Genomic DNA, 72,089 nt, shown 5'->3' with positions numbered 1-72,089 from the left:
TTCCCAGGACTGTTGGAGGACAAGTGAGTTTCCCACTTACTGGATAAGTGAGTTTTCCAGACAACAGAAAAACTTGCTAGCTACAAGATGTTTGTACTTTATTGTTTAAACATGGGAAATTCTCCTAAGATATGGTACATATTAAGAGATGGGCCCTGGGGCCAGGATGTCTGGGTTTGAATCCCAGCTCCAACACATGCTCGCTGCGTGACACTGGGCAAGGGACTTCACGTCTCTGTGTCTCTGGGGATAGTCTCTACCTCATAAACTAGTGCTGAGGGTTAAATAAGTTAACACCATAAAATACTAGAACAGTACCTGGCATATAATAATCATTTCAATAAGTATTATGGATATTATGATAAAACAGAATATAAAATATAAAAGATAAGAGGGACTTTTCTTCTCAGGGTCATCATCATAAACACCAAGCAAAATACTGTAGGCATATGTACATACCATATATTATATACTATGATACACCCAATCTCACTAAATACACACACACACACACACACACACACATACACACACACGCATGCATATAAAAATACATAAAATCATGCCTTTGTGACCCACTGGAATCAATTAGGAAGGGTACATCTACCCTAAATGACCTCAGAAGGTGGTTTTTAATGACTCGTGTTTGTCTTTTTTTAACACCCTAGCCTCCCCTCTCATTGGTCTAACTGCTACCAGTCATGTCTGGCTATGTTTGTGTCTTCCCCCTCTGAGTTGTTCTTTTATTCTTCTATGACTGGGAAACCAGAGTACAAAGCTTGCTAGAACCGTGACCAGAACAAGAGCACAGAGATCTGAACGAGAGTCTTACAGGCTCCGTTATGAACTCAACGAATGGGCTTAAACATTTGGGCATTGTGTCACCTATTTTGATTGAACAGAACAGTGTTTAGCTTGCTTTCTGGATCTTGAACATATTCTAAATGTGGTTTTCAGCTACATTCACGGGGCCTTCATGCTCTGTGAGCACATCTCAAAGACCTCCACGGTGGAGAAGGGAAAGAGAAAGGTTTATCCAGGGAGGCTCCAAGCCCTCCACTTCTGCTTCAACCATGGAAGCTCTGATATTTTATATAATGGGATTCTGCATACAGTGGCATTTGAAAAAAGGATTCCACTGCTAAATCAATAAAGTTGACAGCTACGGTTCTACATTGTCATGTTTGCCAGATATTTGACATCTGGACATACGCTCTTCTCTGTATGTTTGAAATATTTCAAATTAAAAAGAGAGAGAGAATCTCAAGCTAAACCATCACTAGGAATTAAACATAAGAATTCATACATGATAAATGAGACCAGGCATCTATAGAGAGCATTTCCAAATAAGTCACCGTAACTATTATGTATAAAAAAATTTAATAAGATTAGGCTAACCCCATATCCCAGCAGAGAGCCACCAAGTTAAAAGTAAATAAATCTAAAATAAGTTATAATTTTGAGAAGTCTAATGTCAATGATGGTTATAAATAGATGGGAGTGAATTGCATGGTTGGGAAAAGGAGAATTGTTAACAATGATTTGTCAGTGTTTTTCCAGAATTCACCAAAAGAGATTCCAGTAGCTGATGTCAAGTTTCTACTCAGAAACATCCTTTGAGTGAAGATGGACACATGCGCATGATAGAATTACCTTTCAGCAACATCAAACTCCCTCTTGTTCTAATTCTATCCTTACCACTGTATTAACAAGGATTGTTTTGGCTTCAATAAACAGAATGACACAAAAGTGTCTTCAAAAAAGCTTAAACAAGATAAAAGTTTATTTCTCTCTCACAGTCGTGGAGTCTGGAAGTAGTTAGTCCAGAGCTGGGTCAGCACTTATGATCTCAGGAATCCAGGTTTTTTCTACATTATTGCTCTGCCATGAGTGGCTTCCATTCTCAAGGTCCCTTCTGATCCAAAATGGCTGCTAGAGCTCCAGACATTATGACTACATTCCAGGCGGCAGGAGGGAGGAAGACAAGGCAAAGGAAATCCCCCTTCTTTTAAGGAGACTTCTTAAAACTTTCACACACCCTTTCTGTTTACATCATATTGGTCACAACTTAGTCACATGGCCACACTTAGCTGCACAGAAGGCTGGCTGGGAAATGTAAACTTTATTCTAGACAGTTCTGTGCCCAGCCAAAACTCAGGCATTGTATACTGTGAGAGAAGGGAGAACAGATATTGAACGATAACAAGAGTCTCTACCATGCCGAGTCATCTCCCGATTTCTATTTTGACTTCCTAAATGAACATGCTCAGTGGAAATATAGTGGTATCCCCGTTATCCACTCTTCCCCTAATTATATTTTTAAAACATAATTTTAAGTACCTATTATTTGTTAAGTACCTATTATGATTCATGCAATAGAATACTATTCAGCAATAAAAAGGAACAAATTATTAATATATAGAACAACATTGATGAATCTCAAAATAATTACATTGAGTGAACACAGCCAGAACCTCCCCCAACTACAAAAAAAAAAAAAGAGTATGTGTCGTATAATTCCATTTAAATAAAATTCTAGAAAATTCAAGCTAATTTATAGTGACAGAAAGCAGAACCATGGTTGTCTGGAAAAGAGGAGAAATACTGCAAAGGAACGCAAGGGGACTTTGGAGGTGATGGATACGTTCGTTATCTTGATTGTGGTGATGGTTTGAGGGGTGTATGCATATATCAAAACTCATCAAACGGAAAACTTTAAAAATGTGTAATTGATTCTCATCATTTATCCTTCAATAAAGCTGTAAAACACTTTTTTAAAAAAAGAACCTATTACATGCCTGGCACTATGCTAGGCACTAAGGATACAAAATAAGCTATGAGTCCTATCTCCAAGGGCCTCACAGTCCGGTAAGTTGTTCCGATGAATAAAACAGGTTTATGAGTTTAGATGGGATGAATGGATCCCCCAACACTGAGCACCCCCAATACAGTCTACAAACTGAGGACCAGATCCTGGCTGATGCATCCAGCCAACCCCCCAAATCTAGCCTGAAACAGCCCATCAGGCTTAACCATTTTACGGTGAGAAGCAACACACATGTATACACCACACTGTAGATCTATTTTTACATATGGCTATGGATACATATGGGGAATAATATTACTACTTTAAAAGTCCCAAAGTTGGGGAGGGATAAATTGGGAGACTGGGATTGACATATACACACTACTATATATACAATAGATAACTAATAAGGACCTACTCTATAGCACAGGGAACTCTACTCAATACTCTATAATGGTCTATATGGGAAAAGAATCTAAAAAAGAGTGGCGATATATATATGTATAACTGATTCACTTTGCTATACAGCTGTAACTAACACAGCATTGTAAATCAACTATACTCCAATTTTAAAAATACCAAAAAAAGAAAAAATAAAATAAAGTCCCAAAGTTAACTGTGTATTTTCCCTTTTAGAAATGAAATTCAATGGCATGCTCCCTTCACTTTTCACATCTGTGTTGCAGAGCCAGAGAGGATCATATGACAAAGCCAAGAAGTTGGCACAAACAGATCTTCAGAAGGAATAGTCTAGTAAGACAGCTATTTGGAATCTGCTATTTCCAAGGACCAGTACTGCTCATGTCTTGGCATCTCTGGGCACTGCTCTTGTAGTGTGGGCAATGTTGCAAGGGTGCAGTGCTAAGCTCTGGAAATCTCTGATGTCAGCTCAAGGGCAAATACTACAGATCAAATTCTTGACTCTATTTGATCCTCAATTTTGCCCCCTACTTCCTAGGGCTTATGAAGGTTAATAGAACATTTCCTTAGAACTGAAAGCTGTTACTCCTACCTCTTCCACTTTGAAAAACAAAATCATAAAAGGACAATGGTTGTCAGAGGTTGGGAGGAGAAGGGAGAGATGAATAGGCAGAATGCAGAGGATTTTCAGGGCAGTGAAAATACTCTGTACAATATCATAATGGTTGATACATGTCATTAGACATTTGTCCAAAACTATAGAATGTACAACATCAAGAGTGAACCCTAATGTAAACTGTGGACTATGGCTGATGAGGATGTGTCATCAATTATAACAAATCTACCACTCTGGTGGGGGCTATGGATAATGGGGAGACTGTGCATGTCTTGGGATAAGGGCATACGGGAAACCTCTGTACCTTCCCCTCAATTTCATTGTGAACCTAAAATTGCCCCCAAAAAAGTCTTAATTTAAAAAATTGGCATGCAAAATGATAATCAATCTCATTAGAATTATGTAAATTCTAATAAAAATAATAATGAGATTGGACTTCCCTGGTGGCACAGTGGTTAAGAATCCACCTGCCAGTGCAGGGGACACAGGTTTGTGCCCTGGTCCGGGAAGATCCCACAGGCCGGAGAGCAACTAAGCCCGTGCGCCACAACTACTGAGCCTCCGCTCTAGAGCCCGTGAGCCACAACTACTGAGCCCACGTGCCACAACCACTGAAGCCCTCGCTCCTAGAGCCCGTGCTCCACAACAAGAGAAGCCACCGCAATGAGAGGCCCGTGCACCACAACGGAGAGTAGCCCCCGCTCGCCGCAACTAGAGAAAGCCCACAAGCAGCAACGAAGACCCAGTGCAGCCAAAAATAAATTAATTTTTAAAAAAACAGGTACTAGAAATCATCGTTAAAAATAATAATGAGATATTATTCCCCAACATAGTGACCTTTTAAATTACTACAGTAATAAGGTGCTCATATACAGAAGGTAGGAGTATATATTGGCGTGTTCCTCTGGACAGTAATTCGGTAAGAGGCATAATGATCCTTTTGAAGAGTTCTTGACAATGTATGCAGAAACAGTTCCAAAAGAGTACACAATAAAGTGTTAACTCCTTTTAAGAAAGTCATTAGTTGCTGTGTAGATAGCTTCAATGTAAAAAAGCAACAAGATTAAGTCAATTCAAAATCCATGTCAAAAAAAAGAAAAAACTTTTTTCCAGTCACCCATGAGGCCTTTCCTTGTGTGGCCTGAACATCACTGAGTAGGGAGTGTCATACACAGTTGCATCAAATGCTCCCCACAACCCAAAATACCTCCCCCCTGTTATCCTTACCCATACCTGACACTCCTGTATTATTGATTAAGATGCTGAGCCTGGATTGTCCTCTGGGAAAAGAAAGCAAAAATCCAACTGACCCCCTTTACCCAGAGAGCCCTGAAGGACTGTTGTAAGGTCACCCCATGGGGTTGGTCTGCATGATCGCTGTGGACCTGGTGCAGGTGTGACAAAGGACCGTGTGAGATGCACGAGGCAGTGAACTCTCGTTATGGAAAATTTTCTCAAGAGCCAGTCCTTCTTATTATAAAAAAATAATCTGGAATAAAGTGATGAATTATTCCATATAAAATCACCAAATCTTAATTCTTTTCAAATGTTGATGTGTTTTTAAAGATCCATGATTCAAAGCACTCCTTTCACTTTTACTCAATCCCCTAATAAAAGCAGATTTGCTCTCCTCCTTAAGCCCAATTTATTGGCATTCGAAGTGTACTGACTTACTAGTATGTGATTGCCCTAATTACACTGGAACTTCCAAAGCCAAGGAACTCTGCTGATGAAAATAATCCCTCCCAGGTATCTGCTTTCTGACTGGGCACCTCTGTGGATTGAAAACACATTTCAATGCAAACTAGGAAGGGCTTCCCTAGTTCTTATCACATTAATTTTGTGGTTTTAACTTTTCGACTGGAAAGTCAGTTTCTTCCAGAAGTCCTCTTCTTAAATCATTTGAGGATAGCCTGAGATAGCTCGTCCATGAGAAGGCCCAGAGCAGATGTGGCAGGAAGGAGAGGGGAATCAGTGACAATCTTCAACATTTGTTCTTTAATGACAAGTAGCTTGACCCTCCTGAATAGATCGTTTGAGTAAACTACTCACTCCTGAAACTCTTGGAAATAATTCTGTCAGAAAAAGAAGTCCCTCATTATCATGTGGTTTTCATGAGCAGATATTTCTGGGGGGAGAGGAGGCAAGTTAAGGACAGGGAGATGTCAAAATATGGCTATCAAAACCTAACACTGCAAAGCTTACAAAACACTCATAGCTACAAGCTGGAGTCAGTCCCATCCCCAGTATGTCACAGAGACGTTTCACAACATTTACAACATCACCTCCCAGGCACGTCTACAGCTTGCTCTGTGCCCTCGGACAAGTGCCTCCTTGCCTCTGAGTCTCATCTCTCATCCACACAAAGACAAGGCTGGACTAGGGGACCGCTACAATCCATCATGATCTATTCTGTTCTAGAATCCAGTCCACAGAATTACCTTGATGCTCCCCTGGTGGCCGTGCTTTGTCTTGGTGCCTTAATTCTTTATGATATCACTCTTCCCAAGACTCCTCAAGGAAGTGAATTCTGATTTTTTTCAACACCATGTCCAAAATGCCAAGAGAACCTCTTCAGGTGCGTGTTAAGAGTGGTTTGTGGAGAAGAGTTGGAAAAAGCCTACTGTCTGTTGATGGACCTTCTGAACACCATCCATACAGAATGACCCCGAGCTAGAGGTAGACTTTCCCTTCGGGGTACATCTGGCAACGTCTGGAGGTATTTCTGCCACATCCTGGGGGGAAGGGTATAACGCTCTTGACATCTAGTGGGTAGAAGGCAAAGATGTGGCTAAACATCCTACAACGTACAGGACAGCTACCAACAACAATTATCCAGCCCAAAGTGTCGACAGTACCGAGGTTGAGAAGCCTGGCCAGTCCACAGAATGAGTGGGATGGTGCAGCCAGCTACTCTATCCCCCTAGAGTTGTCTGTGTGCATCTCTCTTCAATTCCACATTCATAAGGTTACTCTGAGAGCTAGAAATTGGCCATTGTGGAAGTATTTACACCACAGATATTGGCACACTCTACACACCAAGGCAATTTTTTTTCTTTTTTTCTTTTTTTTTGGCTGTGCCACATGGCATGGGGGATCTTAGCTCTCCAACCAGGGATGGAACCCACGCCCCTTGCAGTGGAAGCATGGAGTCCTAACCACTGGACCGCAAGGGAATTCCCACAGCAATTTTATTTCTGAGAGCTCGCTGTGAAACATTAGCCAACGCACTGCTACTCAGAGCCAACACCTAAAATAACTGATTCGAAACTCAAAAGTGCTTTTAGCAAGAAGGCTGGATTGTAGGGAAACTAGAGACGATTTTACCAATGAGCAAGAAGTCTGACCTCATAGCAGCATCATGACAACGAGGACAAAGAGGAAAGGAACAGTACGAGGGACGCTGTTGGCAGATACTTGAAGACGCTCGTCTTGTTGTTTTGTTTGCTTACTCATATGTACCTTGCCTCCTTCCAAAGAGCATTTGAGGGGACATCAGGCTTATTTATTAAACTCCTCAGAGGAAAAGCATGATGGAATGATAATAATTCAGTATATTTAATTTTGAAAACTTGACATACAAAAATAAAGATCAACACACGACAGGTTGCAAAGCCTGAGGAGCAAAGCCGAGAAGTCAGCCTTTCGGCACCTGGCCCGGGCACCTGAGAGATGCACTTCCTGGAAGAGCACGGGTCCCAGAAGTCGGCAGAGCTGGACCCCACTAGATCCCTGACGACGGACTGCAGGGGCCACTCGTGCCTTTCAGGGCTTCACGCAGACGATGGATGCCCTAAAGAAACTCAAGCCACATTGGAGGGAAAGCTTTTCCCCGAGTTTGCTCTTCATTACTGTCTTGATATTTGCCTCTGGTTGCTATAACAAAATCTGGCCTTGGAATTTTTCTGGGAACAAATAGGAAATAGTTGAGGGGGGGGCAGTTCAAGACCCTACGCACATTTAGGTTTGGTTATAAACACTCATTGTAAAATAAAGCATTGACTCATTAAACCCAAAACGAAACCAAAAAGTATTTTTTTAATCCTCATTCAAAAACTCTGTGTTCCAGAGGTGACCCGCTAGAAAGCTATTTGTTCTTGACAAGGTCACCAGCAAAATGAACGAACAGGGTGGAGCACTGACCAGCTGGGGTACTAGTCATCCTGTGCTAAGACACCCTCTGCTTCTAGACTGTTTGATTTCCGGAGCTGGGAGTACTAACCCGACAGCAGAAATTTTCCACTTACTAGAGCTGATTATTGGGTCCAGTGATTATTTTTCACTGAAGAGAAAACCAGGGCTGCAGCCATGCAAACTCCAGCACCAAGAGTCTGGAAAATCTTACAAGGGCATTCAGGCCTAGGCCACACCTCACACCCAGATGTGCCAGGGTGTCTCTCTTTTTTTCTGTCTTTCTGTGAGGCCGGGATATCGGAAATTTTGCTCCTGAATCTCCACCTTTCACCTAAGCCCAAATTAATCTCCCAGTTCACATCCGCGGACTTGTCTTCTAAGACCAGCCTTATATGTGGGAAGAAGCAGTTGTCACCCCGAGAGAGTGATCTGAAGAATGGGAAAGGCTCTCCACCTACATGGGCCAGCCAGTGTGACTGGGGGTCCACAGCATGGACAGCTGTTGTCAAACACACAGGCTACAGGAGATGTACTGGGGAAATATCCTACTGATCCTTCAAATGGCCATCTGGCTCCATGGCTCCAACCTATCTTTCCCATCCTATCCCCTCCTGCTCCCCAGCAAACCTCCTCCACTCCCGTCAAGCTCATACCTCACTATCTCTTACATCCAACATAGATGCCTCACAAATAATGACAAAAATATGTTCCACATCGAGCAATGTTTCTCTCTCATTATTGCTCAAAAGAGAGAACAGATTTGTTTGGAGGAGATATTCAAGTAAGCCACTCGGGGAGGAGAGGCAAGATCTCAAGAGGTGTTCAAATAGCAAACAGTAGTCACTGAACTACTATTCATAAAATAAGAAAGGAAGGAAAAAGCAACAGGCCACTGGAGGCTGGGCCTGTGTGGGAGGGGCCTAAAGAGGTAACAACTATAAGAGTAGCTCCTTATCTAGTATTTACCACTATCGGGCACTGTTCCAATCTCTCTATATGTATCAACTCATTTAACACTTACAACCCCATGAAGCGGTCAGTACTATGATCCCCATTTCACAAATGGGGAAACAATGGCCCAGAATGGCTCAACAACTTGCCCAAGGATACTGGCTAGTGAATGGTGGAGCTAGTGAGCAACGGTCTGAGCCTAGAATCTGTTCTTTGTACCACGCTACTCAACTCCCTCTGTGGGTAAACCTCTGGGAGTAGCTGAGGAGGGACAGCAAAGCAGAAGAATTTTATCAAACATAAGAAGATGCTAATGTAAGATACACCATAATCTTATGGATTGCTACGAAAATGCTGCCAATTATACTATGACACACCATCACACTAAGAGAGTAAGTGGATTCAGAGATAGCAATTATTCAAATATGAAAAAGGTGCATCTTAGAAATGATGAAATACAGCACTGAAGGGGGGTAATGAGCCTGTTTGCTGTGGGTTGTGCAATGAAACCTCATCTCCCCTTGGAATTCCTGAGTGAAATCCTACATTCCTCACCGATGCTTTTGTGGGTATAGATTCTTGGGGGGAGATGGTGGCGGGAGAGAACTTACAGAAGTGCCATTTGTGCGCGCGTGCACGCGCGTGTGTGCACACTCACTCATCTATGCAGGCATGGGTGAACAGGTGCAGAGCAAAGACAATTTTAGCAAGTGCAAAAGTCCCCTACAGTTAGTTACACAAAGAAAATGCAGCTTATTTTCTATAATTGATCTAATCTTTCTCCTGAGCCCTTCACCTTACTATGTAGACACAGAAAAACGTCAGCCCACCCAATAATTTAAACAGTCTCCTGGATATTTCAGTCTTGCAATTTTCCTCCCCAACTTCCTCTTCTTCTCCAAGATGACCTCTGGGGGAAGAGTTTAACTTTACCTGGTGATGGCACGAAAGGGAAGGGAGGTCCTTGGCCCCCGTGATTCATATGTGCAGGTCCTGTACCATCCTCCACGTCCTCTGGGTCCTCCCCGGAAGGCCTCAGTGCTGAAGTCTGCAGCTGATCAAGGTCTGCTATGAGCTCTCTTGGCTTGGCCAAGGCTTTGCTGACTAAGCTCCACTCAGGCCCTCACAGGAGTCATGGACCCCTGAGGTCTGGCTATGCCTCCTATTTGATCTCCATCAAGTTCATCAGCATGACACTCATAGAACTCTTGCCCAGTGAGCCCGGGTGTGACTGCAGAATCGTGCCCATCACAGTGCCCTGCCGGCCACCACACTGAAGTTGGCATATTAAATAAGCTCTTGCCATCCTGGATCTCCTAGTGATTCCCTAAGAGGCACACCTGTTGGTAGTTAGTTACCTGTGCCCAGAAGATAATAACCACCCGAAATGGAAACCCAAACAAATATATAGGCCTGCAATTAGTACTAACTGAATTAATAAAGATCATTATCAATCGCTTATATGTGGAATCTAAAAATAAATGGTACAAATGAACCTATTTACAAAACAGAAATAGAGTCACAGATGTAGAAAACAAACTTACGGTTACCAAGGGGGTAAGGGCGGGAGGGATAAATTGGGAGATTGGGATTGACACATATACACTACTATATATAAAATAGATAACTAATAAGGACCTACCGTATAGCACAGGGAACTCTACTCAATACTCTTTAATGGCCTATATGGGAATAGAACCTAAAAAAGAGTGGATATATGTATATGGATAACTGATTCACTTTACTGTACACCAGAAATTAACACAACATTGTAAATCAACTATACTCCAGTAAAAATTAATTTCAAAAAAAGATTATTATCACCTACTGAACACATTAGCGTGTGTCATAGTCCTAGTTATAGTAAATATTACCTATCTTCCCCAGGAGAGAGAGGGGAACGCACGCTAGCGTGAACACGTACTGTTCGGGTCAGACACCCTTCTATCTGACTCCCCCAGGATAATCTGACCCAGTAAAGGCAAGCACTGCTTATGTGAGTGTTTCAGGAGTTTATCCAGAACTTTGGATCATTACGGCTGGAGAAGTAAATAGGCTGAAGAGCTGATGCTACTTCCAGAAGCCTGGGATGAACCCATCAGATCTCAGGACAGAGGGCCGGGCTGCCTATCTTCGCCCTCTGCAGACGGGAGCCGCTGGGTGAGGGCTTGGTCAAGGCCCCAGGGAGCCAGGCCAGCGGGTCTCGTTCCACAGTCCCCGCCTTCCTCCTTCCCCAACATCTACCCTCTGTCCAGCTCAGCGGACCGTCCCTCTGTTCAACAAGTGGAGCGTTTGAATTCCACGTTTTATCTTAAAAGAAAATCCTCAGAAGGCCAAATCTCAAAAAAAGGCAGGTGAAAGTGAGTTTCAGAAGAGAGAATGGAACAGGGAGCAGGACCGCTCTTAGACCCAGTAGACAGGGGCCCCTGGGCCTGGCACTACGGCTCCTCCCCTGGCTGTGCTCCATTCCATGAAGACATGCCCACCTGGCACCTACACCTCCTTTTCCAGACCACACCTTGGGTACCAGAGACCCCAGAATGCCCTGCCTGGTCCCGAGCCCACTTCCAGGGCCTTCTCCAGGCCAGGTCTCCCAAGGGCAGGCCACGCCTCCAGCAATCACACCCCTAAGAAGTAGCCACCGGGTGGCCGTTTGCAGGGATGGAGGTGGGATGTGCAGGCTGGGGCTTCCAGGGGAGGAAGAGGTGCGGAGCAGGCAGCGGGCCGGGGCAGGGAGTCCACGCCCCCTGAGCCACCACATTCCTGCATGGCATTCCTGCATGGCACCCCAGGAGTCCACAGATTTTAATTCCAGCCTGGCCTCTGTGCCGGTGGATTTGTCGAGGCAGGAGGATGGAACATATTTCACAGTCAGTCAGCTTGATTGACAACTTTTAAATATTTCGACACGGTACATGAGCCTCCATTTTTACACTCGCCAGGGCCTCACAAAAGTTAGTGGAGGGCCTGGGGAAGGGAAGATGGGGGAACTCTCTGGATCAAAAAGGACCAAAATTGTTTCTGTGCTGTGTGGTGCTTAAAACAGCGTCTAGCGCCTAGTAAGTACTCAAAATATTTGTCAGAAGAGAGAGACGAAGAGAAGGAAAGAGAAAGGGAAGGGTTTTGTGTTAAACCTTTCATACTGGGCTTCCCTGGTGGCGCAGTGGTTGAGAATCTGCCTGCCAATGCAGGGGACGCGGGTTCGAGCCCTGGTCTGGGAAGATCCCACATGCCGCGGAGCAACTCGGCCCGTGAGCCACAATTACTGAGCCTGCGCGTCTGGAGCCTGTGCTCTGCAACAAGAGAGGCCGCGATGGTGAGAGGCCCGCGCATCGCGATGAAGAGTGGCCCCCGCGCTGCGATGAAGAGTGGCCCCCGCTTGCCACAACTAGAGAAAGCCCTCGCACAGAAACGAAGACCCAACACAGCCATACATACATACATACATACATACATACATACATACATACATTAAAAAAAAAAAAAAAAAGAATGTAAGCAGACAAGAATAGCATTAAAAAAAAATAAAAAATAAAAAAATAAAAAAAATAAAAAAAAAAAAACCTTTCATACTTTCAGGAGTTGGTGATATAGAGTCAGAAAAGCCAGAATTCAAACCCTGTCTCTACTGTTCTACCTGTGTGTCCCCAGACAAGTTATTCGACACCTCTAATCCTCAGTTTCCTCACCTGGAAAATGGGGAAGCCGTGCCTATCATACAGTGAGAACACCTAAAAATAAGTAAGAGCTACTTATATTATTCTCCTTCTCATCATCATTTTCATTATATACTCCATCCCTCAGTCCCATTTAACTTATGTCACATTCTGAGGACCAATTTGTTTCAAAGTCTCAGGAAGGCTACTGCTACTGATGTGGCCAATACAGAGACAGAAATATTTCATGGTCCCCATTTCAGCCCCACCAACATCCTCAAATGCCCACCTACCCCCATAGTAGATGCAGCTGGTGGACCACCCATACCCCTGGGCCCATACCATTTCAGTACTCAGCAGCCTGACTTCCAATGGCCAGCACCAGCATTTCTTTGCATAAGGGCAAAGTTCTCCAGAGCCCACTTTGCCACTTGAACGGCAGGACAGAAATGTCCGAGAATTAATGCCCAGGAAGCAACCTTCAACCAGTGTCCAATGGGAGTGGGTAGAGATACCCCAGCTCTCTCACTCCCAGGGCGAGATAGCTCCGAGGTGCATGTTCTATACTGAATCCCAGCAGGATCACGTTCCACTTACCCTCAGTAATAGCTCGCTGGATAATGAACCTTTGGTTGCTATGCAACTCTGCATCAGTACAGTCATGCCACTTACTATGGCCAGTGAGTGTGCCTTTTCATTGCTCAGTGTTCATGCCTTACTACTTGTTAAATATTTTGAAAACCACCTCTTCACATTTAACCAGTCAGTTGCTACCACAAGTGCTTCTTGAGAAATGTCAATGTTCTATAAAACTAGATCCAACAGCAACTTCACCTAATACAATAATAAGTATTTGTTATTTTTCCCTCCTTCCTACAATGGCATTAAAATTCAGTAGTTAAGTGGTGGAGAATAGACAATAAAAGATCGTTCAGTGCTTCCACCTACATACAAAAACCAGCAAACACCATGGATTTTTTTTTTTTTTTGGTTGTGGTTGGAAAATTTCCCATATATTTAAGTGAGGTACCATGACCCTACACAGTGTGTCATATAGGGCATCTGCTTTCAAATACTTTTGTACTTGGCAGTGACCGCAGGGCTTGACAAATATGTTGTCCCCATGTTTTTATTTATCTCATAATCCTTTGAATGGCGACACATTCTGAGATTACAACAAATATATTAAGATCCCAATATGAATATAATGTAACTAAAAAGATGACCTAGGTCTAGAGTGGGTGAAAGCCAACCCAAACAGTGGCTAAACTGGCAGCTGTTTGCAATTAGGTCCAATTAACACATTTTAAACACAGCATTACTGGGAACCTCTTTGAAGTGTGTGCTCTGGGAAGGTTTTTCTTGAAAGGGGTTTCCTAATGGGAAGCAGGCAAAATCCACAGCTGAGCAACTTAACTTCCTATTTTGACTTAAGTGCCACGTAGAATTCACAGTTTTAATTCATTTTCCCCAGTTATGTGTATAAATATTTCAAACACGTAATGAAATGTCTGGGAAGGCATCTTTGCTGAAAAGAATGCCTACCTCGTTTGTAAAGCCAGGAAGAGGAAAGCGAGGCGCTGAGCTCCTGTGCTCTAATTTGCGTGCTGTTGAATTGCCGGTCTCTACCAGAAACGTAAATTGTAAAATCATAGTTATTCGTTTAATAAGCACATAAAAACACTGTCTACTCCGAATTAAAAGCTCCGTGAGAACAAGAACTTTGTCTCGTCTATCACTGTATCCCTACCACCTAGACTGGCACACAGCAGGCCTACAATAAATATTAGTTGACTGACTGAATGAATGGATGAATGTTTACTGAATGAATAAGCAAATGCATAAGTGAAATAAAGAAATAAATGTCATATACATGTGTTTGGAAAATACAAGCTAAAGTCCTTAACCCACATACATGCATATGTGACACAAAGGCACACACATACTCAGAGAAAGGGGGGAGAGCTGCCTTAATTCTCCTAATTATTTTGCTGGTGCTGCCTATTTGGGGATAATTTGGGAGTTAAACCTCAGCTTCATTTTTCATATCTGACAAAAAGCTGAGGAATGCAAAGTTTGGTAGAGTGCCCCTAGACTGATATGTGGCACATGGCAATTAGCACTAAATAAATATGTGAGGACTAATGAGTGAAAATACTAAATGGCGCTTGGTTCCATCGCCTCTGACCAGAAGGGGCTCCAAAGCTCCGACTCGGTGGATCTGGGGTGTGACCCGGGAATCTGCATAGTAACTACCACCCTGGTGACTCCGGTGTGGATGATAAACTGTTAGAGACAGGGCTAGAAAGAAAGAATTCTGGAAGGAGGAAAAGTTTCGTCCCAGAGTGCCTCCAGGAAAATAATTCCCACATCTGGATGTCTGATGCCATCCTGGGACATCTCTTCAGGGAAATTCTCAGGCATTCTCTAAACGAGACTTTAACTTACTTTAATTTAAAAGAGAATGCTCTAACATATATTCTGTCTTTCCTGTGGTGGTAGGGGACACACACACATACACACACACACAATCCAACAATCAAAGTGTCTGAGCTCCCCAAAAGTCTAAACACTAAGGAAAGAGCCCCCGAGCACAATTTGGGAAGCATGCACTTCTATGTAGAAGACCCACTTTGCCTTCTAGGGAAAAGCCAAGGTTTGGATGTATCACAGAAACAAAAAGAAAGAGAAGTCGGAAAGAGTAGTTGAAAATGTTGATGCTAAAGAAGCAAATAGGAGGAGCAGAGGCTCTGACATCTGGAAGCAAAAGAGCTCTGACACTGACCGTGTGACAGCGTCTCAGGACGGGAGCAGGGCTGGGGCAGAACTAGACTCCACTAGAGCACTGGAATGGCTAGTTCCTGCAACTTGATAATTTAGGGACTTGTAATGTATCTGTCCACACATCAGCCAATTTCAGAGCCAATGGTATACTCCTTGAAGACAACCTGGAAACCTGGAAAATCCAAGATGAATGGTCTGTTAGCACAAAGGATCTCAATGGTTTAAATCCTCCATATATCACGCCCGCATGAAAGGGCTCCGCTGTAAACAGAGGAGCATTTGTATCTCTGTAAACAGAGAGGTACCTGCCTTGTATCAAGACCTGCTCAGCCTGTTTAAAAGGGGCATTATTTTCCACTGCACATGTGGTTTCTTCACAATTTCACACACACACACACACACACACACACACACACACACACAGCCTATCTGTGCACACAGCATAAAACTCTTTGGGCAGGCTCTTGAGTAATAAAGGGCTTAGCCTTTTTGTATTACCTTGGGAAACAAAGCTACAGACTAGACTGGTGCCTCTATGGTACCAACTGGTCAGGCTTCCATCTCTTGCTGAGCTGGTCATCAGTACCTCTTCCCTTCCTACTACCTTCTCACCCTGCAACCATCAATCTATTTGTTCTTGAACCTCTCTGAGTAAATAAAGGTGCTTATTTTTGGTTTACTTGCCATCAAATAGGGTTTTTAAAAAATTAAGTAATAATTGTATATGAGCACTTTATGTCAATTCTCCAACATATGAAATTCAAATCCATTTCTATTGACTCCCAACCCTTAGGCTCATGGCAAAGGCCTTATGACGATATGATGGATATGAGTGAGTTACTCATAAATGATGTCAGGAGGAAGAGAGGGAGGAGAAGGTACTGCATTGAGAACCGGCTAGTCTATGCTGCGGTAGCAATACTACCAAAATTTCAAAGTCAAGAAAAAGGCATCTTTCTCACTCCACTACATCCCCATCATCTGCAGCCAGGCACGTGGGAGAGGAAAGATTTGCACAACCTCACGCCAGCAATTACACACTTGCACTGGTGGTGACACACCTCACCTCCACTCACATCTTACGGCCCAGAGCTAGTCAGGTGACCCAACCACAGTCACCCAGCTACAAGGGGGCCAGGAAATGAAAACGTAACCCTGCGCCCAGAAGTCACAAAGCCAGAAAGATTTGGGGAGCGGCACTAATGACCACCAGGATGGTAGGAAGGAAGAGAGAAGAAGCCAGCAACTGCCTGCTGCTGAGAAAGGCACACTGAGAAATCTTACCTACTGTCACCAACTGAACCCTAGTCCTGACTCAACAGCATCTACCACTGCCTGGAACATCCTGCAAAGCTGGTAATTTAAAAAAAAGATTTTTGTTTTAATTACACAGTTTTTTTAAGTTTTCGTTTGCCATGAAATAGACATTCTCGTATATTAATTTTAGTAGCAAAGTTATGTCGGGTCTTTGTGGAATATTGTTTGTTGTGTGTGGAAAGAACATTTTAAGAGGTTCATTTCCCTTTGACCCTGTAATTCCACATCTAGAACTTAGTCCTTAGGAATAAGTAGAAATGCAGATAAAGATTACGTTAAAAAGATATTTTCTATAGCATTATCACTAATGCTCCAAACTGAAAGTAATAGAAATGTCCAATGAAAGGGGATTGGTCCAATAAATTCTGCAATATCCATATGCTGTAATATTGTGTAGCTACTAGGTGAAATGGCTCAGCAGGATGGTGTGTTAATACAATGGACTATTGACATTAAGAATCACAATTATGAGGGTTATCTAGAAATATGGAAATAACTACATGAAGTAATAACAGGACAAAAGAGAACTCAGTAATATACATATTAAAATTATCTATGAAATAAAGCAGGTCTGTTATCAAATCCAGGATTAGGGTATACACATGACATTTCAGGGGTTTGAGTTTTTCTGGTGATTGCAAATTTGTGTTCAGATGTTTTGTTCAACTCTTGTTCAGTTGATGAAAGGAGGAAAAACAAGGAGGAAGAGGAGAAAAGGGAGAGAGAGGAGAAAGAACGGGAGACAGCAGAGATAGAAAGGACAAATCGAAAGGGGAGCAGAGGGAGAGGAAGATGATTGCAGTGACTGTCAGAGCATCCTGTGCTCGCCACCCCCCCGCAAAACCCTGAGCAGGCGTCTCCTCTGCCAGCTACACACGTGCAATGTGATTTAGTCCACCAGAAAGTGTGAATTTTTGCTGTTCATTAAATACACAGAAGGTATAGAAAAGATCTTCAATACCTCCACATCACATCCACAGATACACCTGCTACTTAGGAGAAGGAGCTCTAGCATCTAAGTAGCGTGGCTACCTGGAAGGTTCACCAACTACCCAGTGACCCGGCTGAATGTTTCTGGGGTTTGTGGTGCTTGGTCTGGCCAATCTCCAGTTGGCGGTGTCAATGAGCAAGGCTGAGTGTCAAGTCTGGGTCTGGGCTTAGTCAGACTTTTTGAGCTCCATCCTTGAGAGTGAAACAGAGGACTCAGATGTTAGTATTAGAAGAAGTCTTCAAACAAGCCAGAAACTTTTCTCAACTCAGTAGGCTACCAGCAATGAGATACCATCACACACCCCCTAGAATGGCTACAATTAAAGACTGACAATATCAAATGTTGACAAGGATGCAGGTCAACTGGAAGTTTCATTCATTGCTAGTGAGAGTGTAAAGTGGTGCAACCATTTTGGAAAGCTGTTTGGTTGCTTTTAATATAATTCTACTCCTAGGTACACACTTAAAAGAAATAAATGAGATGCCCACAAAGAGACTTGTAGAAGAACGTGCATGGTGACATTAGTCATAATAGTTCAGATGTGTCCCATCTGTCTCCTTTCTCTGGGATGACTGGCTGCCCGGGACATGGTTTTCTCATGGTAGAGTCCAGGGGCATAAGAAAGCAGAAGAAGTTTTCCATGCCTCTTGAAGTCCCATTCAGGACTGACCTACAGTCACTTCTGTCCTCTTTCTGTTGGCAAAGCATTTACTACAGGTTTGACTCTTCTCAGGCATTGTAACATTTACAACAACGCAATGAGGTGGATACAAATATTATCCTCTTTTATATTGATAGATAAAGAAAGTGAGACTAAGGGAAGTTAAACAATTTTTCCAGGGTCATGGAGCTGGTAAATATCAAGGATTTGAGTGCAGAGAGTCACCCTCCAAAGTCCCTCATAGTGAACCAGGAGTTAGAAAACCCCAGGTCTGGCATGTCCTCTACTGGCACAGCCATCACAGAAGCCTGGGGAGTGAGTTGGGGCATAAATTTTTAAATGGCTTGAAAAAAGTCATTTAACCTATCTGGCTTTCAATTTCTTCTTGTGTAAAATGAGAGCCACATTGGATCTCTAAGCTCATTCCAGGTATAAATTTAATACTAAGGTTCTGTGAACTCAGTAGAACTCTTACCATTAATCTGACAACAACTGTAAATGGATAGTTTTCTAATCACTAAAAACGAGCCCACAACTACCCCTGATTTCAGTACAAGTAACTATTCTCGAAGGTTACAATGAGATGGTAAAGTCTCTTTATGTAAAATAGATACCAATTAATTCCCACTTTTTCATATTGGATTTTACTTTTTGGTGGATCCTAAAAGCACTAGGAAAAAGTAATTCCATGTAAAATTAGATAAATTCCCCTGTTAACGCAGGATTTTGCTTCAATTTTTAACTGCAAATTGCAGTTCCCATGGAAGCAGTGCTAGGCTGCTGGTGCATGTGTCTTACCCTCTTCAATCTGCACCTTCTCCACGGTGGTGGGGGGGGAAACATAGAGCACAGCCGATACCTGGGAGAGCTGCCTCTAGGTGTTCACACAGGCAAATCCCATTCCAGCGAGAGCAAGAGGAAGGGCTGAAATTGTCTCATGTCTTTGTTACTTAAAATAACCTCTTAATGTTCTCTGAGGATTTTTTTAAAACATAATCCTCTGGTCTCCCAGAGGAGTTAGAAGACTAACTCCTTATAGACTTAGAAAACAGCCGATTTCTACTTGTTGGCAACCCTGTGATCACTTGTTACTATATTGTTTTGTAAAGATGGATGGATGGATGGGTAGATGGTCAGACTGAACAGATGGACAGGTCAACACACACGCTGTACCTCTGTCAGGAATGCCTTTTCCATCCCACTCTACCTTTCACCTAATTAACTCCTATTTACATGTCAGTTCTCAGACCAAGCATTGCTTCCTCAAAGAAGCCCTCCCTCCATCTGTAGATGCCTGTGAGGACAGCTTGTATGGCACCTGGAGGATTCACCTGAGCATTCTTAAGGAATGAGCTCATCGGCTACTCCCCCACCTGATGCCAGCCACACCACTTGTAATAGGGAAGAAAGTAATGCGGTACAAACCATGAGTTGCCCCCTCATCTTCCTTGCTAGCAGGACCCTGACTATTCATTCAGGCAGCATTGTACTCAATCCCCAAAGCTGATTTCATGGTTGGTCTACAACCTGAGTATATCAGTCCTCTTCCCCTTTGCTAGAGGTTGGGCTAGTTTGGACATATGAGCCAGTTCTGACCAATGAGATGTGAAGGGAAGGCTGCTGGTGGAGTCCTAGCAAAGATTTTCCTCCTTGATAAAAGGAGAAAGGGCTGGAAAGAGATGTCCTTTCTCTCCATTCCCTTCACCCTTCTTGTTTGGGACACTGTCCTGTGAGAACACGACTTTTGGAGTTAGTTAGGACATCCGTCTTGCACTATGAAAGGAGGTATTGCTGACACATAGATGTTAGCAGAATGTAGAACACAAACATTACGTCTCGAATGACATCATGGAGCCATTGCACCAATCCCAGGGCCTTGCACGTCCAGGTAAGTGCATGTTAAATGTCTTTATGGCTTAAGCCACTGTTAATCCAGCTCTCAGCTACTTGTAACCAAACGCATTCCTGATATAAATCACAACATAGTAGGTTAGATTAGCAGGGCACGTCCCATTCTTCAAAATACTTTCATATCCATTACCTCTTTCAATCCTGCCAACAATCCTGGAAAGAAATAGCGCAACTATTATCCCTCATTTTACAAATATAGAAACTAAGATTTTAAAAGAATTAGTCTTGTGTGAAAAAACAAAGAGAACCAAAATTAAAATGGATTCAAGACTCTTCACTTTAGTCCAAAGGTTGGCAATCCATGGTCCAAATGTACAACCAGCATGCCAAGAACATTTTTTGCATTTTTAAATGGTTGGAAAAAACCCCAAAAGAACAGTAATATTTTGTGACACATGAAAACTATGTGAAATTCACATTTTAATGTCCATAAGTAAAGTTTTATTGTAATACAGTCATGCTCATTCATTTACCTATTGTCTACACTATTGTCTTTAATGCTTCAATTGCAGAGCTGAGTCACTGTGACAGACCCTATGGCCCAAAAAGCCTAAAATGTTTACTACCTGGCCCTTTACAGAAAAAGTTTGTTCTCCCCTGTGTTAGTCCTATCACGCCCACTCAAAAGAAAAACAAAAGAAACAAAAAAAACCCTCATGTTCCAACAAAAACCACGTTGAGCATTTAGGACACCATATTTTATATCCCAGCACAGTGATCTGAGGTTTGGTTTACTTTGGTTTGCTGTTTGTCATTTTTTTCATCATCTGAATATAACCTACTGACAGCTTCATAATCCCCAGACTACCCAGATAGGAGCAGGGAAACATCTTGACTAACTGCTAATTAATCAGTCTGGCTTAAATTCTCCCTTCTGTAAACACCAGAACACATCTGTTTAAAACAATGTTTTGATGAAACAGTCCCTCAATCATAAAGAAAAAACTAACATCCCAGTCATGCCAGGCTGCAGGAGTTTTTCTTCTGAGAGTGGCCATCACAGAAGTGTCAATGAATCATGCTAAATTTGGTGCTAAACATACAAAGACTTCCTCTATAGAGAGATTATGGGCAACCATATTATGTAAACCAAGGTTATGCAAATATAAAAAGCAGATATAAAACAAACACATCATTTTATTTCTTACGAGTTTTCTTGTTTTGATCTTTGTATCATAATATTTAATGAACAATATATTTCTAAGTGAGAAAATATATATACAAACATTTAATACAATACCTAGTACATATTTTGTGCTCAAAAACTAGTTGAACCTGAAATTCCATGAATCATGAGTTGGAAAATTTTTAAACCACTTAATTGTTAAAATGGATTTTTTTAAAAATATGCATCTTTAGCATATAAATGCGAGGAGTTGGCAGTCTACTAAAATCCATCTGAAAATAAATTTTTTCTCATTTTTGTGGCTTTGGTTTAAACCGCTTCATAGAACCCCAAAAACATGCCTTAAAAGATACAATGCCAACTTTATTCCAGCCAACATGGGTATGACAACGTGGTTTTGCCATGTTCATAAATCTCTGCATTGTTACAAAGCAGAGGCAAGATGCTGGCCTATAAAGATTCCTTTAAGAGTTCTAAATTAAAATTATACTCACCCCACTATCATCATCAAATAAAGGCATGGGTGCTCCATGATAAAAGGTTCTTTTTAGGACTTCAGAGCTCCTGGCTCCCTGTCACCCAAAGAACTCAATGTTTTAAGTTTATCTGCTCCTTCTGCTGTCTGGTTCCGTGGTAATTACCAGGCTCCAAGAGCTGGGCTGACATCTCATGTGATAGAAGTAGACAAGCAAAGAAGTAAACACAAACAGCTGTGTTAATTCCAGCAATGTTCAAACCTTAAACAAGCTGAGGGAAAGTTGCTGAATCAAAATGGAGCAAACTAGGGGGTAATAGCTCCTCCAAAATTCTAACAAAGAACCTAAAGGCTACATCCAATAGGCCCAACCGTCCAAAAATAAAGGTGGTATTTCCAGGTGACTGTCCCCTACAGTCACCTGGAGACACCACTTAAATCCAGGAACATTGTTGTTCCTGTTCAACCCTGTGAGTTCCTCTTTTGGAATCAGTTTGCAAGCTGTATCAGTTATCTATTGCCATAACAATGCTGTGTAACAACCACAAAATCCCAGTAGCATACAACAGGAAGTACTTATGGCCCGTCTCTCTGGAGGGGTCAGAAAGGCAGCTCTGTTGATCTTTACTAGGCTCACTTACATGGGTGGGGGCAGTAGTGGTAGGAGTCAGCTGGCTCTCAGCTAACCTTAGCTGTCACCTGTCTCCCATCCTACATTAGGCTAGCCCAAGCATGTTCTCACAGTAATGGCAGAGGTTTGAGAGAGTAAGTGGAAACATATTAGCCTCTTGGGTCCTACGCTCAAAAGCGGCACACCCTCACTACCACTGCATTTTACTGGCCAGAACAAGTCACAGTGCCGGTTCAGATTCAAGGGATGGGGAAATGGACACCATCTTTATAGTAAAAGAGCGTCTGCAAAGTCACATGACAAACAGCATGGCTACAGAGAGCCCATCGCTGCAATTAACCACCAGGCCGTACCAGAAGAGCAGTCTCTAAATTACCGTCTCTTGGTTTTAGCCCACCTCTATCACTAGAATTTATTTCAGATGGTTTGGTCTTTGCCCCAGATTAAACCCATCTTCAAAATCCAGTTAATTGCCACCACTGAATATGGTGATGCTATCTCATGCCTTTTTAGGTCCCTTGACAACTGCCAACACAAGGCCTTATGAAGAGAGATGCCTAAACGATTTATGTTGGATGAATGAACAAACACATTCATATGTCATAAAAGTGTTTTGAGCAAAGCTTCTTATCAGAATATACAGATAATCTCCTCAGATGACCATTTTGAAATGGATGCCACATCCTAATATGTCAGTGCTCCTGTGTTTGTATAAAAAAGTGATCCGTTTCATTTAGGTAATATTGCTACTACTCAACAATGTAAAGCAGATGCTTTATTACATTTACCTTACTTTTACCTTTTGTTTTTTACTCGGATGTCTAAAATGCACTTTCCAACCTTTCATCCATTATTTTTCGAAGAGTGAAGTCATTCTACAAATACATGCTTCCCTAAATTCATGTTGGGTATATTATGCACTGATCCTGCACTGGATAGAGAATGACTCTGAAAAGGATAACAATGACCTAACTTATGGGGTTGTTCTGCAAAAAGTTACATGATGGATCCTTCAAAGAATGGTTTGCAAATGTGCTTTTTGTAATATTAATTCTTTACATTTCTCAAGCTGGCTTTCTCTCAAAGAATGCCAAGCACTTCACATACGGTCGGCCAGATCAGAGTGTAAATTATGCCCCAGGGGTAAGCGAATTGCTTGGAGGGAGGTGTTAACACTTTCGGGTCACTAGGGTTCCACTTAGAGCACTGCAGGAGAGCACTGCTGGAGGGCAGTCATTTACCAAACAGCACCCCGGTGGCCGGAAAGTATACATGTAATATAAATTATTCCCAGGGAGTCATTAATGAACTCAGAAAATCTGGTTTATCATCTCATCTATTCACACAGTATCCCGGTGACGGAGACAACAAGCAAGAAGAGAAAAATAGGTGAGCGATGCTAGAAGTTTCCTAAGCTCCCACAGCCTCTCAGGGACGGAGCTCCCACTCGATTTGCCTGATCCTTGGCCTGACTTCCTCGTAACTAGGCCCCAGGATTTGGGGCTCTCAACTTGAAACTTCTGCTAATTGGGAGGAGGTGAGGCAAGCGAGGTGCCTAGGATGCAAAATTAGCCGCCTCCCAGTCTTGGCCCTGCTGCTAATTCAACGAAGGATATTTGCTTTGCGTAGTGGCTTAAAACACCTAAGAAACCACAAAATTCGCACTGACTTACTACTTGCTTCTACTAAATCCATAAATATTGATGAGGCTTCGTTAGTTGATTAATTTGTTTTCCCACACTGAGGAAAAGTGGGGAAGGCAATGGGGGTGGGGATAGGATGGCAGAGAAGAGAAGGCTGTCTTCTTGTTTTGTTGCCAAAGTTGGAAATGGTCAAATAGTTGGTCTATTTTAGGCAAAAGGAGAAGACTCTAGATTGAAGTCTGTGTTATGCAATTAATACATGGCAAAGTGGTCCCTTGGAATGTTTTGGCTTGAAGGTCCAAACGCTGAGTACTTGCCCCAGCGTCAACCATCCACTTTGGCAGTATCTCTAGCTATTGCCTGTGATTTCACATCTTTAGGAAGCCTCCAGAAGCTCTGCAACAAGCACTAGGTGGTCTACAAAAGGATTAGGAAGCAGGGGTCTTGATTCCCCACTCAAATCTCTCTTTCTCAACACATCTCTGTGCCTTTGTGATGAGACCCTGTGTATCTGCTAAAAGCCAATCACGGAAATATAAAGGCCTTTTAGGGAGGGGGGAAAAAATCTATTTAGCACTGTGCTCTGCCTGGGAACTCTGCTATGTTCTAAAAGCGGCAGTTGACTTCTTTTCAAAGTTGAAAAGAAGTCAATTGCCGCCTTTTAGAGCATAGCTCCCCATTCAGCCAGACATCAACCTCTGCCACCAGTAAAGAGTCCAATTGATTTCCCTGTATTTGGACTCATTTCTTGCCTCAACAAAAAATACTAAATCCCAATTTGAAAGAAAAATGATACAACACATCCCCCATGTACTCCCCATTACTGCCACTGGAGCACACACGCACACGCGCACACACACACACACACACACACACACACACACACACACGTGAAGTCATTTGATCCCATGTTTTCTCGATAGTAAGGGTGTGTCACTCACTCAAAGAGTGACCTTGGATAAGTCACTTAACCCTCCCTGACTCAGTTTTCTCTCCTGGTAAAATGAGGAAATTAGACTAGAAGCTTCAGAGGCTTTCCAGCTCTGGAATTCCATAATTCTAGAGGTGATACATCTCCTCAGAGTTACAACTTCAACCTAACTGGAGTGAGCAAACTATAGCCCTCGGGCCAAATCCTGCCCACCACCTGCTTTCGTATGGTCCCAGAGCTAAGGGTAGTTTTCACATTTTAAATGGCTGCAGAAAAAAACCCAAAAGAATAGTATTTCATGACATGAAAATTACATAAAATTCAAATCTCAGTGTCCATAAATAAAGCTGTATGGAAACACAGCTGTGCCCGTTCATTTATATATTATCTATGGCTGCTTCTGCAATACAAGGGTAGAGTTGAGTGGCTGCAAGAGAAACTGTGTAGCCTGCAAAGCCTAAAATATTTACTATATCTACAGAAAACGCTTGCCCTTTACAGAAAAAGTTTGCCAACCCTAGATCTAAGCCACTAGACCATGTGCAGAGTAACAAAGTCTGCTGTAACCCTCTTACCTGATTAAAGTTTTATTACCCAAAGAGTCCTATAAAGTAATCCTAAGAACCAAAAACAAAGTTATGGATAATTAGACAATCTGATCCCTATAAAAGAAACTGCTGGAAATCATTGATAAATCTACCATGTCAATGTCAGAATTGATTTCTTATGAGAAACAATTTACTCCAAAGAATTTAGCTACTTTACAATTTACTCTTTACAAAGAGGCCAATAGTCCATTTTTCCCTTGTTCTTTTTTTTCTTTTCTCTTTTTTTAAGTGGTCTGAAGGATAGCACGTTTATCTTTCCCTTATGAGTAATTGTATCATTGGTGAAAATGACTGTGAAAGAGTGAGCAAGCATGAAACAAATCCCTGCCCAATAAAGTGGTGACTTTGAAAAGGAAATTGCCCTGCTCAAGTGATGGATTCGGTTTCAGCCGTCATGACCCATGTCATGAGGGAGTCCAGGGACCCGGGTCCTGGCCCTTCTAGGCAAAGCAGCTGCAAAGCTCCACTGGGAGCTCCAGGATGATGCTCTGTGAATGGCCAAAGGCTGACCCGCAGCACTCAGCACTGAGTCCCCAGAGACTTCCCCCACCTAGCCTGGAATGCCCCCCTCAGCTCCCCCGCCTCTCTGCTTACCTACCCCAATCAAGGCCCAGTTTGAGTTGCAAATATGGTCATACTCGAGGCCCACAGCCTCAGGATACCCTGTATTTTTTTTTTTTTTAATCATTTTATGTTTGTGTTTTCTCTTCCCCCGGACTGTAAGATCCTGGGGCACAGAGAGCACCCATCATTCTGACATCTTTCAGTTAAAGATCCACAATAAGTTCTGATGAAGAGGATGACAGTGAAATGGGAAATTAGTAAGGTTATGAAACTTTTTTCTCAAAGAGGAGATGAGATGCTTGAACAATACTTGTTTCTCTCCTTCTGATTCTCTGGCAGGGTTTTCCAGACGAGAGGCCGAGACCTAGGGACCCTGTGAGAATTCTTAGCAGTGTGTTGTTGTTACTTTATCAGGGGACAATCCATCTATTCAGAGCGAAAGTGGTTCTCTTCTGGACTTTGTTGAGGAACAGCTTCAAGTCAAACGTATCTTTGTTTCCTTGAAAAAGGAGAAGATGGAGCCTCAGAGCTATTGGGGGGGGGTCCCTACGTCCAGCATTTGGGGGCTTTGAGATGGTGACATCAGGCCATCCCCTTGTCCCCAAGACACCAAATGCTTGCTTCCTGGCACTCGCTTTGGAAGCAGCTTTGTTTTTCATTGTCTGTGAAGGTCTGAGGAGATTTTTGTCAACATCAATTATAGTACTTTTAAATGTTGGGCTTTGCGGTCGGGGATCTTGAAAAATTTTAGACTTTTTCCCCGCTTCTGCAGCCACCTACATGTTGTAATCACGCAAATAAATGTTCTTTCAAAACTAGGAGTATTTTCTTTAACTCTAAATTAATTTTAGACTTTCCTTTATATTACTATTTAAGATAATTAGTAGTATTTCAAAAGGATTTAATATTTTGGAAGTCTTAGTCCTAGAACCTATCAAAATAGGTGAGCCTCTTAGTTTTGCTCTCAAAAAATCATAATAATGATAATGATTATAATCACTGAAAAAAAAAAAAAGCTAATTAATCCCTCAACCCTGGCTGCACTTGGGACAACTTAAAACAAAATACCAATTCCTGGGCTCCACTACCTAAGAAATTCTCATTTAACTGCCCAGGAATAGGGCCTAGGCATGGGTGCTTGCAATTCTCCAGGGTTTCACTGGCCATGTAAAGATCAGACCTGAGCACCTCATATATACCTCTATCACAGCATTTACCACTTTATACTTTGATTACTTGTGGGAGGGAGTCCCTCTCCTTAGAGATGGTAAGCGGACGGAGAGCCAGGAGTTGTATCTTATTCATCCTTCAGTCCTGTAGTAGACAGAGGTTTGTTAAACTCCAAGTGCCTGCCATTAACACGGCTCCTTCTGGGGGCCCAACTCCTGTGGAGGGAAGGCAAGAAGGAACTCTAGGAAGGTTCTTAAGCGAAGGTGGCCAGTCTCTGAACCATGTAACCCAACAACGTGAACATGGGTGATTAGCCCGGGAATAAGCACCTGACCTAGGGCTGCTGAGCTGCAGGGTATCCAGTAACCCGTATGTCCTGACCCAAAAGCTCAGTCCATCTCAAGCACCTAGTTAGTGCCCAGCAGGGCCAATTAGATCCTTTCACTAAAGGAGTTTAAATGTGAGATCAACAGAGAGCTGAGCAGTTGGTAACAGGAGCAGAAGCCAAGAGACACCCAGAGAAAAACAGAGAGAGAGGAGCTGAATCACCTTGGCGGCTAAGCCTGTTAGAAGGGACGGCAGATGCCTACGGCTCAAGGGGCAGCAAGATAACCCAGTCACAGAGCCGGACCCTGAATGACCTTCCAGTTCCTGAACTTCAATCCAGTTTTCGTGAGGCCTGGCCGGGTGGCCTTTCCGGAAGGCTTTTCGGAGACACGTGGCTGAGTAGTGGCGATTCCGGTCAGCCTTCCTTCCACAGGGAACTCCCATTACATAGGGTAAACTCAGTGGTATTTGTGCTTTGCAACCCCCCAAAAGCCCAGTCAAGCACAATTCCCAGGGTCTAGCACTTTGCCTGGCACATAATGAGCACTAAATCACTGCAGGTGCTTGGAAGGCATGACCATCCAGGGCGAAAAGCCTTCTGAAAATGAAGAAATCATTCATGGTAAGAACACTGACTACGGTCGCCTTCGAATTACAAAAACAATGTTAAACTAGGATACAAATATTAAGCTCATGCCATTTCCAAGTCCATCTACATTTCTACTGTAATCTACCAAAGCAGGAAATGTCACATTCTGCAGAACTACAGTAGGCATCCTCATTTCAGCTAAGGTATGTTTGGAAGACTTTTCACTCCGCTTAATCTTAAATCACAGTAACCTTAGTAAGAACAATTTCCCTCCCACACTAGCTTCACTGACAAACCTCCAAAGTAGCTGATCTTTGACTTTTAAGAAGTTTAATAATATAGGATCTTCCCCCCACATTGCCACACACATTCCCCCTGTCTATCGTCTGTATCAGCTACCCAAGGGACATGTACTCCCCAACAACCGGATGAGTCATAAAATAAGAGGTACATGGATGTAAACTGAGCCTGTTTACGCTCTCCCTGGCCCCAACTAATAAAATAAAAGAGATCCCACTGAATCCAGGTCCAGTGGCTTCCGGAAAACAGGTTTCTGCTTAGCAAAGACATACTTTACTCAGTACATTATTTTAAAGGTAGAGCTAATTTCATGCCCTGGGTGAATGAAACGGCTTTATGGGGAGAGTCATATGCAGGGTGTGTAAGGACTTGCCCTCCTCATGTCCTCTACAAAAGAAGGCTCTGGCGCTTCTGGTGGTAAGCAAACCAACAGAAGGAATTCCTAAAAGGTCTCACAAAGATCAGGAATAGGCGCTGGGCCCCTGCTCACTGGAAACGCAGCACCCAAGGGAGTGCTTGCTTAGGTTTCCCGTCTGCATTTTCGAAAATCTGGATGAAAGCAGGTTTCAGTCCAACCTCCCCCGACCTGTTCCTGATAAAGTGATCTTACGCCTCTGGAATTGGGATTCTGAATGTATGTGCCTACCCCACGTCTGGTATTATATTACAACCGCATGAAAATGGAGCCTAGGACTGAGGAGCGGGCCAGCCTCAGAAGCCTTCTTCATTGCCTGCCATGTAATACATGATATGCAAAGCCTCTGACTTCAGCCAGCAGATATTTGGAGACCGTGTTGGCCCTAGCATGGGGACTAAACTAATGTGTGTTTAGGTCAGAAAGCGAATCAGAAAAGCCACTGGAGGGCACGTCACGGAGTGAGAGTCCTATAAATTCTTCCCCACTCTCAGCGTGCCCTGGCAAACACTCGGCTTCCCTCCCTGGGCCGCTGCACATCTCTCCTTCGCAGTGCTAGAACTCCGGCCAGCAGCTGTTCTCCTCGCCACTGCCTTCTGCCCTGCAGAAAAGCCAGAGGGCTAGACACCCGAGGAGGAAGGAGAGGCTTCGACGGGCGCGAGGAAAGCCCAGGATAGCCCTCTACCCGACAGAGCCCCGGCTCAGAGAGCGAGGCGCGAGGGCCAAGCCGGGCGCGGGCGCCGCGGTCAAGTTCGGATTGCTCCCTTCGGTTCGTCTGCGCAGAGCTCCGCACATTCCTCCGGATCTACCCGGCGAGGAGGAGGCGCGAGCCCGGCAGCGTCTCCACGCGCTGAGCGCTCTCTCCCTGCACCCCGGGGAGGGGCGCCTCGCGTCACCCACTCGCACCCCGAGCCCCCGCCTCGGGAGCTCGGGCGCCTCCTCACTGTTCTCCGTTCCCTCCCCGCCACCGCTGACTCTAGACCCCTCCCCTCACGGGGCCCCGCGCTTCCCCTCCCCCTCCCCCACCCCGGCCCCCCGGACCGGGCTCTCAAGGACCAGCCTGCGCTCCTGGCGCCCTCATGTCTTCACGGGACTCTCGGCGCCGGTTGACGTGGTGTCTCGTTCGGATTTCCAGGCCAGACCTCAGCTCCGGCGGCAGCATCAGCCCGGCGCGTCTCGTCCTCCCAGGCGCTGCGCCCCGAGAAGGCGCAGAGCGCGGCCGCCGCCGCTGAACCGGCCGCCGCGCCCCGCGCCCGCGCAGCCCGGGCTACAAGCGCGGCGCGCGCAGCCCTGTCACCCCCCACCCAAGGCAGCGGCGGCCGCTCGGACCTCGGCTTCTGGGGGTGCGGGGAGCCGGCGGGGGAGCTGTCTGCATCCCTCGCTCTTCTCGCGGCGGCGGCGGCGGCGGCGGCGGGAGCCTTGGCCGCCGCCTCCTGCGCGCCCTTGCTGCCCCGAGCAGCCCCAGGATTGCGAACTCGTGCCCCTGACCTATCGGGCGGGGCTCCGCGCTCCTGCCCTCGGCCCGGATGGGTCTCCTGGCTGGGACTTGGGGCTCCTGGAGTTAATGTCCAACTGGAGGTCTGCGGAGACCGGATCCGAGGTAAGCGGGCGAGCGGGCCTGGGGGGAGCGGGCGGGGGACGCCTGAGTCGCCAGCGGGTGCGTCGGGCTGTGCGGCGCTGGAGACAGAGGGGGCGAGGCTGGACCCCAGAGCAGGCGGTGAGACTAGAAAGAGGGGACACTAGAGGGAACCGAAGCGCCGGGAGGACAGAAGAGAGAGAGAGGTTAGTGGAACCGGGGAGAGGCTGCGTTTGCGGAGGGGCAGGTTGCCTTTCCTCGTGGTTAAAAATCTCTGGTGCCCCTGCTGCCTCTGGACCCGGGCATATCCGACAGGGGCAGTTTCCCTCCCCGACTCGGCGAGGTGCTCTTCCGTCAAGTCCCGGGAAGGTGCGGGACTGGACTCGCCTTTGAACCTACCACGACCAGAGTTGGGTTCTCTGTGGACGCGCAGCTGCATAGATACCATTACCGGGAGCGTAACTTGGTTTGGTCTGTTCCAAGGGAAAGTGTAGGCCCCCGGAGGGACTGCTGCAAAGGTGCTGAGAACCTAAAAATAGAGAGCTCACCTCCTCCGGCGCGGTCTTGCAAATCTACATTCCTAGCCCTGGTCGGAACCCGGTTGCTGGCACTTTCCTAATGCCCGAAATCCCACCTCCCCATCCCCGTCAAGCTTAAGAGACGGGCTTCCTGAACAGTCCCGGACCGGGGCCTCCGCCTCGAGCAGACTCTTGAACCTTCTCAAGGTCTCCCCTAAGCCATCTCAGTGATGGGTTGAATGACTTTCGTCTGTACTCTATGCCACCTCCCCCAGTAACACCCCCGCCACCACCCTGGCACAGCCTCAGGGCTGATTTCGCTGTCGTTTGGTTTCTAGACCCACCGGGTGAAAACGAACCCTCTTTGGGGCGGGGAATGACTCTCGCCGGAACCCCCAGCCTCCTGACGCCTCCCTAGTTTCGGGGCTGGCACACGCGCCCGCAGAGCCGACGTGCGCGCCCCGGGGGCGCTGCCCAGCCCCGCGCTCGCAACACTTTTGCTCATTGGTGGGGACAAACACAACTCTTCCGAGCCCTGCCGCGGATGTGTTAGAGCGCACTCCACTCTTCCACAGTATATTTGGGGGGAGTATAAGTGGTTTACAATGTTGTGTGAGTTTCTGCTGTACAGTGAAGTGAATCAGCTATATGTATACATATATCCCCTCCCTCTTGGCCCTCCCTCCCCGCCCCCATCCCACCCATCTAGGCCATCTTGAATATACACTTAAGCATCCCAAGGAGGAGGTGCTGCTGCCAACCTGCCGCACGCGCCTCCTCCCGCAAAGCCCGGAACAGGGAGCTGCGGGGCTTCCTCCCAGCCGCGACCACGTCTCGCCCTCACAGTTTCGCCACGTCTTCGCTTCGGCAGGGCTCAGGGACAGTGTCGCCTTTTCAACAAGTGTCAGGTGTTCGGGGAGCCTGCTGCGTCCCCAGCCCACTCTCGCAAGGGGTTCGGGTGCCCCTGGGTCTGGCACCCGGCCTCGGGCCCTTTAACAGACAGACCCCTTCCCAGACTGTCTGAAGAAGGCGGCGCTCATTCTTTTTCCTGCTCTGGTCTTGGGCCCGACAGAATAGGTCCTCCGTCCGTCCAGGACACAAGACACAGTTAAGAAAAGCAATTCATCTTTTCAGCAACTTCTGTCCCTATCCCAAAAGTAAGCCCCCGAGTTACAGCACGCCGCCACCCACCCACCCACTCCCGCCTCCCTTTTCTCCTCCTGAGACCTGGATCTCGAAGGCAAAGCCCAAACACACCTCCCAGCCTGCCAGATACAAGAAGGCGCGGGGGCACTGGCGGCGGGAGCGCTCACACGCGCTGAAGCTGTCGCCGTGACGCGGGGGAGGGGGGGAGTTCAAAACGCAGGTTGCCGAGAAACCAGCTTAAGGGAGGTGGGTAGAGAAAAATTAGGGAGTGAGGATGAAGAGGGGTAGGAGCCTGAAAACCAGGGATGTCCGTGAGGACATCCAGAAGTTCCGGGGGGTGGGGTGGTAATTTGCATTTGGGGAAGGATTGTAGGGGGAGTGCTCGTTCCTCGGTTCTATGCTTAAAATGACAACGCAGCCCCAGCCGCGTGGGCGCTCCAGGACTCCGGCGGTTTCTGGTGCCCTCTGGTGCTGGGAACCCAGAAGCGCCCCGCGGCGAGCGGCGGCTTCTCCCGGCACTTTTGGCTCTTGGGACGTCCTTTCCGCCCTGGACTTGGGGACCACCAGGTGCCGGCGCCCGCGACGCTCCCCTTTTGCCCTCCCGGGCGCGTAAGTCCTGGGCGCAGAGGGGAACCAGCCTGCAGGGTACGAGGACGGGTGCGGGGGCACCTGGCGGAGCCGACTTCGGGAGGAGAGCTTGGTTACCGCACGTGGCAGCGCGTTCCGCAATTCGCGCTCGTAGCAAAGGCGGACGGTTGCGGCAGAAACACTTCGGACAGATGTGCTTTAAGAAAGCGATAAAGAGACCATCAGGGAACCCGCGGGGTGTGGGGGGTGTGTGGGAAAAACCTCTGCGTGGACCGCTGTGAATGCGAGCCGCCGGATTCCCTCCTCTGGCTCCGCCAGGCAAATACCGGGAGCTAAAGAGCCGCTCCGGCTGCAGCCTGCCCCGGCGGTGCGCAGAAGGAAGAATGCGCCCTCCCCGTCCGGGGGAGGTGGGAGAGCTCTTTTCGTGGCCTGCGCCGCACCCGGCGGAGGGCGGGAACCGGGGCCGGGAGCCTCCTTTGGCGAGGCGGGGAGTTTTCCGCTGAACTCTTTTGCCAGCTTCGCCACGCTTCTAATTGAGGATCTCCACGTCCAATTTAAAAAGCCCTCCGTCGGCCAAGCAGGAAAAAAAGGAAAAACCCTCTTAATGCGGAAGGGAAATCTGGTGCCTCTGTCGCTTCCTGCTGGCGGCCACCGCGATTTGGGATAGCGCGTTAATCCCGCGCCTCCCCGCCCCTCAGGGCCGCCAGCCAGCTCGCACGCACCCGCGAGCGGGCCCTGGGCGAGGGGGCGGGAGGCCTCGCGTTCCCCCGTCCTCTCTGCTCGAGCGCCTCGCTGGGCTAGTTTTGCATGGCCTGGGTGAGGTGTTGCCTGGGCCCCCGCGCCCCAACCCAGAGCCTTTGCTTTTCCCCGGGTTTGTAAATCAGCCAGCGGGGCATGGGGCGCCCGGAGCTGCAGGTTTTCGGAGTTCCTAGTCCCTACAGACTCCCCGAGCCCAACAGCTGCATAGCGAACAAACAGACGCCCGAGGGATGGAAAATGCATTCGTCTCCGCAGCGGTGGGAGGTGGCGGTCGAATGAAACGCTTCCCCGGGTGGCCTGCACCGGAAGCCGGGCGGGAGTTCTGGGTGGAGATGGGGGGCGGTTGCTGGAAGGGAGGCGGGCGCTCCTGGCCGCTAATGGAGAGGAAAGGGGCCGAGGTTTTTGTTTTTACCTGGAAACTCTTACTCTCTCCCACGGAAAAAGTTCAAGGAGATTTTCCTAAGAATCCCCTTTATTTGGAGGAAAGAGGATAATCAACTGCATGAGTCTGGTAGCCCTTGGAAACTGAACACTGGCATTGGGAAGGCACTGGGTAACACCGCACCCCAAGGCGCCCGGGTCTCCCGCCACCTCCTAATTGTGTGGGGCTTGGCCCCGAGTTGAGGGGGCCTTTTTCTTACCAGCCCCCTGCTGCGTGACCCTCCTTTCTAAGGGTGTGCGGAGTGACAGACCAAACGGAGGCCCCTGACTCAGAGGACCTGAGCCCCACCGCGCGCCCTTTCCTGGTCTAGACCTCCTGGTGCCCGTGCTCCTCTGTAGGGTCCCGGACCGGGTACAGTTGTCCAGGAGTGACCGTGACCGGGCGTGGGGAGCTCGCAACTCCTCTGCGAGGGGAAGGGATTTAAGGCCAGAATCTCGCAAAACTGCAAAAATAAGGAGGGCGTTCGGGGACACCACGAACATTTCAAGACAAAGGCAATCCCTACCTAACAGTAATGCTAAAACACTTATTGAGCGCTTCCTTTATGCTTGGCTAGGCCTTTTCATGTGTTAATATTCATAGCCTTAGGACGTGGAAGTAGTATTTTGTTGTTGTTGTTGTTGGAAGTAGTATTTTAAACCGAGTTGAAGCTTTGGGAAGTGAAGTAACTTAACGCAGATATTCCCCGACAGCCCCAAAGTCTCCAAGTCCCTAATAACTTCTTGTTCCGACGACAAAATACTAATTTAAGTGGGAGGAGTAAAGCTTGGGCGAGGTTAGTGGTGCCACTGAGCCTGCCCCCGCCTAGCTGAGGGCAGGATCAGGACCCCGGGCGGTCCCGCACTTGATTTTATTCCTGAAATAAAAGGCTAGTCTCTTGCTTGGGTCCAGGGCTCTTCCCCGGGGCCTGTGGGAGCTGCTGGACGGGGCGGGAAGCACAGGGTGAGGGTTGCCCAGTCGCCCCCCAGGAAGCGGGGTGGGGGGGTGTTGCGCGCCAGTGCTGGTGTCGTCGTGTTGGCCACGCGTCCGGTGTCGTCGTGTTGGTACCGAAGGGGGCAGCGACCCTGCTCGAAAATCCGACCCCTGGGATCCGGTGGCGGAAGAGAAGGGCACTTGTGGGATGGCCGCCAGGGAGGCGCACCCAGGAGCGGGGACGAGCAGGCGGCTGGGAAGGAAGGAGGGTGGGGGGGGGGTGCCCGGGGAACCGCCGGGCTGCCGCGGTCCGGGAGGAGGGCGGTGCCGAGTCTGGCGGGGAACCCCGAGGACCCGCGGGGCCGAGGCGCCCCGGGCAGCGCGGCGGCCCTCGGCGTCCAGGCCTAACGCGCTCTCCCCGGTTCTCTCGCCCGCCCGCCCGCCCGCCCAGGTGCCGCCGCCGGACGGGACTCTAAGATGAAGTTATGGGATGTCGTGGCTGTCTGCCTGGTGCTGCTCCACACCGCGTCCGCCTTCCCGCTGCCCGCCGGTAAGAGGCCTCCCGAGGCGCCCGCCGAAGACCGCTCCCTCGGCCGCCGCCGCGCGCCCTTCGCGCCGAGCAGTGACTGTAAGAACCGCTCCCTCCCCGCGGGGGTCACCCCACCCGCCGCTCGCACGCACCCCAAGTCAGCCCCGACCGCAGTGCGGCCTCCCGACCCAGGGCAGAGCCGCGCTGGCGCCGACGCCCCCTCGCGGTTCGTAGCCACCGGCTGGTGCCCCAGGACCCCAACACCTAGTCTGCATGTGGCACGCGCTGGTTTTGCCCAGCACAGGGGGTAGCACATTTTTCTGCTGCTCATTTAGGGTTCCGAGGAACAGCTGTTTTCCCCAGCGGTACCACCACCACCACCGTAGGAAAACACGCAGTTGTCCCCTTTCCTCTGCTTCCCCATCACACATACATACACCCCCGTTTTTTCTTCCCAAGCCCTCTTTCTCTGTTTGGGTGTGCCTGGCTTTGCTGAATTCTGAAAACAATTGCATTTCCATCCTAAACTGCCCTTGCAAGGGAAGAGGCTGAGGTTTCACAAAACCAAGCCAGAGTCAGAGAAAACACAGAAGGGCCTTGATTTCCAGAACAAGCATCTGGGCAGTGTCAAATCTGTTCAGAAAAGTTCCAGTTCTAGAAAGACAACGATACATAGTGCTAGCTGGGGCTAGGGGGAAAAGAAACAAACAAACCATCGTTCACTCCACACATGACAATGTTAACTCTTAAGAAAAGACCAGGTTATTAATATTAGAAAATGAGTCTGTGATTTGCCTCTCAAAAGTGTCTTAGCAGTTTATCAGGGCACGTCAACTATGATTTGATATAATTTACCCTCCGCTCTTGAGAAGTTATCTATTGCATAAAGCAGAGTATGCTTCAACACAAGTTAGAGATTATTGGGGAGGTATGCAGCTAACAAAGGTAGCAGCAGAGAATTTGCACAACCCCAAACTAAAGCAAAAGTGAACGGTCACCATAACCACTCACCACTCCCGTTACCCTTCAAGCTATTTTGCATTTGAAACATGCACAGTAGAAAGGGTCCCAGAGTCAGCTGTATGCTAGAGTCCCCCAAACCTATGGCCTTGGGCTAAAAATCGCCCAGGAAATGTGATGTGCTTATCTTATGCTTAATTACAATTAAAGCATCCTCTTTCAGAAGTCCCAGGGAAAAGAAAAAGTGCATTTTTCTAAGGCAAATTAAGACTTCAAGAGTGACTTAGGGTTAGAAAGAGAACACAGTTGATCCCTTGAAATTGAAGGAACTGTTCCAAGAGTTTTTGTCCATTAGTTGTATAAACCTATTTTTAAAGGCTTTGGTTTCAACCACGAGTTTCCATCTTAGCGTATACAATGTTTCTGCAGTAGAAACTTAAAATGCCCTTTAGTACCATTGTCTTCAGAACTGTACCCATGAGGGCTGAGTAAGTGGCTTTTCATTGGTTCAAGCAGCCTAGGTCAGAGGAACAGGAACACAGTGGAAGGTAATAGTTTTCAAACCAAGACATTCTGGAGAGAAAAATGACTGTGCCTGATTATGAAGCTGATTAATTCATGGAGGTTTAATTAGCATATTAGTATCTTGTCTACTTAGGCTTATTTTATGCTGGCTCCTGGTGCTGGCTCTGCTTTTGGCTAATTCTGTGACCTTGGACAAATTACTTACTACAGAACTCAATGAACAGTTTACAACTATACAGTAAAGGAAGGCCTTTCCACTCCAAAATGCCAATGATTGTGAGATTGGCCCCCCCCCGGAAGACCCCCCTCCCCCACCTGCACACTCCACCCTAACCTTCCTTTGGGAAAAGACTCATAAGAAAAGACCCCTGCTCACTGGACTCACCTGGGGAACTTTAATGACTGCTGATGCTGGGCTTCACCAGGAGAGATTCTGATCTCATTGGTTTGGGGCGTGGCCTGGGCATCTAGATATTTAGATGTTCCCCAAGTGAGTCTAATGTGTAGTCAGGGTTGAATCCCTATGGCTTGATAATACCCTAAGAAAATCCGTGCCTCATGTAAGGTACAGGCAGTCACAAAGCAAGCAAGGTAGCCGTAATCCTACTGATGGACGGCGGTAGCTGGGGGTTCTGGGGAAAGGGAGATCACTTCCCTTTTCCAAGACTGACGCTAAGTCATCAGTGGACAAGATTCTGACCACTGTGTTTACATTAGAACCAGCAGAACACACCTGATTCTGTTTTATCTATCGGAAGACCCAATAGATCCTTGAAAGAGAAATGTTCCCAAAGAGAAAGTGAGCTGCATTCTAAGCCAAATTGACTTCCTTCCAGGTATGTTCAATTCGGGAGCAAGCTGTCAGTGCGGGGAAGGCGGAATAATGACAATGTGCAGACTTTGAACACTCAACCAGTGTCAACATGCTCCTGTCACAGCGCTGACATTTATATCCTGCACTGTACGCCATGCAACTGGTTAAGGCTTATGTAGAAAAACATTCAGTCACTCGTTTCATTTGGAAATAGAAAGTACCGTAAATACTGGTCCCTCTTCTTTTCAAATGCTTGTAACTTAGTGATTGAGCAAAGGCTCTTTCATGCCACCTTGAGTCATTCTGTGCTGTTTAAAGGGGGCTGGACTGCACCCTGTCTACACACACACCCTTGAGGTTGCGTGTATTTTGCTGGTTCCAATATACATGAAACAGCCAGAATTCTGTTCCTACCATTATCATGAGCTGAACCAACCAAGTAGAATTCATAACTGGCTCACTCGTTTGCCTAGAGGTTGACAATAAAGTTCATGGGCTGTGGCTGCCTCCTGTAGCGACTTTGAACTTGTCTAAACTCAATGACTTGTGATTTTCCTTTTGGGGCATCCAAGACTTTTCCCTTTCACCATCTTTGGCTTTTTTTTAATTTTGCTTTTTACCCATATCTTCTCCAAAGGGCGATTAGAGCAGGCCTGAGGCATCTAGAAAGCGAAACTAGAAGGTGATACGCACAGATGTCATAGCATTTTAGAGCCCAAAGGTACTCTATGGTCCCCAAGCCTAAAGATGTAAAGCAGCTTGTCCAAAGTGCCAGAGTTCCATGATGGCAGGAGGAAGATCTGCTGAAGCCGGGACCAGAGTTTCTCCAAACCACTGAAATGCAGAGCGTTCAGTTTTGCTACCTAGGGGAAAACACTTTATGTGGGAGGAAGGTTTTCAGCTAATGACTAAAACCGTGTTGCACAAGGTTGCCTGAACTTATTAAAGGTTAGTTAATCGTAGTCACATACCAGATCTCAGCTGTGTATGATAACTCTAAATGTGTTTCATAAGTGAAAGCACAAAATGCATGTGGTTTTTAAAAATTTGCGATCTAAAAGCACATATTCATTCAACAAGTAATTAATGTGTGCGTGTATGTGCCAGGCACTGTCCTAGGTGCTAGGGAATCCTTGGTGCACAGACAAACGCCCCTGTCCTCATGAAACGTACTCTCTAGTAAAGGTGCAGTGTGTGGTGCAATTTGGTAGCATCGTAAACTAAAACTAAACAAGAAGAACCTTGGGCTGAAAAGGTGGGCTTTCTATGTGACCGGAAACGAACTAGAAGAAACCCTGAGCATTCTTAAATTGTAATTGCAGGTAATCCACAATTTATTGTAATCTAATGGGGTTATATTCCACCAGTTTGCTAGCAAGTCACAAATTTTCCTAGAGAAACCATCTTACAAATCAAGCCATCAAGTTCCCAGACTAGCCCACAAAAATCTATGTAAACCGTGATAGAACTGAGATATAATTCACAATATTATTGGGCTAGAGTCTCTTCCCAGGTTGCCAGGTCCCATAATCTGCAGAAGGAGGGCATAGAGCAAATCATGGAGTTTCAACAAGCAAGAGCTCACGTTCACACATTCAGATCAGTCTATGGTTTGAATCCCAGCCTTGCCACTTACCCAGCTGTTACCTAACAGCTCTGAAAGCTCAGTTTCCTCATCTGTAAAATAGGAATACTATTCATCCTGCCTCCTGGGGCTGCTGTGAGAGTTAAACGAGATAATGCTTTGTAAAACCTGTGCCCCATAAACAACTATTGTACTTGCCACCCTCCTCCTTGCAGCATGCACCCAGTGAATGCCTTTTCTCCCGCCACAGACTTTCACTTCAGCCCCTGCCAAGCCATTGCTCTAACTGGTGGAATTTCAAGCAGCCTGACAAAGCATGGAGAGTGAAAGAAATGCAGGCCTAGCAGGGAGGCTATTTTGGGCCCCAGAGACAGTCAGTTGGTCAGCACGTAGGCGGGCCAGTCTTGCCTGGGATTCTGCCCCCGGGTCAGCTCCCCCTGGCTCTTCCCAGGTTTCACAGCTCCTTCCCTTCCCCATTCTCTAAGCCCACATAGTTCCTATGGAATTGTTCCCACCAGATTCCCATGTTAGGGAGACCCTCTTCCCCATGGGAAGAAGGGGGCCAGGGCACACTAAGATCCTTACAGGTAGGTGATAAGGGGGCTGTGAGTTGGAGGCTCCCTGTCTTGAGATAGAGTATTTCTGTTTTAAGTGATCCCACCTGGATATTTAAGATGGTTCACAAACCCAGCAAAAAAACTGTTAGTGAATTTAGTAAACTTTCAGCCCATTGTTATTCGGCTAAGAAAGCTTCTAGTGCAATAAGCTGGTTAAATTTTAAGCTTTCAAATCTAATGTTGTGGGTTCAGAGTTCAGAATAAATAAGTGCCGTCCATCTATTGCTTCTTATTATTTTAGGGACTGTATGAATAGATGATACTGTAATAAAGTCCCTAAGCTGGAAAAGGGCTGTGCCACTTGGGATGGGGCTCCTGGAATCAGGAAATTGCATGTCAGGCTTTTAGGAAGCGTTGATTTCTCACTTGAGATCTGAGACCAACATCTCATTCTGGCCTCAGTCTGAAAACCTATTTCAAACTGTTGCTGTTTAGAGAAATCTATTTCAGGCTTCATTTGAATTGGCCAGTCTTAGGACCTTAGGCCGATCCAACAGCCAAATAATTATTCTCAAAAGATTCTACTTTCACTGATAGAAAAATAAAAGCTATCTGGCATTTTCCCCTCCTAATGTCCCCTTTCATCTTTGTTTCTTTAGCACTTAATGGTCCATAGCCCCTTTATTCAATTAAAACACATATTCTTTAATTAATCACTTGCGGTCAATCAGGAAGCAAGTATTAAATAGCTTTCATGCTCTAGGTGCTGTGTGGGCATCTAAAAGGCAAAATTGTGAACTTAAATAGCTTATGATCTAGTTGTAAACTATGGATAGGCTGATGGGTGGGTGGCTGGGTGGGTGGATTGTCATTCCGACAGATAGCTATGTCTACCAAGGCATGTATGTTAGCTGTGGTCATGGTAAGAATTCCTAGCAATGAAGTCACTGGGATTTGGAGATTATAGCAGGAAAGAATTTGGGGGAGAGGGGGGATTTAAGCTGGTACTTGAAAGATGGGTATTAGGAAAGGAAGGGAAAGGGAAAAGGGCACATTCCAGACCAAGGAGAAGCATAGGCAAATTTGTGATCACGATATGGGGAAGGGGCAGGTGGTGGATACAAGGAGGAGGCCAGACTAGTCGCCAAGTACTGAGAACAGGTGGCGGGAAGTAGTGTGAAATTTAGGATATCTCTGTAGGTGATACCCAGATTATGAGATACTGTAAAATCCAAGAAAAGAAGGTGCTTGCTCTGTTTCTGATGGCAGCAGGGTGCCGCTGGAGTGTCTCAAGCAAGCAGGTGGCAGCAAGCGGGATCTCACTGCAAAGCCTTCTTGCTGCAAAACTTACAAGTCCCAAGCTTCACGAGTCTATAGCATAGGCATATTTTTCATTTTGAAGTGTGCCCTTATTTTTAAAGTGTCTAGGCATAAGCACAATTGAATCAACCTGTTAATCCTCAAATAAGTGAAGAGCTACGAATAAAAACTTAAGTTAGTATCATACAGCTGAACGTATTTACAAAACAGAAATAGACTCACAGACATAGAAAACAAACTTATGGTTACCAAAGGGGAAAGGTGGGGGAGAGGGATGGATTGGGAGCTTGGTACTAGCAGATGCAAACTATTATATATAGGATAGATAAACAACAAAGACCTACTGTATAGCACAGGGAACTATATTGAATATCTTGTAATAGACATGGGAAGTGGGAAGGGTAAGCTGGGATGAAGTGAGAGAGTGGCATGGACATATATACACTACCAAATGTAAAATAGATAGCTAGTGGGAAGCAGCCGCATAGCACAGGGAGATCAGCTCGGTGCTTTGTGACCACCTGGAGGGTGGGAGGGAGGGAGATGCAAGAGGGAAGAGATATGGGAACATATGTATATGTATAACTGATTCATTTTGTTATAAAGCAGAAACTAACACACCATTGTAAAGCAATTATACTCCAATAAAGATGTTAAAAAATATCTTGTAATAAACTATAATGGAAAAGAATCTGAAAAAGAATATATATACATATACATATATACATATATATACATATATATATATATATATATATATATATATATATATACATCTGAATCACTTTGCTGTGCACCAGAAACTGACACAACATTGTAAATCAACTATACTTCAATTAAAAATAAATAAATAAAATAAAAGCTGAAGAAAAATAAAGTTAGTATCAGAGCACATCTTAGCTCTCCACATGGTAACCCACTTTTTAACAAATAAGGTTTTTTTAATTTATTTTATTGAGTATAGTTGATTTACAATGTTGTGTTAATTTCTGCTTTACAACAAAGTGATTCAGTTGTACATATATATACATTCTTTTTCATATTCTTTTCCATTATGGTTTATCACAGGGTATTGAATATAGTTCCCTGTGCTATAGAATAGGACCTTGTTGTTTATCCATCCTATATATAATAGTTTGCATCTGCTAATACCAAACTCCCAATCCATCCCTCCCTCTCCCCCCTTCCCCCTTGGTAACCACAAGTCTGTTCTCTATGTCTGAGTCTACTTCTGTTTCGTAGATAAGTTCACTTGTGTCATATTTTAGATTAGATTAGATTCCACATATAAGTGATATCATATGGTATTTGTCTTTCTCTTTCTGACTTACTTCACTTCTTATGATAATCTCTAGGTCCATCCATGTTGCTGCAAATGGCATTATCTCATACTTTCTTATGGCTGAGTAGTATTCCATTTTGTGTATATATATATATATATATATATATATATATATATATATATACCACATCTTCTTTATCCATTCATTTGTTGATGAACATTTACGTTGTTCCATGTCTTGCCTATTGTGAATAGTGCTGCTTTGAACATAGGGATGCATGTATCTTTTTGAATTATAGTTTTGTCCAGAAATATGCCCAGGAGTGGGACTGCTGGATCATATGGCAATTCAATTTTTAGTTTTTTGAGGAAATTCCATACTGTTTTCCACAGTGGCTGCACCAGTTTACATTCCTACCAACAGTGTAGGAGGGTTCTCTTTTCTCCACACCCTCTCCAGCATTTGTTATTTTAACAAATAGGTTTTGCATATTGTCCTAAAATCGAGTACGTTTGAGCTATACTGGACAAGAGGAGATGTTATTTATCCCCGTTGTACAGATGAAGCAATGAGACCTAGAGATTTGCTCAAGGTCACAAATCCAATAAGTGGTGAAGCCAGCAAACCTCAAACTTCTAGTCCCAAAGCCAATAATGCTGGCTTAACACAGACTGTTCTCATATTAGTAGATTAAGAAAACACAAACCCTGGCTTGCTAAAAATGTATTCACTAACTGAAACATGTCTTTCTAGGAAAATCAATGAGCAAACTAATAGAAAGAAGCCAGGAATATTATATTTCCTTGAGGCCCTTTCTTTGATCCCTGTTTGGGCTGCAGTGGGCCTAGGATCATATTATTAATGGCTATTTCGAAGTCTAAATCAGGACATTTTAGGGAGAGAAACATGTATTTCTCTGCACATTCCTATAATATCAATGCTTTTTGCAGTGAGAGAAGGCTCGCTAACTCTTCGGGACAAAGTGAGGTCTCCTAGAATGCTTGATAGGCTGATGGCATTTGGGAGGCCTTCGAGAAGGCACTTGTCCTCAGGTGGCTTCTGTTCCGCCCAGGGAAGGAAGCGTCCACTTGGGAAGCCAAGGGTGACTGCACACGTGCCAGAGTGATGGCCTCTGTGGGAACAGGAGTGGGATTGCATACACAGATCTTGGGTCACTATTGGGAATCAACTGCTTAGCTCAGTAGAAACAAAACCCACTTTTGTATGATTGTATAACTGAGCATGGTTTTTAAAGTCTTCAGACTTTTTTGCTTGCAAACCTACAAAATTACATTGAAAAACTATTGCACACTTCTAAAGTGATATCTGCAATTTTATCACAAGTTTAAATAGTTGTAGCAGATGTAATTTCCAGCCCATTTGGGAACTAGATATGTGCTTCAAATCTATTTTTGGCAAAACCTTGGAGCTGCAAATGTAACTTATTCAATTCGTGGAAAATTATCAAACAGATCAGCTCAAATAAGTTTATTTTTTGGTCAGAAAAGGTCCAACTTCATTTTCACTTCAAATGCATGTGTTAGTATACATCCATGACAACCACCACGCCTCAGGATCCTAATTATAAGATGAATAGATGGATGGGTGGATGGACAGACAGGCAAATAAAGCACCATGGCTTGCCATGAGTGCCTGGACAGAATGAAATACAGAACCACCAACTTTGGTATTTCCTGATTCATTCATATGGGACTTTTCAGTAAGTGTTCATGTTACAATGAACACTCACGTCCCCTTTTCACCAAGACTGACCTCTCGTTAGCATTTTGCTTCATTTTTTTTTCCTAAACCGTTTGAGAATTACTTGCAAACATAACAATAAATAGTTCAGCATGAACCTTCTAGGAGCCAAGGACATTACCTTATATAACCACAATTCAGTTATCAGCCTCAGGAAATTTAACATTTACACAATACTGTTATCCAATAGATAGTCCATATTCAGATGCCCCCAATTGTGGCAATAATGTTCTTCATAGTTTTTTTCCCTTAATTGAGGGTCACAACTTGCATTTGATTGTCATGTCTCTTTATTCTCCTTTAATCTAGAATTAGCTCCTAAGCCTTTTTTCCCACAACATTTTGAGAAGTCCAGACTGTCTTGCCTGCTGTTCTGCAGACTGCCCTTCGGTTTGGATTTGTGTGATTGTTTCCACGTGATTAGATTCAGGTACACATCTTTGGAATCCTAAGTTCATGATGACGTGTCCTCACATCATGAGTCACCGATACCAGTTTATCCCAAGGAGCCATGCACGCCTGAACTGTCCTTACAGGTGTCTATCCACCAGACAGGGCCTCGCGGTAAAATGAGTGAGATGGGCAGGAAGGCAGAAGGATGACTGTGAAAGGAGAACTGGCTGCAGGAGTGTTCGTAGGTGGACCAGTCTTAGGACGCAGCACATGTGGAATTTGGGGATCTGGACATTGATTCTCTTAAAACTACCCATAGACTCTGTCAAAAGTCCTCATGTACCCCCAGAGGGATACATGCCACAGGCTGAAGACACCGATTTATGCCATGGTGGACACAGAATATTGTTCATGGGCTGTGGAGTCAGTTGATGTTTGTGTGGTTAATTTGGGGGCATTTCTAGGAAGAGAGAAGGGGCAGCCCAGACTCCCAAGACAGGCCTGTTCCTTCTCCCCACAGACCACCATGCCGGGGCCCCCAGGCCTTCTCCTCCATGGGACATGCTGGACAAACAAGGGCCCAGTGTCTGCATCCCCTTTGTCCAGAGCCGGCAGAGTTGGTCTTCACGCCACTGCCTCCAGTGTAACGTCAGTGAAGAATGGGCACAGACGTGAAAACCATAGGGACTGAATTTTGGTGCCATTTGTTAAGTACTTTCAGGCGCTGAACCGAATATTTTCCTCCATTCCGCGTAACTCTCCCCATTTTCAGGGGAGATCGGGGCTGCACAGGGTTAATCAACTTAACCAGACCGGACCCAAGAAAGCCTGAGGGAACACTCACTCTTTTGACCATCCCGCATGACCACTTCCTGCCAGCCCACCACTCTCCTACGAAGCTCTTCTGGCTACGTCAGCGAGGAGAAAAGTCAGGCGTGGAGGTTTTGTAAATGCAGCTGTTTTTCAATGATACGTCTAGCTAATTACCTGAAGAGTCTTTGAGATTCCAGTAAATTCATCCACCAAGGGGTAGAAAGTCCCTCCTCACATCTGACCACAGGAATCCATCAGGCAGGCTCCAATGATAAAGAATACTTTTCCTTCACCCCCTTTATTCTCCTTTCAGCTTCTTAATCCCTCCTCTTCTTGCCCAGGTCCCTCAGGCCCTTCGAGTTCCTTCTACCCACTGCTCAGGTGGGCCCACTGGGAAGGGCCCAGGGAAGTTGAATGCAGGACCCAGTGGAACCATGGGGCCTCTCAGGCTGCAGGCAGGGCTTTGTGGGAAGGAAGGAGCCAGGTTCTTTTGCTTTCCAGGTTCCTTTGGGGCTTCCCCTCAAAAACCACCTGCTTCTGAGAACATCTCAAGGGATTATTTTCCCAAGGGGCGCTTTGTACGCTTCATTGTATTGGGTAACTTTCTCTCCCTCCCCTGTTAAGTGTTTTATAAGGGCAGTAGCAGGGCTCCTGGTGTGCACTCTTGAGCATGAGGTGTTTACAGCTGGCTGTGGTCTGCTTTTAGCTCGCACCAGGTGTTCGTGGATTAGCTAACAAATGGACACCCTATTGAGTGTTTTCCTGACTTAAAAGCAGAAGAATGGACCTTTTCCCCTCAGGGGAGCCATTCTGTATTACCATAAAATTATTAACATCACTATAATAAAAGTATGGACCACATAGGTGGAAATCAGAGCAGGGCAATTAGAAGCTGAGTAACAAAATGAATGTAGTCCATCTTTCCTGAGTGAAGTTTTTGGCTATTTGTAATCATAGAGTAATTTCCATTACAGTGATGACAAGTTTTCTTAGTTAAATTGTAGGATAAGTAGTCAAGATATGGTATAGCTAATAAGTGTGCGCGATGTTGGTCAAAGTAGGTGGAGGTGGTAACTAAAATGGCATTCTGGTGGGCAAATGGCCTTTAAAAGTATACCCAAGGCTTCTTTTTCTGTATTTTGAACTGGTTGGTCTTTTCTTCTGTCTTGAGAGGATCCAGAAATGCTTTTTTAAAACAACAAAACACTGGTGTTTTTACAACGCAAATACTTTTCAAATAAACCGATGTCATGTTTTATTACCGGCAAACCACTGGTCATGGAGAGAATGCCCTGGTAGCTCTGGCAGTGGTCACAGTGACTTCGTAAATTGCCTCAGCTGGTGATTGTTCATGGGAGAATAGATGCTGTGGACCCCTCTTGAAGTTAACCCAAGTCTACTCTGACCAGGATGGTCTATCTAATGCTAGATGAATACTCTGTCCAAAATAGGAAAGTAAGGGTGGTCGTCACGTGACGCGAGATGCCTCAGCATTCCAGTACTTAGAGACCCATGGGTGCTTTATTTTAATTAGTTCAAATAAGTGGCAAAGTCAACACTTTTAAATAGTAGCAGATGACAGAACTTTGAATTTTTCAGAGAACTGCAACACTCTCCTGAACCAACACCACCGTTTCAGAGGTTGCTGAAGGTCAAATAAAAAACAAGCGTCAACGGCCCCCAAGACAAGCTGTGGGGCTCTTACAGTGCATTTGGTAGCAGTTGCTGTGGATGATTCCAGCCTTAGAGTCCTAAGACCAAGCAGCAAAACCAGAAATGAATAAAACAGAGATTTTGAGAAAATGGCAATTTTGCCATTTGGGTGAGGAAGACTGCAGGATTATAGCATGTTGGTGTCTGTGTCCTCTCAGAGGCCACTGGCTCCTTCTCTACCTTTACAGATGGAGACTGGGGTGTAAGGATACCTCCCACTAGAACCTGGGTACTTTGAGATACAAGTATAGGGCCCTTTCTACACATCTCTTCACCTCTCCTAAATAGGACATAGGAAGATGACTTGATGAGTTGAGATGCACTTGGTTATTTCAGGTGTAACCAAGACGTTGAACCAAGAGGCAAACGGAAAAGGTTGAGAACTGCTAGAACCTAAAATACCTCTTATGGGGTCTCCTGGGGCCCCTGATGGTGGCGGTTAGCAGAATGCTGCTGGGGCATCAGCAGAGGCAGTTCTCTCCCTGACGGGGGTGACACCAAGACTTAGACTGTCTGCATCTTAGGGCATCAGCACTGGGGAAGGCCCCCGAGAGGGGCTAGCCGACCTCAGAAGGGTTCAGTGACTAGTCCAAGGTCACAGGCTGGGCAGGGACTGACCCCGGACTGGAATCCCAGGCTCTGTCCTCTCCAGCTCTGCAGTGAGACTTTATCACTTGGTGCCAGCGTGAGTTTGAGGAGCTTCCGGAGACGGGGCCTCTCTGTCTGAATCTGCCACCGCCCTTGGCTGCCGGTTTTCCGGTTTTAACTGGGAAATTGCCAGTTCTGCCTTAGGGTGATACGCAAGACCCAGGATGTCGGAGGGATGCCCCTGAACGGCATGCTTTTCCCTTTCTGGAGACGATTTACTGTATTCTGTGGTCCATGGCAGCCTAACTTTAGAATCTACTTAATGTACCTCAGTTCATGCTGAACTTTCCAGTAGAAAGTATGTTTCTCACTTCCTGTTCTGAATGTGGCAAATGCTTGCAGGTGAGATCAGCATATCTTGCACTCTTTCCAGAGTAAGTTACCACACACCCAAGACTAGACAAGCTGCACCGTCGTGGAATTTTTACTTAAAAACAGATAGGCAGCTTGGAGCCCTAGAACAAGTCTGAGCTTTGAAACCAAAACCAGCTGAGTCTACATTTATGAGCCACGTGGCCTTGGGCAGTTAGATATTTACCTTCTCTGAGCCTCAGTTTCCTGATCTGTAAAGTAGAGATAAATATGCGACCCCGACTTTAGCCTTGCAGGGATGTTGTCAGGGTTGAAATTCATGCTGGGTGGCATCCATCCCACCTTTACACTGCTCATACTAAGTACATCAAGGAAGCTGTCATTTCAAATAGAGGGTGATGCATTTTTTTTGTAATGTGGGGAATTTTAAAGGTAAGACTCCATCATGTAGTTCTCATAATACTGCAGTATTAGTGAAAGAAAATCATGTTTGTACATTATTGAAAAGTAAAAACAGCATTCTAAAGAATGACATTAGTTGGGAATTTTCTTGAGAGGTTACATAAATCTTAGGCTGATCTTTCCATGTAAACCTGCATGTGTATATGTGTATATACACATATATGTTTGTATATATGTGTGTGTGTATGCACACACACAGAACTTCTCTTTTTTATATACTTGGTCTACAGAGCAATCTGTACTTTACCTGGGGTACAGGTAGGCAACGAATATCAGATTAAATGTCCTCCCCCCCGGGGGGCCGGGTTTCACGGGCCTCCTTTTGCAGACAGCCTTTCAGGAGAGGCCCCGCAGGCACAGTATCTCTGGCCTCACAGCCAAGGTCTAGCCCACCCCAGAACTGGGCACCACCTGGAGTGAGGGCACCCGGGCGCTGATTGAAGGTGTGCCTCTCGCCTGTGTGGCCTTGACCTAGGCAGTAGGTCACCCCTGAGGACCTCAGCGTATTAACCCTTGCCCTTCCAGTACACAGAAGCTGGATGCTTTTCGCTGAAGTACAGAGGTGGGCCCTCCCCAGAGCGAGAAACACCTGGGCCTTCTCTCCAGAGCCTCTGCATGCTTGAGGCTAGTTCTGGCCTGGAAGACGGCTCCTGTAGGAGAGGCCCACTGTGGGTGCGAGGGTCCAGCCCTCTCCTTCCTGGGCCCCTCAGGGCCCACCCCACTCCGGTTAAGGGGTCATCTCCTCACTGCTTTCTACACAACCTTGCGCTGCCTCCCTCATGGGCCCACGGGTCCAAGACAGGCTGAAAACCGGCTTAGACACCCAGCCAGGCCGGGTGAGGAGGGGGACAACCCAATACGAGTATAAAGTGACCCCTTTGATTAAAATATAATTAACCTGAAATATATATATATATATATATATATATATAATTAACTGTACTCTTTTGAAGAGAAATCTAACATTTAAAAGAATACTTTGTCCACTAAATGCCAGCTTAGCCAAGATAATGTTTTGAATTATGTGCTTCTTAGTTCAGCTATTACAAGGAGTACTCCGAGGTCTCACCATTGTTCCTACAAAAACTCAATTAACTTTACCAGATAGTCAATATCCCAGGCCTTTGTTCCTGAGGTAATGTTACTGTTTTCCCACAGTCGAGGGGGGCAAAGTCTCTGCAGTGAATGGTTTGGTTTGTTCCCAGAGTCTGGCCCGGTACAAGGTTTCATTTGTTTAAATAACATTGTTTATACAAAGGACACATCAAAGTTAAAATATTTTAAATAGAATAATGCCAAAATATTTAGTTGCACCCTGAAGGATGACTTAAATGCATCTGAGCGTTTTGATTTTTCGAAAACTTTAGCTTTTACATGTCCATGTTTTCCCAGATCTAGCCTCCAAGTGGGTCTGGGAAATGGGCAAGTGTTTGACTTACTTTTTAAAAACGATGCTCCTCTTTTGTGCTTTGCAAGTATTTTACTATCAAAGCTCATACTAATGAGAGCCATTTGTGTAGCTGACATGCTGCCAAGCCCTTTATAGGATAAAGAAAGTGATAGGCCATTAAGTCTTAATTTGGGGAACTAATCCAAACCCAACCCCTTTGCTGCCCCTGGCTCAGTGAATTCCAGGAACAGGGAGGCGGCTGGGGGCTTCTTGGTCCCCCAGGGAGTTTACTTGCCTGAGCCAGGTGTGAGGCCTCTGCAGAGACCCTAAAGATTGGCTCAGTGGGGGCATGGCTCACAATGCCCCCGCCAAATGCCTAGTGTTGATAACTTGAGGTCTTTTTAGAAATGAACTCAGTCATCAGCAAAAGGCCTGGGATTAGGAATTCAGTTGTAAGAGACAGGCCAATTTGCTCTATGGTTTGGAAAATATAAACCTTTTCTAGTTTCCAAAATTCATATCCATGTAAAAGTTTCAGCATAAATATTTATTTTTTCGTCTACTGTTCAAGAAGGAGAAGAAAGGGGGCAGGGGGGAATCCCTTCAGTTCAATAAGAATCACCTATGTCCTGAACCTGAGGCTTAAATAAACATTTCCACCTTAACGACAAGGCATGAGGGAGATGTCCCATCAAAAGCAGTTCTCATTAGCTACACTTCCTTTTTATTTTTTTATTTTTATTTTTGGCTGCATTGGGTCTTCGTTGCTGCGCGGGGGCTTTCTCTAGTACGGCGAGCGGGGGCTACTCTTCGTTGCGGTGCGCAGGCTTCTCATTGCGGTGCCTTCTCTTTGTTGAGGAGCACGGGCTCTAGGCGCACGGGCTTCAGTAGTTGTAGCATGCAGGCTCAGTAGTTGTGGCTCGCGGGCTCTAGAGCGCAGGCTCAGTAGTTGTGGCGCACGGGCTTAGTTGCTCCGCGGCATGTGGGATCTTCTGGGACCAGGGCTCAAACCTGTGTCCCCTGCATTGGCAGGCGGATTCTTAACCACTGCGCCACCAGGCAAGCCCCTACAGTGTATAGTTTAACACATCAAACACAGATTGACTGCTTCCCAGGTGCCTGGAAGCCTTTTAATTCAGGCTTAATGATCCATTCACCACCTCACCCAAAAGCATAAGTGGTTGGTGCATTCACACTGCTACACGCATCACCCCAAAAAGGCCAAGCAGAAATTGAAATAAAGAAAAAGGAACTAAACGTTCTCATAATAAAGGATAAGTATGTCCCAAACATTATTGAGGACTGCTTATACTAAAAATTTATTTGCTAGTTATCTGAAATTCAAATTTAACTAGGTATTCTGTATTTTATCTGGCAAGCAAAGCCAGTGGACAGAGTCATGTGGTCAAAATGTCTTAAAAAGGAGGGACAACATTTTTCCAGAACTTTGAAAGTGTCAGGCAATAAATAAGAACCTTATAAATGCTGATTCAAATCATCATTATAACCCTAGTAATATAAAATTATGTAATTTATCATGTTATATAAATTAATTAGTCTCTATAAACCAGTGTAAGTTGAACTTTCGTAAGTCAAATGTTTTCCCATTCGTTTATGTTAAAATTTTAGTAATATTTCATCCTCATTTCTGATTAATCCTCAGTTGATTCTCAATCAGTTTTAACTTCCATGTTCCCAGGTTCTTAAGTTAATGATCTATTCAGGAGTTCTTGAAAAGAGCCAGGGACCCCATCATGTGGATCCTTTTGTAAAACAAAGAGTCTCTTTAGAAATTTGAAGACTTTTTTTTTCTGTATTTTGACTAATCACCCCTAAGATACCAGGTTTAGAAGTTCAGACTTCTATTCAAGCATGGGTTTTTGAAACTGAGCACACCTAATTTCCTCTTTTATAGCTTATTATTGAAAAAAAAGTCACAAATAGCATAAGCAACTCATTTTCCGAAATAAGTAGTTCATGTCTTTAACACAGAGTGCTTGAAAAAAATTTTCAGGGAATTTCCTGGCGGTCCAGTGGCACTTTCACTGCTGTGGCCTGGGTTCAATCCCTGGTCTGGGAACTAAGAATCCTGCAAGCCGTGTGGTGTGGCCAAAAAAAAAACAATTTATTTTTTTAACATCTTTATTGGAGTATAATTGCTTTACAATGGTGTGTTAGTTTCTGCTGTATAACAAAGTGAATCAGCTATACATATACATACATCCCCATATCTCCTCCCTCTTGCGTCTCCCTCCCACCCTCCCTATCCCACCCTTCTAGGTGGTCACAAAGCACGGAGCTGATCTCCCTGTGCTATGCGGCTGCTTCCCACTAGCTATCTATTTTACATTTGGTAATGTATACATGTCCATGCTACTCTCTCACTTCGTCCCAGCTTACCCTTTCCCCTCCCCGTGTCCTCAAGTCCATTTTCTATGTCTGCATCTTTATTCCTGTCCTGCCCCTAGGTTCTTCAGAACCATCTTTTTTATTTTTTAGATTCCATATATATATGTATGTTAGCATATGGTATTTGTTTTTCTCTTTCTGACTTACTTCACTCCGTATGACAGACTCTAGGTCCATCCACCTCACTACAAATAACTCAATTTCGTTTCTTTTCATGGCTGAGTAATATTCCATTGTATATATGTGCCACATATTCTTTATCCATTCAACATTTTTTTTTAAGAACAGAGAAGGAAAGGAAGGGAGAGAGGGAGGGAGGAAGGAAGGAAAGGACGAAGGAAGGTGGGGAGGGAGGAAGGGAGGAAGGATGGAAACTTCCTAAGGGAGTCCAGTAGAAGCGGTTCAGAGGAAATGGCAAATTCAGATTCTAGTACTCTCCCACTCTTCCAGTCCTTCTTGAGAAAACGTTACTCCCATGGAGCCAGAACCTTTCTGAATCCTCAGGATGAAGTGGGCTTTGAGAGCTGACACTTTAAAGCTGCCGGAAGCTGGCAAGGCAGTGAGCTTGGTTATTCGCTGCTTATTCGCCCTCAGGAGGGAGATGACCGTGCTGCTGGGCGCACGCAGCTGCCCGCGTGACGGAGGCTGTTTATTTTGGAGCCTTTCATTTCATCATGGTGCGGTTCTCAGCTGAAGCCCAAGTGTCCCCTGGATAAATTAAGGACTCTCTCTTTCTCCCCTCATAAAGTGACCTAACTCGTTCAGAAATCATTGTGGGCCTCCAGGGACCAGATCCTATTGTAGGCACCTGGGATCCACTGGCGAGCAAGCCAAGCAAAGGTCCCTGCCTCGTGGAGGTGACATTCGCTCAGAGAAGACAGACAACAAGCAGTCAACATAAGGAAAGTTAGTTAGACAGTGTGTTGGAAGGTAGTGAGTATTATGCTGGAGAGGGAAGAGGGCGGGAGGGTCTGGATTCGGGCTCGGGAGGGATTGCATTTGAAGCAGGGAGGTCAAGGTGGGGCTTGGTGGTGGTGACATTTGAGCAAAGACTTGAAGGGGATGTGGGCGTGAGCCACGGGCTACTCTGCAGGAATGGTGTTTCAGGCAGAGAGGGAACAGCCAGCACAAAGGCCCTGAGTCCCTGTTTGTGTTCTGATCTGTGTGGGTCTCAACCACGATGATCTTGCCCCCAGGGGACGTTTGGCAATATCTGGAGACACTTTAGTTCGTCACTGTTGGGATGGGGCTGGGGGATACTACTGACATCTCCTGGGTAGAGGCCAGGGATGCAACTAAACATCCTCAAATGCTCCCACAACAAAGAATGTTCCAGCCCAAAATGTCAGTAGTGCTGAGGTTGAGAAACCTTGTGTTTGAGGAACAGTGAGGAGGCCAGAGAAGCTGGAGGGGGAGGCAGTAAGGAAGAAGGAAGTTGCATACGAGGTCAGTGGTAACAAAGGCTGGGACAGAGTGGGTGGCCAGGTCAGGGGGGGCCTTGGGCCAATGTGGACTTTGGCTTTTATGCCAAGGGAAATGGGGAGGCATTGGAAGGCTTGGAGCAGAGGAGGGACATGAGCTGCATTAACAGTTTTAACAGTGTTGCTCTGGCTGCCAGGTGGAAAACAGACTGAAGGAGGGTAGGGCTGGAATGCAGGGGCTCGGGGGCAAGAGGCGATGGGGCACAGACCAGTGGAAGCAGCTTTGAGAATTCTGTGCACAGAACGATCCAGTGCCATATTTTAGATTTTAGATTTAGGGCAACAAGGTGATCTGGAAATTCCACACCGTCCCCACTCTTTTCATTACTATATGTCATATGTTTTGCATACACACACACACACAGATGAGAGAGAGAGAAACAGAAATAGATATGGTTAAGTTGCCTTAGCTGGATTATGTTTTACACAACAGGATACCTGATATCTGTTTTAACAATTTGTTCATAACAAAACAATTTGATGTGGGTTAGGCACAGTGTAATCCTTCTCTGCTTTAACATGGGCTTAGCAAAAAAAATTCCCTCTTGCTAACAACTCTTTTGTGGCATATTGTCCTAAGCCACATATAACCCTAAACATACTAAATTACCTGAAAATGGGATGGGGAGCATAAAAGGTTTAGTACCTAATAAATGGGCGTTTGAATTGCTTTCCTCTTTTAAAAATGTATTCAGTTGTTCAAAGTTACTCTTCTCTTACTTGATCAGCCAAAGCAAATGCTTGAAACACAGCAGAAGACGCCAAGAGACTGCAAATTCATGCGTTTGCCCAAAGGTCTCAAACATCGTAGAAGCATCACGTCAATCATTCCTCCATGTGATCTCCCTAAAATGCACATCTCTTGTCCTCTTTGCAACCAAAGCCAGTGGGAGTCATGTGACAGCCTGCAGCAGAGGCTGGACAACCCCCTCCCACCGTCTGCCCACAAACAGCGTCTCAGTCCATGTACTGCTATGATACATTTAAATGTCATCTTCCATGTCCTGGCTATTGTAAATACAGCTGCAGTGAACATTGTGGTACATGACTCTTTTTGAATTATGGTTTTCTCAGGGTATATGCCCAGTAGTGGGATTGCTGGATCGTATGGTAATTCTATTTTTAGTTTTTTAAGAAATCTCCAAGTGTCCATCAACAGATGGATGGATAAAGAAGATGTGGCACATATATACAATGGAATATTACTCAGCCATAAAAAGAAATGAAATTGAGTTATTTGTAGTGAGGTGGATGGACCTAGAGTCTGTCATAGAGTGAAGTAAGTCCAAAAGAGAAAAACAAATACCGTATGCTAACACATATATATGGAATCTAAAAAAAAAAAAAAAAAAATGGTCATGAAGAACCTAGGGGCAAGACAGGAATAAAGACACAGACCTACTAGAGAATGGACTTGAGGATACGGGGAGGGGGAAGGGTAAGCTGGGACGAAGTGAGAGGGTGGCATGGACGTATATACACTCCCAAATGTAAAACAGATAGCTAGTGGGAAGCAGCCGCATAGCACAGGGAGATCAGCTCGGTGCTTTGTGACCAGCTAGGGTGGAGGGATAGGGAGGGTGGGAGGGAGGGAGACACAAGAGGGAAGAGATACGGGGACATATGTATATGTATAACTGATTTGCTTTGTTGTAGAGCATAAGCTGACACACCATTGTGGAGCAATGGTACTCCAATGAAGATGTTAAAAAAAAAAAGAAAGAAAGAAAATACATTAACTGTAAATACTCAAAGAAAAAAAGAAATATAAGGTTAAATAAAATATATGAAAAAATTTTTTTAAATGTCATCTTACAATATGACCATATACTTTTAAAGTCATGCTAATCCAAAGAAGTGGTAAATTAGTCTCTGTGTTAGTGAAAAGTAGGCTTAATGTTTTTTAAGGAAGCTTTAAAATATAGTTGAGCTCAAGAGCTTTTCATGTGATCTATCAAAATGGTTCTCGTCCCACTCAGCTGAGCAGAGGTGTTAAGTCGGGGTGGATTTCAGGGAAGAGCACTCCTCGGTATTCCAGGTGAAAGTAGCAGTGTCTTCCAAGCCCAATCCAAGGTTAATCCTTTTTTCACCCTCTAAGACAGGGTTTCTCAACGTATGCTCCATGGACCACGCCCATCAGAATTTCTCCAGGGCTCGTTAACAATACAGATTCCTCGGCCCCTCCCCACGCTTCCCTTAAGGGTCGGGCTAGGACTCTGCATCTCCCTGAGCATCCCAGCGTAGTCCCATCCGCACTCACACCTGAGAACCACAGCTGTAGGTTACGTTATTAGAACAAGAAGAAGGGGCCTCCATCAGCATCAGCACCTCAATACAGACGCGTAACAAAATGGCAGATGTTATTCAAATGGCAATTCCACTTCTAAGGATTTGTTTTCAGCAAGGAAGCGTGTCACCCCCACCCCACCCCCACCCCCCGCCCCGTGTCAGTCTCCTCTTCCGAGTGAATGCACTTCCTTCCGCGGAGTCTTGGAGGGTACCTTTTGGCCTGTGTCCTCAGGGTCGGGGTGGAGGGGGTGACAGTGGTCCCTGAGCTGGTGGCTTCACCGTGAGGCCGAGCTCGGCCGCCTTCAGGAGAGACTGTGATCTTGGAGCCTCCTCGGAATGGTCGTTGCTGTCGTCTCATGTGACCGTTTCTGTTTTCTTGTTGCACAGCAAATATGCCAGAGGATTATCCTGATCAGTTTGATGATGTCATGGATTTTATACAAGCCACCATTAGAAGACTGAAAAGGTCACCAGAGAAACAAATGGCCGTGCTTCCTCGCAGAGAGCGGCACCGCCAGGCTGCAGCCGCCAGCCCGGAGGGTTCCCGAGGGAAAGGCCGGCGGGGCCAGAGGGGCCGAAATCGGGGGTGCGTCTTAACTGCCGTGCATCTGAATGTCACCGACTTGGGTTTGGGCTACGAAACCAAGGAGGAACTCATTTTCAGGTACTGCAGCGGCTCATGCGATGCAGCCGAGACAATGTATGACAAAATATTAAAAAACTTGTCCAAAAATAGAAGGCTGGCGAGTGACAAAGTCGGGCAGGCGTGTTGCAGACCCCTCGCCTTCGATGACGACCTGTCCTTTTTAGATGATAATCTGGTTTACCATATTCTGAGAAAGCATTCCGCTAAACGCTGTGGATGTATCTGACTCCCGCTCCAGAGACCGCTGTGTATTGCATTCCTGCCACAAAGTGCAAAGAAAGGGACCAAGGTTCCCAGAAGATGTTTGCCCAGAGTGGAAGATAAGGACCAAGGAGGCGAGGAGGAGGAGGCAGGCAGCCGTTGTGGGAGCCTGGTAGAGGGAGATCCAGCTACAGAAAACTGGATGGGAGAGAGAGAAAACAGCTGTCTGCATTCTCCCAGATGGCGGCCAGCGTCACCAGAATCTCAGGGCCGGTGTCCCTGCTTGGGTGTTGCCATCGTTTCATCCGATACGGTCCACCGTCGCCAGTCACGGGTACAGTTGCGGATGCACTTGAAACCAAACCAGTGTATCTCCTGTGGTTTGTTTTCACATGTCTGGAGACACCAGGGAAATGGTCCTCCTGGTGTCATTCCTTGTCATTACGTTTTTACTGCTGAAAGCAAGAAAGGTTTATTTTTCTGTCACTCAGTGGAGACATACACCGGCAAGGAGGAAAAAAAAAAAAGCAAAGACACACACGAGAGGTAGTAACCTTTGCTTTTGAAGGTTCAGGCCTGAGGTTTACTCCAGCCAGCGTTTTGGGGAACAGTGGGTGATTGATTTCAAACATGGTGTGTGAGGTGGGAAGAGGTTGGCTAGGAACCAAAAAGGCTGTCCTCATGACTAAAACCAAACCTGAAGGTATTTCCTTTCTGTCCTTGGAAACAGGAAACCAGTTGTGGTTTTCGGCAGCATTCTTGCAGGAGAGCATTCGGGGAAGGCCCCCAGCTGCACCGGGGCGGGGAGGCCGCCGGGCTCTCGGTTTACAGAGAGACAGATGTTACATACACCCCAGCTCCGTTATGCGTGGTCACCAGTGACCAGAGAAGCTACTCGATGCAATGCATCTGTTTCAGATACAGAAGTATAGAGAAAATATTTATTGAGATTTAAGTTATTGTTATTTATTACCGTTCACTAATGAGTTTCTCTTTTTTCCCTTATTTATTAAAGTTTCTTTTCAAAGGTGCCAAAGTATATGTGCTCGCAAAATGCAAAAGAAGGTGACAAAGGAAATTTTAATTGGGAACAAGGGTCCATGCTTTTCAAAGTATTAAAAAGTTTTTCCGCTAGGCAAAAAATCACTTACTTTACCTTTTTTAAGAAGAGCTCTCGTGTGATTCCCCCACATCTCAGCGACTTACCTGTTTTCATATGTTAGAGAAGAAACGTGTCAGAAGGAACATTTCTGACCGGCCCCCTTTTCGGGAGCAGTACACAGAGACCGGGGCACTCGGCTTCAGTTCTTCACGGTCCTGTCTCCCAGCAGACAGGCTGTGTGCTCCATTCCCTGTTGTATTTAAGCTCTCACTCCCCTCCACGTGTATCTGTCTATCATACGCATAACCATATATATCAAAGGTTAAAGTCCCCTTAGTAGGTAGTCCTGGATTCAATGCAGACCTCAAAGTAACAATCCCGTCAGGTAGCCAGGGTTCTGCCCTGATTGTGGAGACTCTTCCTCTATCCTTCCATCCACCACCTTCCTGAGAAACGTGCTAGGCCCCAGTGCAGCCAAGGAGTGCTCCAGGCCTTCCAGAAGTGGGGTCAGCCAGTTGCCAAAAAAGCCACCAGTTGCTGCCCCTCCCTCGGGAGAAGGTGCCCGGGAAGGGTAGACAAGCAGGATGGGCCTGGGCCAGCCTCAGCACACACGCCCTGCCGCCTGGATGCTGAAAGCCCTTGACGGGGTGCAGGTGGAGGGTGAGAGCAACCACCTAAGCGCCCCAGATCGTGGATTTGTCTGGCAGCTGACCCACGCTCAACGCACTGAGCCCTACTGTAGAGCTTGTTACACATCTCATAAAAGGGATTTTTATCAGAGAGATCATCTATCACTACCGTAGTGGCTATTAGCCCCAAACTATGACAGATTTAGCTGTTAAATAGCCTACTGGCTTCCCTCAAATAATCATGTTAATTTTACAAAGTAACCAAGCAGCAGCTGTTACCAGAAGTTCCCTTCCCCCCCTGCCCCAAAAGACCCGAGCTGTCCATCGTTCTGCCCCCTCTGTCCTTTCTGCTCCCCTTGCACGACTCGGAAATAGAGGAAAAGGGCCTCCCTCTTGTCCTTTCTTGGGGCCCAAGCAGGGACCTTGCTGAGGAGCAGCCTGCTCAAAATAGGGACGGACCCAGCAGACCAGTCGTTCACGAAGCACACTCTGATGCAGCCCCAGGATCATCTGTCCGATTCAGAGAGTCCCGGCTGATCTGGTGGCTGGTGTCCCCAGGGGTCAGCCTCAGCCCCAGCTCCCCGTGGAGAGCCTCTGCCCACAGGGGCAGTGGGATTCAACGGGTGCTGACAGCTTGTTCCCAGCATCACCTACACACCATAAGCAGGTTTTAACTGAAGCAAATCGCTCCACCAAATCCACAAAAGGGTAAAGTTTGTGATTTTTCTCTATCATTGTGATTACCATCTGATCCAGTAAGGAGTGCACTTCTTTGGAAGTTTTGACTTCTCTGATCTGTCTCGGTCGTTTGTGTTATACAACCAAAGTTCTCTACAGACTTTATTTTTGTACAATATTATTTTGTAACTTTTTACAAATAAAAACTCATTTCTATTGCTCTCTGTACCTCTGTGCTTCCTCACCTGCCCGGACCATGACTGGCCCAGGCTGGAAGGCCGTGCCCTTCACCACCACTCAGCCCACTGGTTGGTCAGTGGCCTTGTCCATCAACTCTCCACAACCAATCACCACCCAGCTGGGGAAGAACTTGCAAAGCTGTTCTTCATTTATTCATTCAGCAAATACTTGGGGTGAGCGACACTATGCCAGGCACTGTCCAAGGCACCAAGGATCCAACAGTGGCCAAAACAAACAAACAAACAAAACTCTGCTCAACCCTGTGGAGTTGATATTTTATTTGAGGGGGAGACAGACGATATTCAAAAAAGTAAAAATATGTAGGAATTCAGGTGTTGATAAATGAGTCACCATTTGTAAAGAATACAAACAGGATATCATAATAGTAAATAGCAGGGGCCAGCTCTAACTAGAGGTGACATTGAGGCGGGACTTACGAAATAGATAGGATTGTCCTGGCAAAACCCTGCGGCAGGCAAGCACTTGGACGGCACCACTGCTTTGCACAACCCTGGGTGACGCCTTTCACGTGGGTTCTCCACAGCAAAGTAGCAGAATCCCTGGAATTGTGCAAATGGTGGCCTTGGGCTTAGTTGTTGCTGGCAAGAAAAACACACTGAAGAGAGGAAATGCCACGGTCCTGGACTGGGGGGAGAGAGCATGCTTCCTCCTCAGATGACACACACCCCGTGCTGTGTCACAGGCGGCATTGTGACTATTAAAAGGTGGCCTTGTGCAGCGTTTCAAACCCAAAATGAAACTGACGCTCTTAAGACTCTTCTAAGTGGCCACCAGCCTAGGCTTTCCAGCCGACCGCAGTGAAGGAAGTACAGGAAACGCCCTCCCCTTCCCGACGCTCACCATCCCCCGGGTAGGGTGGCTGGTACCCACTGTGGGCACTTGGAGTCCTTCTGCCAGGGCAGTGCTGAGGCCAGCTCACTTTCTCTAAGCCAAATTCTGGTCCAAAGCTCGGCGAGGAATGCGAACTCTTGCTTACCTCCACTCCTTTTACCGTTTCCCCAAAGCGTGTTCTCAGGATGACGAACCAGGTGAGATACTCATAAAAAATGGGGTAGTTCTCTGATCAAACAAGTTTGGAAAACATTGAGTTAAACAACGTCTTTTTGAAGTTAAAAAGAGAAGTGTAGAACTTATCAGAGCCTTTACTAAACTAATGAACCTTGTGACTGTCCAGGAGGGGCAGAGCGTGCAGACTTCCCCAGATGGACGGGACCATGAAACTGCGCATGATTTTGTTTTCTTTCTCATAACACCTGTTGCCCGTCCCTTGAAACTACCTTGGGCCATGTTGCCTGCTCCTATAAGCATCGGGATGAGCAGAGCGGGGGACTAGAGATTAATAAAGAGCCAGAAACTACCGGGCAGCTCCCCACGTGCACAAACACACACACACACACGTTATGGACATTTGGGCATTGTGGGTTTCTTGTTCAGCGCGATTAACAAGTGGTCAACTTTGGAAATTTCATTCAACCAAGAAAGGGAGCGTTGAAAGCTGGGAAGTTCTTAGCAGCAATAAGAAAAGGAACGCTCGCCACGCTTACCGCAAATGCTCAGCAAGTTCAAGCTGTTAGCAACCACCAGTGCTTTGGCTGGTCCATAGTTTTGGGGGGGTGGGTGCCCCCTCACAGTGGTCCTCAGAGGAATGTTTCTCCCTTTGGGCGTCTGACTGTGAGTCCTTGCTGCTGAGGGTGGTGTGACAGCACGGGACCAGGAGCCCGGACACCAGGCTCCGACGGTCTTGTGGGGCTGTACCCACCGTCATCGCGGGCCGGTTTTCTCCTGTGTGTCAGATGCCAAAGTAACAGTTTAAAAGAACTTTTAAAAGAATCAATCCACTCCCAAAGTTAAGATGGAAAATCAGAATTCCCTGAACCTAAGTCTCAAAAACAGAAAGCCCCTCCCCTTCACACACAGGGACCCTCTTGGGCCACAGCTGATTTGCTACCTGACCCCAGCATCACGGGGAGGAGGGAGCCTGAGCCCTCGCACCCTCTACCTTCTCGGAGCACGGTGGCAGGGAGGGGCCATAAGTGCCCACCACGGGCCTCGGGCTTTTTGCCATCAGGTTGTGAAGTGTCTGAGCCCCAAGTGTCTTCTTGGGACACATCTTTGTTAAAAGGGTGTTACGGCAATCCCACACAGTAGTTAACTTGACTCTTATCTCCCCACACAACATCCTGAATGAAATCAAAACCAGATCCTGCCAAGTCATCCCTGAAAATAAATAGAGTTGGGGAAATAAGAGGAAAGCACCCACTTACTCATATGTGACAACTAATACACTGCCACGTCCCGGCCCCGTGGCAGGTGAGGATAATGACGATGGGAGTGCAGACGGGGTAGAGGATGTGCAGTGACGGGTGGTGGAAAGTGCCAGAACGCCTCCACAAGCAGCAGGTGGGAAGAAAGCCTGGGGAAAAAAAAATGAGTCAGGGAAAATTACAGAGTAGGGTTCCCGGATAATTTGAATTTCAGATAAACATGCATAATTTCTTAGTATAATTATGTCTCATGCAATATTTGGGGCATGTGCTATTTGGGACTTAACCCTACTAAAATGATTACTCATTGTTTATCTGAAGTTCAGCGGGGCATCCTGTATTTTAATTTGCTAAATCTGGCAAAAGAAAGCAACGTTCAAGCTGGCACTGGCATGTGAACAGGAATCTGTCAGGTAGACGACGGGGCAAAGGGCAGGGGTGGGATGAGGGACAGGCTTTCTGGGTGGAAGAAAAGTGTGACGCAAAAGGATGGAAGGGCAGTGTGTGTTCGGGGTGTAGCAGGCCGGGTGGTGGGCTCGGAGCTGACTTCCTCATCATACAGGGCACAGCAGACACCGTGCCTAGGGGCCACGAGATGTTTAGAGATCCAAAAACTGTTTAAATTTTAGTATTTCTAAGATTAGAAGAAAAAGTGAATGTAACAATAACGAATATGGAATAACAAAGCAGCCTGGGTTATATTCACCTTTATATACCAGTGCAGTCATTGGTAATTGTTAACATTTTTTATGGAGAAGGGGCCCACAAAGGCAAAAGGGTCTCCGACCCACAAAAGTCGTGACTCAGCCCTGGCTGGGCTGCCAACAAAAACCTGTCCAGGTTCTCCACCTGCAGGTTTTTTCTAGTTTTCCCTTTCTCGTTCAATCATTAAAGCCGACCTTGAACTAAAAAAAAAAACAACTTCTTCTCACCTTTCAAGTTAGATTGTCTTCTTAAGATATTTGCATTTACTTCCTGCTTAGGAAAACATAAACCTAAGGATAGCCATTAACAGTCTAAGACTCGTTCACTCTTCTTGAAAAAGGACATGAATCAGGTGACCTGGATCAGATGTAGTTGAGGGGATGATGACGGAGGGAAGAACAGGTAGACAGAAGGATGGATGGAGAGAAAGGAAGAGAGAAGACTTCAGGCCCCAGGAGGTCAGAGAACCAGCACAGGTGGGCATGACACACAAGATGAGGTTTTCAAACATGTAGAATAGATTCTTTTAACTGGGGAAATTCTTTCAAGTGGGACATGTAGGGGATTTTAACACACTTCCTGTACGTGCCTGGGCCTCATTCATTCAATTAATTATTGAGTATCTATCTCCTACCAGAGGAGGATATAAGGATATAAAGATAAAGCCCTTGAGGGGCTCCCAGATTAGAGGGACAGAAATAAGAGTATTAAAATACAAAGTGACGAGGGCAGTGATAAAGAGTTGCCGTGTGTTATGGGAGCTTGGAGGGACAATAAACCCAGCTGAGGCTGTGGGGTGAGGAAAGGTATCAGGGATGGCTTCTTGGAGGTGGCTGCCTGACAGACTATTAAAGGAGAGAAGGAATTTCCCAGACTAGAGTTAAAAGGCGAAAGATTTATACAATCTGAAGAGAAACCAGAGTATAGGAATTTCCCTGACTGGAGTTGAGGAGGAGAGGGCATTTCGGGCAGCAGGGACTTGAGTGCTAAGCCATCAAGACTAGAGGCGGCCTGGTTTGTTGGTGGCTGGAGAAGGTGGAGATGGGGCAAGGCCAGAGCTTTGGAGAGCAGGACGGGTGAGCGTCATTGGGCAGGAGAGGGAAGGGAGCAGAGAGGCTGGGGGTGCTGAGAGGTGTGGGCTCCAGCTCCGCATCCATCCCTGGAGACAGGATCACTTATAATCTTCACGCCTGACCTCTCCCCTTCAGACCCTCTGTCCCCCACCCCCAGGCCCCTCTGGAGTCCCATCCTCTCAAAATCTTGTCCACACTGCTTTCCTTCTCCCACAGAAAGCCTCTCCTGGGGATGTCTACTTTCCCCAGGGGACTCCATAGGACTGAAAAGGCTCCCAGACTAGCATTTCCCAAACTGTCTAGGTGAACACTAGGGGAGCATCCATGGAGGCAAGAGTTCCTTGATTTTAAAAATTGGGGAAATACTGCATAGTCTGATTCCATCTCAGGAAGAAACAGTACACGTTACATATCAAACAAGGCCCTGAGAAGACCTGCAGGGGAAAAACACGTTTAATGTTGTTTAACTCAGCATCTCACAATCTTATTTGACCAAGGAGCATCTGTTGACATCTAATGTAGGTGTTTTGCTGGACACAACTTGGGAAATGCTATTTTAGAACCAAAGGAATGGACCTCTAATGGAAGAACTGCAGACACCGGTAGTAAGTTATTTCTGGGCAAGGGGATCTTTCCACCCCACCACTGGTATACAGGCATCCTTGGCCTGGAGGACCTGAGAAATAACCGTCACGTTTTCTTACATGCATTACTGGTCCAGTGAGCAGCCAAATTCAGCCGTGTTCTCATTTCTCCCAGAGCTTGGACAGAAGTAACCAACCCTCCTCCCCTGTCCTCACTCTCCACCCAGCTGGCCAACCCTGCCATAGTTCACCACTGCTGAGGTGGAAGACACTCCAAGGGGTTCTAATCCATGCTACGCACACAGCAAAATCAGCTCTCGTGGCCTTCATTTGTGTTGTTCACCAGATACAGACAGATCCCTTCCATCCCTGGCAATGTGGTGAGATTACACAGCTGGGCTCTCTTGTGCTTGACTGAGGCCAGTGACTGACCAGAGAGCATGAGCAGAGGTGACGTGGGCTTCTCCTGAGCCAACATTTAATTGCCACTGTGAGACTCTCAAGAATCTCTTTCTTTTTCTATAGGATGGCCACCAGAAACGTTCAAGAAGGTGGCTGCTCAGTCAACTTGGAGTGACTCTGATGAACAGGGCCACTCCGCCAACCTGCAGCAGACATGGCCTGGCGAATGAGAAGTAGCCCTGTGTTATCTGAGCCACTGTAATGTGGAGGCTATTTGTTACTGCAGCATGCCTTAGCCTATTCTGACAGATACAAGCTTCTGTCATGATGAGGCACACTACGGGTCATGAAGAAAAAGAGAGCAGTCAGCAGAGGCAGGCAGAGGAGCGGGCGGAAAGGCTCAAAGGGAAGGGGGAGTGGTAGGAAATACAGTTGAAGAGATAACCAAGGGTCAAATCACGTAGAGTCCCTGGGGCTGTCATAGGGATTTAGGATTTTCTTCTGACTCAGGCAGAAAGCCATCAGAAGGTTTTAAGAAGAGGGGTGACAGGATCTGGCTTGTGATGATAAGGGACTGTTCTAGCTGCTTCGTCAAGTTACAGACCATGGAAGCGAGGAGGCCAGCCAGGTCGAGGCAGGAGTCCACACGAGTGATGATGGTGACTTGGACCATCATCCCCCATCGCTTGGGGGTTAGCGATGGCAGTGCAGATGGGACTTGCTCAATACTAGGCGGTGAGGAGGCCGGGAGAGCGAGAGGAGTGAAGGTGCGAACAGGATGGCACTGAGTCTGAGGCCAAAGCAGCAGCCTCTCTAAGAAGGCCAAGCTGTCCACGGCTCATGTGGGGGCGGATCGGAGTCTCATGATGGACCTTTTCTGCTCGGAAAGTCACCACATGAGAAGAGGGACGCTGGTCCTGACGTCCTAACTCCGGTTGAGGCAGGAGCCAGAGCCGGGGCAGGGTTCCGAGGGCGTCTGCCAGGCCCCGAGGTCTGGAATGCCATTAAACGTGTGCGTGCCAGGCCAGCTGGCTCACGTTCAGAAGGAATCTGCCACTGCTCCCTCTGACAACGTTTAGCATGAAATAAAAAGTGTGGCTTTCAAATGATGCGACGAGGAAGATTCTTGAGCAAATATGGCCAAAGCCTCTTGGCAGAATGTTCTCAGAAGCTGGGATTCCACCCACCTCCAGCCTTCTTCTTCTGTCTGGTCCTTCCCAGCTCTGCACTGAGGTGCAGCCGGCCGGTTGCACTGGCCCCTCCCTGGTCCCCTGCCCCTCCAGCTCTGCTCGCTGTTGCCAAGTTCATCTTCCTCACCTCACTTCTCTACTCAGAATCCAGCTCTACCTTCCTGCTGCCAGTCAGACCCCTCAGACTGCCAATCAGAGCCTCCTCAACTTGTTTCCAACAAATCTTTTCTCTAGTTGTTTTTTTTTTTTTTTGTCCCCCGAATCTTCCTTTTTAGCCTAAACTTTACCCTTCAGTCACTATGGATGACCCCATAGAACCTCAAAATACACATTGAGCTGTTTACACTTTCCATGATTGGACCCTTGCCCAAGCCTTTCCCTCTGCCAGGAATAATGTCCCTCTTCTCTTCAGTGTTCCAAATTCCCCCCAGCTGGTATTCATCACTCACTTCACTGTGGTCCTACAGCCAAGCTCTTCATGGGTGGATCAGGCTGACCGCATGGGTCCCTTCACTTGTGGATATGTGTGCACTGATCTTATGTTCTGTGCTAGGTTGAGGGTCCCTTGAGCGCAGGGGCCACATCTGACTCGTCTTTGAATCCTGAAGAGCCCCAAGCATGTGCCCTCACAAGTAGCAGATGCTCAAAAAGAATGTTTATTTGTCAGGACTTTGAGTTACAAGCAACAGAAACTCAACTCAAGCTGTCTTAAACAATGAAAGGGAACTGATTGGCTCGTGTAACTGCAAAGTCCTGAGGTGGATCGCTTCAGGAAAAGCTAGATCCAGGTGATCAATTGACATCATGAGGAACAGGCCCCTCTCACTCTCTCCCACTTCACTGTCTTCCACTGTGTTGGCCTTATTCTCAGTCTGTTTATCCCCACATGGTGGCAAAGATGTCCAGTGAAAGCTGCAGGCTTTGATCCCACTCTCTTAAATACCCAGTGATTAATGCCACCAAAGATCTTGGAGGAGATTCTGACTGGCCAGCTAGAGCCAGACGCCAATTTCTCAGTCAATTACTATGGCCAGAGGGATGGCTAATTCTGTCCCGGCCTAGGGAATGTTCCCACCAATGGTGCCATCAGGTGGGCCAGCTCCACTAAACCACATGGACTAAGAACATGGAAGGGCAGATTCTGCAAAGGAAAGTTGTGTGCTGTGACCTAAGGAAGGGAAGAGGGACACGCAGCAGGCACAAACAACAGATGTCCATGACAGAGGCATTTTCTATGATGGTACATTCCAGCAAAACAATTTGGCACCTCTTTTTTCAGATTGATTTTGACAACCATCTACTCAAAAAAATTAACGTTCCTACCTTGGCTTACTCATTTGGCCAAAACAGCACAAAACATTTCACATAATAATTCAAACAAAACAGTAGGGAGTAGGGGACACCAGTTAGGGCATAACTGGGAGAAATATGAAGATGGGCAATCAACTTTTTTACAAAAAGAAAATGGAATATTGGATGGATGGATGGATGAAGGACTGTTTTATTTATTTGATTGTGCCATCTAGAAGATTAAAACCCTGTTATGATGGACCCCATTAGAAAGACAATTCAAAGAAGGTCCAATTAATAGAAAACCCTACTGCAGTGATTTAAATAGGGGCTTACTTGTCTTACACAACTGAGCGTTTATGAATATATATACACAGTGGATGCCACAGTGATATGTTTTATTGGCAGATCCACTAACGGATGTTAAAAATAGTGGGCATATATTTGAGGAGAAAAGGATATTTGCATAATTTCAAAATATCTCTCCCAAGATAGCTATTAATTACAAAGAGGAAAATAGTAACTTTACAGTAGAGAAACTTGGCAGAAACCACCTTAAGCAGGTGGTGCAGGCTAAGATCATCAGTAATAAGACGTACTGATATCATGTCCCCTGATATAATGATGTACTGGGAAGGGCACAAAATCACCCTTGTATAATTTTTGCCAAAAATGCAAAACCTCAAACTAGCCTTGAGAAAGCATCAAACTCAAATTGAAGGACCTTCTACAAAATAGCTGACCAGCAAAATTCAAAAGTGTCAAGAATGGGAAGAACAAGGAAAGACAGAAGACTTATTCCCAGGTTGGAGGAGACTAAGGAGACAATGACAACTAAATCAAGGTGGGATCTTGGATGGGATCCTGGAACAGGGAAAGAACATTAGTAGGAAAACTGGAGAAATCTCTTTCAATAAGTTCTGCAGTTTCATTAATAGTATTGTAAGAAAGTTAATTTCCTGGTTTTGATCACTGTACGTGGTCATGGAAAATGTTAGCATTAGTGGAAGCTGAGTGAAGGGTATATGGGAGCTCTCCTCTTATTATTTTGACAATTTTTATATCTAAAATTATTTCAAAATTTAAGGTAAAAAAGAAAACTATTGTCTTCTTTCTTAGTAAACGTATAAACCAGTTGCCACCTCAATGCAAAGTCCATAGGATATACTGCCCAAATCGTAGGTATAGACAAATTATCTGAGTCTGGAAAAAAGGAGGGAGCAGTGTGGCCTTGATACTTTTGATGTCTCTAGGAAGGGCTTCAAGTAAGTCATGTGGCTACAGCTAGACCTTGAAAGCATGAGCCAAGGGGTAAAAGGACTTCCATAGGTGACCCCAGCTGAGCAAGGATACAGAAGTGTGAATGAAAAAACATGGTACGTTCTGAAGGCTGTGCAACTCATGCCCAGGCAAAGAAAGGGACAGTGGGCTCTCATATGGTGTAGCATTCTGGAATTTTAGGCTTGAGGTGGAAGTGGGGAAGACATGGGGTTGATTGTGGGACATGGAATAATGGGGAAATAAAGGCAGCATCTTAGGAGAAATCAGTTATGGAAGAATAAGTACTGGACAAATTTCTGTACACAAAAATAAGAACGAAGTCTGAAACTAAAAGCCAGAAGCACACATGTTAAGAGAGAGCTTTTAAGGGCACCAAGCTGATTTAGATCAAGATATCCTGGAGTGAATATTTATTTGGAGGGGCAATGAGTAATATGGGGTCAGCTAAGAAGTTGTGCTTATCTCAGTCTATGTCAACCAGACCTCCTCCAACTTCAATGTGCATGCAAAGCACCCAGGGAGCTTGTTAAAATGCAGATTCTGATTCAGCAGGTCTGGGATGGAACCTGAGATTCTGCATGTTTAACAAGCTCCCAGGTGATACAGGTGCTGCTGGTCCTCAAACCATGCTCCGGGTAGCAACAATGCAGACCATGGGAGATGTTTACAGTGGAGAGACACAGTGAAGACAGCAGTTTAAGACTATCAATCTGGGATTATGTTCAATGAGGCCAGGCTGCTTCTGAATACCTTCCTGGCCTTAGTGTGAGGGTAAATAGAAGCAGACTTAATGCTGAAAGCTGAAAAATTTGTATGAAAAGCCCTATCAGGCAAGTAACACAGGCTTGAAGAGCAGATGGTATCCTGCCCACCCCTCACCAATCCCCCAGGAACATAGAACCCAGAAGTGAAGCTGCAGTGCAGCTGTAACACTGACTATTGCAACCAGTGCACTAAGCACAGCCCCGAAACGCAGTCACATGGCCCAGGGCCCCCCAGGAGCAGCAGAGACCCAGCCAAGTGAAGGTTTCCTGATCACAGCCTCACTGCCACCAATGCCTGTGGCCCAGCCTGTTTGCATCATAAAGTCCAATAAACCAAGCTCTTCCTTGCTCTTTTCTCCTTCATCACATACCAAGTCTCTTCACGTTCTTCCATCCCTTCGCAGCTCAAACATACCATTATCCAAGAAGAGCCCTTCCAAGTTTCCCACCAAAATGCACCCCCACAGGCAAAAATGCCGACGCTGAAAGGAAAGAAAAAAGAGATGACCTTTGACCTCTCCTAGGGACTTATTCACTCCTCTTCTGGAGGATGGTTATGAGTTCTACTTCCTGTCCCCACCAGACAACAAGTTAGGAATGCCATCTGTAACCATCAATTGGGAAGGCATTTTCATTCTCTGAGGGTATCTGGAAGGCAGGCTTATTCCCTAAATAATGAGATGCTATTCTACCAAATGAGCAGAGTGAGTGCCTCCTGCCTGAACTGTGTGGCAACCAAGACATCTGCCCTTAAGATGCTCTCAACCTACTAAGAAAGAAGAACAAGGTAAAACTGAGGCAGGTACCAAAGGCTGCAGGAACCCAAGGGAGATAATGTCCAGTGAACTCTAGGAATTGGAGAACTAGGAGATACATGCTGAGTAAGGGGGTCTGTGGTCCCCTCTCACAGCCTCGTCTCTGTCCTACAGGACACCATAGCGTCCACCATCTCAACCTGGGCTGGTGGCGCTCCCCCTGCTATTAGGTGCAGACTCTACTGAATCCCGCAGACTGACTATGTCAGCCTCACCTGGCACACTCTGCTGTGCATTCCCCAGAGTTGAAGTCTTTCCTCACAGCTGCCTTATTTCTCTCCAGACTTCTAAATCATAGCCACAAAATCCTCCCAGATCCCTTTGCTCCAAGTCTCACTGTTCATTCACTACCCTGGTTTCAGGGCTGTCCCCAGAGTGTGGGTCACACACCCTCCTTGTGGTGGCCATAGCACCTTGCCCACCTCCTCCTTCCTTGCCACCCTCTTACCAGTGCTGACAAGAATCTCCCCGTCCCACCTACCCACCATCTTCCCTGGTATTTGCTTGATCCTCTTCTCACACTACCTGTTGTTTGGGACCACTTCCCCCCTTTTCCACCCAAATCCTAGTAATTCAGGTCTCTGTTAACAGAATCACTTTGGATCAAGCTGTTAGAAGGCTGTTTTCTACAAGCCCCAACTCATCCCTTAGGCATCTGACAGATAATGTTTCGGAGATTCATCTAAGCTGTAACATGTATCAGAACTTCCTTTTCATGGCTGAATAATATTCCTTTGTATTAAATACACAATTTGTTTATCCATTCGCCTGTCAATGGACGTTTGGGTTGTTTCTGGGTTTGGGCTATTACAAATAATTCTGCTGTAAACACTTGTGTACAAATTTCTGTGTGCACAAGTTTCTGTGTGGATATGTTTTCACTTCTCTTGGGTATATACCTAGGAGTGGAACTGCTGGGTCATGTGATGACTGTATGTTTAACTCTGTGAGAAACCATCAAACTGTTTTCCAAAGTGGCTGCACCATTTTTCTCTCCCTTGTTGCCATCATCATTATTGTTATCACAGCAGCTAATATTTATTGGGCGCACAATGGGCCAGACTATGTTTAAAACAACATTATGAAGTTGATATTGAAAGAAACCAGAATATGTCACCCCAAAATATGCCTCTTTGATATAAAAATTATCTTGAGCTAAAGGCAATTAAGAAGCAACAAACTCAGAAAAAGTTCCCATTTTTCTGTCTAAAGGCACAGCATAAATTCTCCTTTTACTGGAGACAGATTCTTATCAGACCAGAGGTAGCCCCAGAGGAATCTGCAAACAAATCTCACTCCATTAGTTCCCTCCCATTTATTTACCTTCCCACAGTTTGCCACCCTTGGAAGCCTGCAGCTTCTTTCCTTTGTCCTGTCGTTTCTCTCCAGCTTTATTGTTCTTTGTTGAAGATGCTAGGTAAGCTGAAATTCTAAGCCACGCTTTGAGTTACTTTTTATTCAGGTTTCTCCCAAAGGATGTGCGCTGCACGCATTAGTAAACTGCTTTACTCCTGTTAATCTTTCTGTTGAAGAGTCCCAACTGAAAACCTAAGATGAAGAGAGAGAAAGTTTTGCCTTTCCTGCAATATCATCATTGTCTTCATTTCACAGATGAGGAAACCGCGGCCCAGTACTTGCCCAAGGTCACACAGGTCGGATGTGGCGGGCGGGGCCTGCCTCGGAATACTTTGAGCACAGGAAAGACCTGTGTATACAAGGCAGTTGGGGCACAGAGGAAGGAGAGTTCTGGGGTGTCTCCATTAAGGAAGGGGCCCTAAGCTAAGGCTTGAAGGATTAGTGTTCCTGCCAGTAGATGTGCGGTCTCAGGGGAGCAGCAGAGAGAAGTGAGTGAGTGAAGGCATTAAGCTGGAACAACACGTGCTTGGTGTAGATGGATTGTAAGGTACAGGATGATAGTTATTGTTACTGCTGTGTCTGCAGCACCTACACGGTACCTGGCACAAAGTAGGTATGTGATAAACGTGTACTGAGT

The 72,089-nt window shown here is 45.9% G+C and overlaps 1 protein-coding gene across 3 annotated transcripts; it reads left to right on the top strand.

The window, feature by feature from the left end:
* Window positions 1-29,542: 29,542 nt before the first annotated feature.
* Window positions 29,543-59,632, top strand: GDNF (glial cell derived neurotrophic factor). 3 transcript variants are annotated; one of them, XM_057538808.1, is made up of 3 exons: window positions 29,543-30,626; window positions 35,419-35,517; window positions 56,599-59,632. In XM_057538808.1, the coding sequence occupies exons 2-3, from the start codon at window positions 35,445-35,447 to the stop codon at window positions 57,081-57,083; spliced, it is 558 nt and encodes a 185-aa protein (XP_057394791.1). In that variant the 5' UTR covers window positions 29,543-30,626; window positions 35,419-35,444; the 3' UTR covers window positions 57,084-59,632. The 3 variants fall into 3 exon arrangements, with proteins under 3 accessions (XP_057394791.1, XP_057394784.1, XP_057394788.1); XM_057538801.1 differs by having other exon boundaries at window positions 35,419-35,595; XM_057538805.1 differs by lacking the exon at window positions 29,543-30,626 and adding an exon at window positions 32,808-32,875 and having other exon boundaries at window positions 35,419-35,595.
* Window positions 59,633-72,089: the final 12,457 nt, after the last annotated feature.

The sequence above is a fragment of the Balaenoptera acutorostrata genome, chromosome 2 (genome assembly GCF_949987535.1).
Source record: "Balaenoptera acutorostrata chromosome 2, mBalAcu1.1, whole genome shotgun sequence".
NCBI lineage: Eukaryota > Metazoa > Chordata > Mammalia > Artiodactyla > Balaenopteridae > Balaenoptera > Balaenoptera acutorostrata.
This window is presented reverse-complemented; position numbering and strand designations above follow the sequence as displayed.

Coding starts and splice junctions, on each gene's coding strand:
- GDNF (XM_057538801.1), top strand. CDS start 35,445: ATGAAGTTATGGGATGTCGTGGCTGTCTGCCTGGTGCTGCTCCACACC. Junction 35,596..56,598: donor CTTCGCGCCGAGCAGTGACT/GTAAGAACCGCT, acceptor CTTGTTGCACAG/CAAATATGCCAGAGGATTAT.